This window comes from Bos taurus, chromosome 5, assembly GCF_002263795.3.
Source record: "Bos taurus isolate L1 Dominette 01449 registration number 42190680 breed Hereford chromosome 5, ARS-UCD2.0, whole genome shotgun sequence".
In the NCBI taxonomy this organism is placed as follows: Eukaryota; Metazoa; Chordata; class Mammalia; order Artiodactyla; family Bovidae; genus Bos; species Bos taurus.
Window position 1 is genome coordinate 20,994,314 of NC_037332.1, and position 72,089 is coordinate 21,066,402.

The following is a 72,089-nucleotide window of genomic DNA, read 5'->3' on the forward strand; positions in this document are numbered from 1 at the left end:
AAAGTAAACAAAGGAAGGGGTATATCACTACTTTTAGATTCACTACTTCAATTTTATTAGCTTTTATATATGGCTCTTACTTAAGGAATACTGTTGTAGTATACATTCGGGGGGCATTCCTTAGAAAAAGTAAAAAACATAAAGTATTTTTCAGATATAGTAAACCCGTGGTAAAATTTAAGCCCTCTGTCTCCCTTCCTCAATTCCAAATGTCACTTTTTTCCTAAATGAAATTCCAAGGTTTCCCTCTTCCTCTAACACAAGGAGTCTTACCAATTGAAGTGGTGAAATATGTTCAAGACATTATTACATGTTTGCAGATGGGCACCCTAAAGCACAGGTCTCTGTAAACACATCTCACTGTATACGCAGAGCTCCTTAAGCAGTTTATTTTAATGCCTTCTTTCTTAAGAGTCTTTTGTGGTGGTGATATCTAGAGAAATTCACCAGTTTACCGTTCTTGACAAAGCTAATCAAGACCACTAATGTCTTAGTGATTTACAATTTAGAGAGCCCTTTCATGTATGTTATTTGAACAGATCCTTATTAAAACTCAGTGAAGTGCAAATTACTATGTTAAGGATGAAGAAAATCAGACCTCATATACAAGATATCTGGGTCCAAATTCCTTGACTCCTTATCCCTGAGAGAGGAGATACTGTCTCGTGTTTTCCATTTCCTATCAGATACTCGTTCTCTCACCAACCCTTGCCACCACTCCCAACTCAAGTCTTCCAAAGTGCATGCTTTTTATGCTGTTATTTTCTCTGTAATACCTCCAGCATCTATCACAATGTTCTGGACAGAGTAGGAATTTAAATATTTGTTGAGTGAGTGAACAAGTAGATGAGGATAATGGTTTAATCTACTCATAACTAAAATATTATATATGCTGAAAAAGTCTGAATTTGATTCAGAGTCTGATGAATATCTTTTAAGAATTCAACCATAATGGAGGTAGTTAGTCCTGGGATTATGTGAAGTTTTCCAAAAGACTCTGTGTTAATCCAAATTTCCCCACACCTCTAGGCTGTGTAATGAAAGCATTTAAGTTGGGTCCTTTTGCCTCACAGTACATGTAAGCCCTGGGGCTCTACTCTCTGCAGGCTGTCTGTCTCAGTTACTCTTTAGCTTTTGTCATAATGTTATCAGAAGTGGGGTCTGGCTGCTTGCTGCTCTAAAGCCAATGAACAGGCAAGGTTAGTGGAAAGAAAAGGTTGATTATTTCAGAGGCCAGCAATGATGGGGCAGGGGCAGACTCGCATCCAAAGGCCAACTCTCCCCAACCCGCTAACCCCACCCCCTAACAATCAGTGGGCAAGAGTTTTTATAGGCAGAGGGAGGGTCTACATGTAGAAACAGCACAGTTAGCTCTGACAGTCCTCTTGAAATCGGTCATGTAGTGATCAGATCAGCGTCATCTTGACTGTTAAGTGCAGTTAATCTTTAGTTCCAGGGTTGATTTGGTCCCCTTTCTTAGAGGCCAGCTCTCGGAATTGTGGCAACTTATGTTATGATGTCATGATGTCATGTCATGATGTCATGATATCATGTCATGATGACAGTCTGGTCATCATGTAGTTAACTTCTTCTACCTGATGGGGTTTCAGAATTTGTAAAACATCTCAAGGGATATAACTCAGAATATTATCTATAGCCCTTGAGGCACTAAGGGTTCTTGACTGCTTAGTGACCAAGCTACTGTTATTTGGTCTTATTTGACTGCTTTCCTTTGCTTCTGCATTTTGTCACTTCTCTGATTAAACATATTAAAGTTTTTCTACAGACAAAAGGCAGGCGGAGGACATGGAGGGACTGACTAAAGCGTGCTGCTCCATTTCAATAGCACCTATTACAATTTGCCTTTTATTTATTTCTCTGCTTACTCTGGGAGAAGGAAATGGCAAGCCACTCCAGTATTCTTGCCTGGAGAGTCCCAGGGACAGAGGAGCCTGGTGGGCTGCCTTCTATGGGGTCACACAGAGTCGGACACGACTGAAGCGACTTAGCAGCAGTAGCAGCCGCTTACCGTGTGTGTGTGTGTGTGTGTGTGTGTGTAGTTGGAGTGTGATCCTACTTATTTTTATGTTGTCGTTCTCACTGTAATACCTCCAGCGTCTATCACAATGTTCTGCACAGAGTAGGAGTTTAAATATTTGTTGAATCATGGTTTAACCCACTCACAGCTAAAACATTATATGTGCCAAAGGATTCTGAGTTTGATTCTGAGTCTGATGAATATCTTTTAAAAATTAAACCATAGTGGAAGTAATTAGTCCTGGGATTATGTGAGGTTTTCCAAAAGGCTCTGTGATAATCCAAATTTCCCCATACTTCTTAGGCTCTGTCATGAAAATATTTAAGTTGGGTTCTTTTGCCTCACAGCAGTATCTTTAAACTTCTACTTCTCAACCAATTTGTGTTTCAAAAATACTCTTACTATGAATCTCACAGATTTAAGTTTCTCATTGCCAGTTTAAAACATGATATTACCATATATTTGCATGTAAATGATAAAGAATACAGGACTTGAGGACTGGTGGCAGGATTAGTTCCTTCATTAATTTGCTGGTTTTTTCCTCTCCTCTAGTAGCTTTATTTTTTTAAAACTTCTTTGAACTTTATAATCTTTATTATTATAATGAAGTCAGTAAAGTATAACTAGGTTAAAAAAAAGAAAAAAACAAAAATAATAGTTGTTTAATAAATAACAAGAAAGTTGTTTAATAAATAAGCAGAAAAAAGAAGTTACTATTTTAGACCTATGAAATAACATTAATTTAAGAAAAATCTTTTCTTCGGCAAAATGTAGTGGAATGTTCAAAGCCTTTGATCCAGTGTTCTCCATATCTAGATATCAAAATATGAAGTGATTTATAATCAGGACAATAAATTTTTATACAGTATATAATTTTTTAAACATTATATATTATTTTATGGTAGTAGAAAGTGTAGGTAGGAAGAGTGTGTGAGCCAATTCAAAGGAAGAATATCTTTAAAAGTTTGTGAGCAAAACTAAAAATTGAAAATTTGTTCCATAAAAAAAAATAAAAGAAAATTAAAAGAAATTCTAATTTAAAGGAAAAAAAGCATGTTTAAGTGACTATGGTAAGTAACCTCATATAATGAAATATAATATATTGCTAAAATTATATCCATACCCTAATACAAAATGTTTTCGGTGTTAATTTAAAAAATTAAAAATAAATAAATAATTTTTTTAAAAAAGAAAGAAAAAAGAGGAAGCATTTTTATTTAAATAAATCAGTAAAAGTGCAATATAAAAATTCATAATTTCTCTTTGCAGTGATATAACTGCATCAGAATACATACCTAACAACGAAGTGTTAAAGTGAAGTCACTGACACAATTATCTCCTTGAACTAAAAATTTCTTTATCTCTAGTCACATAGTTTTACATAACCTAATATCAAAATAATCATCTAAGAAAATTCTTAATAATGGCAAATTCCTAAATACAGATACAGAATCCATTATTCTATGGGTCCTTTTTGTAATTATGATCTAATTCTCTATCTTATTTATGTTTTTTTATTCCAACCAGAAATAAAATGAAGAATTTGCCTGTTAAAGTTATGTGGGCATTTTGGATAAAGCCTTGTGTGTGTTCTCAGTCACTCAGTTGTGTCCAGCTCTTGCGGCCCCATAGATTGCAGCCCGCCAGGCTCCTCTGCCCGTGGAATTTTCCAGGCAAGAGTACTGGAGTGGGTTGCCTTTTCCTTCTCCAGGGGATCTTCCTGACCCAGGGATCAAACCTGTGTCTCCTGCATTGGCAGGTGGATTCTTTACCATTAGCACCATATGGGGAGCCCAAAACTTTCAAACTTTTCATTTAATTTTTCATACTTTGACAATCATAGTAGTTTTTAAAAATGAAATTATACTTTGCATTTCAAATCTGAGAAAAGATAAAACAAATAATTTGAATTTTTTAATGCCATGAATTTCTTCACATCACATTTTCTTCACATCACAATATCATAAATGTATCATAAATGTTATGATACATTTTGTCAAGAACATCTTCTCTCATTTTCATGCCCATATTTATTTTGAAGAAAGTACTCTGGGTGCTCAGCATTTCCTCACCTCAAAAAAAATGCTGTTTTAAATAGATGTACCATCTGATGACCAAAGGAAGCTTTTCAGACATTATGCCTCATATAAACACAAGCCAACCTCAAACAAATCTTGGCTCAGTTTGCAAAATGGAATCTTTTAGGTGACTGTTTTTAAACTTCATTAACTCTAATTTTCCATTTCTTCAGTAACGATCAGAATTCCTGAGGACTGTTTCCTAAGGTATCTGTCTGTCTAATTCACCAACATTTATAGACCCCAGGACAACAGATGTGATTTCCCCTCATTTTGCTTGCTGAAAATAATGTGGTGTTTCACCACAACTGCAGCTTTCTAGTCTAAGAACCCAACCCAGAGAATTTCATTTGGTTTTCTAATTTAATCCAGCTGTTGAAATGGAGACTTCTTTTCTTTCTTCCTTCTGTCTTCTTCCTTCCTCCTTTCCTTTTCTTTCTTCTTCTTCTCTTCCTCTTCCTTGTCCTTCTACTACTACTATTTTTTCTTCTCCTCCTCCTCCTTCTTCTTCCTCTCTCTCTCTCTCTCCTACCCTCTCTCTTCAGTCAATTATTCTTTGGAAACTTATGGCTAAGTGGAAGTAATATTGTTAAAAAAAAAAAGTGAATTATCAGTACCACAAATCCTACCAGGACACACTTGTTTCATACCACAGATACAAGAAGTGATGAAAACTTTATTAAATGCTAATCTTGTGTCACCTTGAACCTATTCCTTGCCCTGCCTTCTAGAATCCTGACTACTCCCTCAGATTCTTCTGGAAGATTGTTAAAAAATATTTCTATTAACTGTTTCACTCTGAAGACCAAATTAAGGAAAAGAAGGTAAATAAAAGCAACGAGTTTGCACACTTTTGAATACTAATTTCAAATTTTCTGAGTAGCTAGTTGTGAGTGAGAGTATATCATTTAACTGAATGATCTCCTTTGCTCTGGCATTCATTCATTAATTTAATCTTTCATTCATTTGCTCCAGATATGGGGAATGTCCAACTGTGTGTTTACAATTAGCCCTTGTTCTTGGCATATAGCAACAAACAAGAAGGACAAGGTCCCTGCCCTCAAGGAGCTTATTTGGAGGGAAAAGATAGTAAACAAGTAAACAGGACAATGTCAGAAGATAGTGTAAGTGTATGAAAAATAAAATAAGGTAAACAGATGGAAATTGATGAAAATATATCCTGTTTTATAAATGATGGGCATGAAAACAGCATTTGAGCATGGATAAAAGTGCCCTAGGCAGAGGAAAGAGCAAATATAAATGCCCTGACGTAGGACCAGCTTGGCATATTACTAGTGAGAGTTAAGTGAAGAGGTTTGGACAAGAAAGTATTCATGTAAAGCTTTATAGATCATGTAGAAGTGGGATCGAGAGAAAGAGAGGGCAAGTAGAAGCATGAAGATCACTCAGAGTATGTCACATCTCAGGTGAGGGATAATGGTGCTGAACTGGTTGACAGCAAAGTTGATGAAAAGGGGGCTTACTGAGAGGTACTTTGAACGTTATGTTTGTGACTTCCCTGGTGGCTCAGATGGTAAAAGCATCTGCCTGTAATGTGGGAGACCTGCATTCAGTCCCTGGGTCAGGAAGATCCCCTGGAGAAGAAAATGGCAATCCACTCCAGTGTTCTTGCCTGGAAAATCCCATGGATGGAGGAGCCCGGTAGGCTACAGTCCATGGGGTCCCAAAGAGTCGGACATGACTGAGCGACTTCACTACTACTGATGGATTATTAGAAAAGCTTCCCAGACTTTGGGTGAATTAATCAATGCCTCTCTATCATATTGACAAGAAATGTTTGATTATCTCAATAATGTGGAGGGAATGAAAATCATATTTCATTCTCTTGGACAACAAGAAGTTAAGAATATTAATAATGATTAGTTGAAAAACAGGTACACGAATTCCTACTTAATAAGTAAAACTGATACTCCTTGTTTAAAATTCTGTGGGTTTGTTACAGTACACCACTGTGTTCCCTAGTGATTTTAGAAGGCTTTCTCTACTCGTATTTTTATCTATTCCTTTTGAATTCAGTTAACAGATATTTATCAATTTCCAAGCCTCAGGGAAATAACACAAAAGAGTACATAGGCATAGTCAGAAAAGTTTCAAAATACTAAAAATTTTGCTCCGTGCTCTTCTGGAGTATGGTGCTATAGAGAAGTCCAAGGCACATGTAATAGTTTTCCACCTGTGGAAAGACTCTTATTTGTTGTTTGTCCCACGTTATACCTGTGTGATGTTTTTGTGGTTGGTGTTACGTTAATTTTTGATATCCAAGTACATTACCAGGTTTCTTTAAAAATCTTTAAAAATTTAATATTTTTTTCCATTCATATTTCATGGGCTCCCCTGGTAAGCTTCAGATTCCAGTCTTCAACTCAGAAGATGTTTCTCCTATTCTGCCTTTATTTATTTTGGACTATTTGATTTAGTTTATTTTTAAAGAACAGCACTTACCTATGGGATAGTTTCCTCTTTCAGTTTTTATTTGTCATCCCATTGATCTATTCACATCTTTGTCTTTTTCCTTTGTTTTATTTCTGCAGTGTTGATTTACATCTCTACTGTTTCTAAAAATATCTTATTTTTCTCATAATGTGTTTTCATTTTTTAAGCTCTGTCCATCACCCAGTTCTTTCCTTCTCTGTCTCAGCACCGAAGAATTGATGCTTTTAATTGACAAGACTCTTGAGAGACCCTTGGACTGGCAAGGAGATGAAGCCAGTCAATCCTGAAGGAAATCAACTCTGAATATTCATGGAAGGACTGATGCTGAAGCTGAAGCTCCAATACTTTGGCCACCTAATGTGAAGCGCCGACTCACTGGAAAAGACCCTGATGCTGGGAATGTTTGAGGGCAAGAGTAAGAAGGGGATGGCAGAGGATAAGATGATTGGATAGCATCACCAACTCAATGGATATGAGTTTGAGCAAAGATAGTGAAGAACAGGGAAGCCTGGAGCGCTGCAGTCCATGGGGTCTCAAAGAGTCAGACATAACTTAGTGACTGAACAACAACAGTATCTCTAGTTTCATACATGCTTTTTCAATATCTATTTAGAAGTTTTCAGTTTCTATTTTCTTGATAAATTATTTTCAAAGCAGTGATTCCCCATGCCAATTCAGTTCTCCTTTTCATTGTATATTGCAGAATATTTTCCTAAAGTTCTAGCTATTTTTACAATGTTTTTTCATCCTTGAGTATCCTCCATTCAGACTGGCATTTTGCCTATCAACAAACACTTCATATTCTTCTTCTTGTCTTTTTCTTTCTTTTGGCTTTTTAAAAATAATCCTTTTATATATTGAGCAGGGAAACTAAGTGACATGCAACATTCTGATCTTTCATAATGATTTTTAGAATATGAACTTGCTGAGCTAAGGAAGAAACTTCTGGTTCCATCATTTGGTCATCTTATCTTTCCAGGTACAATAAAAAGAGGAAAGTTTAAAAAATTACTTAGAAATTCAAAGTGCATCATTTGTGTGTCTCTACCAGGACACAAAAACAAAAAGCCTGTATAAGATGTTATGAAAATAAATTGCCTCTCCATTTCTGAACTTACATTGCTGCACATGGAATACCATTTTTGCATGTAGCTTATTGAAACTCCAATCTGCAAGTTCATGCAAAAAAAATATTAACTAAGGCAAAAGTTTAGAGACTATAAAAGTTCTTGCTCTTTCAGAAATTGACTCTAGATAAATAATAGTGTTGGCTCTTTGACAACGGTCTTAGCAAGATTTTTTTGGATCTGTCTCCTTTGGCAACGGAAATAAGAGTAAAAAAAACCCCAAAAAAACAAAAAAATGAGACCTAATCACAAGTAACAACTTTTGCACAGTGAAGGAAACCATCAACAAAATTAAAAGATACCTACTGACTGGGAGAAAATATTTGTACATAATATGTCTGATAAGGGATTAATATCCAAGATATATAACTCATACAACTCATATTAAAAACAAAAACAACAGGCCGGTTAAAAACAATGAGTAAAGGATCTGAATAGGCAGATTCTTTACCACTGAGCCACCAGTGAAGCCCATACAAATACACGTGTGCATGCTAAGTTGCTTCAGTTGTGTCCAACTCTTTGCGTCCCTATGGACTATAGCCTGCCAGGCTGCTCCATCCAGGGCATTCTCCAGGCAAGAATACTGAAGTGGATTGCCACGCCCTCCTCCAAAGGATCTTCTCGACCCAGGGATCAAACCTGCATCTCCTGCAACTCCTGCATTGCAGGCAGATTCTTTACCACTGAGCTACCAGGGAAGCCCTTACACATACATACACACACATATATACACACCCTGGGTAAAAGCACTTTGTTAAATATATGTACTGTAAATGTTTTATCTCAAGCTATCTCTGTAGCTTTCTTTATTTTTCTTAAAATGTCTTCTGAAGAGGAAAAATTTTAGTTTTGATAAAGTCCAGCTTGTCAACTTTTTCTATTATGGTTTATGTAATTGTATCTTATGTAGGAAATCTTTGCTTACCTCAAGTCACAAAGACTTTATCCTATGATTTCTTCTAGAATTTTATAGTTTTAGTTTTTACATTTATGATCCCTTTTGAGTTAAGTTTTATGTAGAGTGTAAGGTGTAAGGTGTAAGGTGGGCTTCCCAGGTGTTTCTAGTGGTAAAGAACGTGCCTGCCAATGCAGGTGACGTAAGAGACAAGGATTCAGTCCCTGGGTGGGGAAGATCCCCTGGAGGAGAGCATGACACCCCACTTCAATATTCTTGTCTGGAGAATCCCTTAGACAGAGGGGTCTGTCAGGCTACAGTCCATAGGGTTACAAAGAATCAGACACAACTGAAGTGACTTAGCACGCACAGTGTTAGGTAATTAATGGTCAATATGCATTGTTTTTCATGCCAATATCCAGTTGTTCCATGACCATTTGTTAAAGTGCCTTCTGTCTCCTTTGAATTGCCTTGTCACTGTTGGTGAAAATCATTTGGCTGTATATGCATGGGCTCATTTCTGGGCTGATCTCTTTTGTTCAATTGATCTTTATATCTATCCCTTCACTAATGCCACACCACAGCATCATAGAACTTGAAAAAAAAAAAATGAGTATAAATGTTTGATACTTTCCTCGGAAAAAAAAAAAAAAACCTTTATATCTACTTGGTTGTTTGTATTTCCATGTACACTTTAGAATCAGCTTGTCAATTTCTATATTAAGTTTTATTAGAATTATGATTGGAATTGTGATGAATCTATTGATTGTGTTAGTTGCTCAGTCGTGTCTGACTGTTTGTGACCCCATGGACTGTAGCCTGCCAGGCTCCTCTGTCCATGGGATTCTCCAGGCAAGAATACTGGAGTGGGTTGCCATGCCCTTCTCCAAGGGGTCCTTCTGACACAGGAAGCAAACCCAGGTCACCTGAATTGTAAACAGATTCTTTACCGTCTGAGCTATCAGGGAAGTGATGAATCTATAGGTCAACTATCTTACAATATTGAACTGCCAAATTATGAACACTGTATACGTCTTCATTCTTAGTGTCTTCTTTGATTTCTATAAGGGATATTTTCTAGTTTTCTGTGTATATGGTCTTACATGTCTCCTGTTAAATTTATTCATAAGTTTTCAAACACACATTTTATAATTCTAAGGTAAACAGAATAAAAGTTGTTTTTTATTTTTTTCCAGATTTTTGGTGCTAGTAAACACAGACTTGATTCCTGTATATTAACCTTGTATTCTGTAATCTTGCTAAATTCATTTATTAATTTTAATAGTCATCTTAGTATTTTCTATGGATATGTTCACTTTATCCTCAAATAAAAATGGATTTACAGCTTCCTTCTAATCTTCATATTTTTATTTATTTTCTTGTCTACCACATTATCTAGGACTTTCTGTACAGTGTTTAATAGAGTAATAAAGTTTCATTCTTATTTCCTGTCCTTAGAGAAAAATATCCTAGCTTTTAATACGATCACTTTAGATAGGGTTTCAACACATGAATTTTGGAATGTCACAAACATTCAGTCCATAAAAGGGACGCAATAGATAAATGGGAGAATGAAGAAGTAAGCCAGTGAAGGGGTAAGGGAGATCCCAATAAGATGATGGAATGGGACAGAAGATCTTCCCGGGTTCTGTTACCAGTGTAACCGCTTGTCCCCTGCCAATGGATAATCCTATGTTTACACCTATGTTTAATTTTATTTCTCTATCAAAGCCTTTTAAAATCACTTATTCCTTATCTCTTTTGTGTAGCAGAATGTAAACCAATTCCATTGCTGGTTGTAAAACAGCAATGAGATTATATCAGTGAATACACTTGTCAACCAAACACTGTCATATCAGTGCAGAGAAGCATTCCTATTGCTATTGTTATTATTGCTACTGAGAGAAAACCTAGAGAATGGATATAAATAGATGGATGTTAACTAAACTTATTGTGGTTATTGTTTCACTATATATACTTAGTTGCTCAGTCATGTCAGACTCTTTGTGACTCCATGGACTGTAACCAGGCTTCTCTGTCCATGAGGTTTCTCAAGGCAAGAATACTGGAGTGGGTTGCCATGCCCTCCTCCAGGGGATATTCCCAACACAGGATCAAACCCAGGTCTCCTCATTGCAGGAGGATTCTTTACCATCTGAAACACCAGGGAAGCCTATATATATATATATATATATATATATATATATATATATAGTATAGTAAACACCAAGTCATTATGTTGTACAGTTGTCCTTGGTTTTCATGAGGGATGAGTTCCAGGACCTCCCACGGAAACTACAACCTGTGGGGACTCAAGTCCCAGTCAGTCCTCTACATCTGCTCTTCTGTACCCATGGATTCAATCAACTGTGGATCATGCTATATGTTTTTATTGAAAAAAATCTGTGTGTAAGTGGACCTGCATGGTTCAGACTAATGTTGTTCAAGGGTCAATTGCATACTTTAAATATAATGTCATATGTCAGTTATATATCAATAAAACAGAGCAAAAATACATGTTTGCCCAGGTGAAAAAATAAGCTGAAACAACTTCAAATCAGTTTACTATCTGCAGAGTCAAAAAGGACCAAGGTCACAGAGTTCCAGCAACCTACAAAAAGACTGTGTTTATATTATTAGCTGATTTTCAATTCTTGCCCACTAGGGTCAAAGGCATTCTTTCTCAGAAAGGAGTCCAAGGGGGACCCTAGATATCTGAGAAAATGTAGGCCTTATGGATGTGACAGAACTTTGACATCCCAGCTGTGTTGTACAGCCCAGTAATGAATAGTTGTTTTCTGCACAAACTTTCCCTTTCAGAATCTATGAACTCTATTGTCCTTCATCTTAGGTAAACAGATTCCTAATATCTTTATCAATGAGAGTTGCTGAAGCTCAGGAAGAAATACCAGAGTGGGGAGAGGAGTGGAAATCTATGTATCAGTCCAGCTGGTATGAGAAGGATCTTAATCAAAATAACAACATTCATGAACATCTGGTCTCATAAGCTTTGTTTATCATTTCCTAGACCTCAGAAAAAGCTTTGTGAGTTGTAGGTGGCCTGGTGTTTCTCACAGCGTTCCAGATGTTTTTCTCCCAAAGTCAAAGGCAGCCACAGGAAATTTGTTTAACATTATAATTTTTAATCATGAACAGAGACACAATACTTTTGACTTTCATTTCCTCTCAGAATCTTCTCAGATATTATCCTTTTATTCACTTTTAAAGTTTATTGAAATAATATCACACTTTCACATCCCATCATTTTTGACTGCAGGAAATAAAATATACATTTTTTGTTTTTATTTTCTCAAGACCTAGCATAGTTCCAGTCATATTCTAAGTTTTCAATAAATGTGTGAATTAAGTGAATACATGAATGAATGAGCAAATTAATTAAAATTTTCCTTCCTCTCTTGGTGGTGATTTAGTCATTAAGTCGTGTCTGACTCTTGCGACCCCATGGACTATATAGCCTGTCAGGCTCCTCTGTCCATGGGATTCTCCAGACAATAATACTAGAGGAGGTTGCCATTCCCTTCTCCAGAGATTCTTTCTGACCCAGGGATCCAACCTGTATTACAGGCAGTCTCCTGGATTGCTGGTAGATGCTTTACTACTGAGTCAGCAGGGAAGCCACTTTGTCTCTAATAAGCGTGTTAAGATGACAAGAAGATACCACCCTTCCACAGGCAGACACACTCACACACACACATAACTGGTGTTGTGGAAAGATGAGAAAAAGCAACTTATTTCACAAGAAATGTTTTATATTTTTCACGTATCAACGCCAGAACAAGTGACTTCATGCATTCTTCATAAACCAGTGATCAATAGAAGTTATAAAAGAATCGTCTATGCTGGGATTTCGTGAAGTAATGACCAGCTGTGGAACTGGTTCATGTTTTTGTGGTTATCTAGTTAGATGTGCTGGTACAAGGCCTAACGCCCACCGAGACCTCCTGTAGTTTCAAAAATATACTTTCTTTATGGCACAGGACTGTTTACTCATAACTGTCAAACCACCAGCAAGTTATCAATCCACATTCAAGGCAGGCACCAAGCTGAATTTGTGTTAATGTGAACTCTTGAGGGAAACAGAATCTAGGCTGTATTTTTATACAATTTTAAACACAGAAGAGAGAACACAGGAACTTTTTCAAAAAAAATAAAATAAAATGCTTTCTCCTCAAGAGGTTTTTCCTTCGTGGTGTTGTTCAAGCAAGGACTGTTTTGGAAATGCTGACAGGATCTTAGCAAAGGCATCCAGAGGGAAACATATAATATGTTTATTTATCTTAGAAACCACAAGAACATTGCAAGAGGCCAGAACTGGCCCTATAAAATGTGTTGCTAAGATATACAGTATGACTGCTTAGTTTGGGTAAAATCAAGTCATTTCTGTGCTGATAAAGGAGGGTAATCTATATTCTGATGTCTCCCAAATTTATGTCTATAACCCAACCCTCTCCCTGGAGCTCCAGATGCCTAGATCAAAAACTTCTTTTATACCTCCTCCTCGAAACTGAATAGGCGTCTTAAAAGAACAAATCCCAAGCCAGACTTTTCATTTCATCCACCCCAGCCTCCTCAGAGTTTTCCATCCCAGTCAAGGGTGACTTCATCCTTCCTGTGGCTCAGGCCAAAATTCTTGGAGTCATCTCTGTCTCTCTTCTTTCTCTCTCACACCCCATTTGATCTCTCAGCCATCCAGTCCTCTGTAGCTTCAAAACATTTCCATATCTTGACCCCATTCTCACTTCCTTGTCTGATACTAACCAGGTCAAAACCATCGTCACTTCTTTCTTGATAAATATCCCTCCTAGGTCCATGCCTGTTGCTCTACAGCCCGTGCAACTTGAGGTACCCTTTCATAGACAGTTGAATCAAGTCATTTCTCTACTGAAAACCTTTCAATAGCCTCCTGTCTTGCTCAGAGGAAAAGATAGTCTTAAAGTCCTGTAAGATTTAGGTTCCCATTGCCTCTCTGACCTCATGCCGTATCTTGCCTCTCTTTATTCATTTTACCTGCTCACATTTGATCTCTCTGCTATTACTAGAACCTACCACACATCTTCCTAACTTCTGGCTCCTTTTTTTGTTTTGCTTCCTTCCATTTTTCATAGCTCTGCTCAAATGTCACTTTATCTTAAGGTCTTCTTCTGACCATGCTATATAAAACAGCAAGTTCCCATCTCATACTGTCTATTCCCTGGTCCTTAACTTTCCTCCGTTTTATTTTTCATGTCCAGAAAGTCTCCTCCCACTGTGACGTCTGCTGTCTGAGAGTGAGACATCGTTCATTGCTTTATGTCAACCACTAGGGCAATGTGAAACACACAGCAGGTCTTTAATTAATATGTGTTGAATAAATAAGGTGATATGTGTTGGCAGATATATCAGACATGGATAGAAGGGTTGGATTATTTGACTTCTATGTCTATTTAAAAATTGATTTGTGTTCCTACACTTGTCTGTGAAGGCCTGGGAGTATGAACTTAGCCTTCATAGTCCCTATTGGAATAAGGTGTCTGGCGAGTAAGTTCTCTGTTCATCAATGGTTAATCAACAGTTGAGGGTCATGTACTTGGTAAGCAACTCATCCAGTCCTGTTCTTGTTATCTTGCATTGTGGAGGCGGGAGTGGCAGACATATGGACTTTCTCTTCAAATTTAACTCTACTGGAAGGTTGTTTTACATTCCTGGATGTTTATGTTTGATTTTTAATAACTTTAGTGTTTTCCCTCTCTTGAGTTTTCTTTTTTTTCCCACTGTTACACCTTGTAGTATGAAATTAACAGTCTGTCACAGACCTGTGACTTGAAATAACTGTGACAGATGGTGCACTAGAATACATGAACAGATCCCCTAAAAGAAATTCTTTTAGCAATGAATATAGGAATTAAAAACTGAGCAGCAAAATCAGAAATGAAATATCAACTCAACAACTTGTAACGTGTGTCGCAGGAGGAGAGTCTGCAGGGCGATGAATTCTTGTCAAGAGTTAACAGTGTACATTGAGGAGCAATCTTGGAACAGCCCTCACTGGAACTCTGGATGAGTGAGAAAGTGTTGTATACGCGTTTTTAGTTTTTAGTTTACTTAAGGGATCAGGCGTTTCTTTGTTAGCCTGGAAGACAAGGCAATGAGATCCTGCAGCTGCAGCTATAAGAAAATGTGGAATAAGGAATTGTATAATGGAGAGGGAGGAGGAAAAAAGAGAAGGAAGGTGTAGGCATGATTCAGTAAAATGAGTGATTCAGGAAAAAAAGTGGACATCCAAGTTACGCCTGATTTATGTGATGAGAAAGACATAGGTACTTTCATTGCCAGGTCAAGGTCATTGATCAGGAATGCATTAAAAGAACATAAATACTGTGCTCTGGAAATTTTATGGCGCTTGAATATGATAGATGACAGCCCTTAGGATAAAAAGGTGTGCAGCCTAGGCTAGCATGAGTGTGTGGTTTACCCAGTCACAAAGGGTCAGGAGCAAATTCATACTTTCCAACCTCTTACGTAAACCACACACAGTCAAACAAAAGTGTCAATAGAAAGAAAAAGAAATAAAAAATTTTATAAAGATAAAAAGAAAGTGAGTGTTAATGGTTTAATTACATCCCCTCAAAGACAGTTTCAAGATCTAACCCCTAGTACCTGTGACTGTAATCTTCTTGCAAACAGTCTTTGCAGATGCAATGAAGATAAGGCCATACTGAGTTGGAATGGGACTTAACCCAATACTGTAAAAACAGACACACACGAGAAACAGGCCATGTTGGAGACAGAGGCAGAGATTAGAGTTTATTGCCTCAATATGGGGAGGGAGGAGGGAGGAGGGTTCAGGATGGGGAGCACGGGAATACCTGTGGCGGATTCATTTCGATGTTGGGCAAAACTAATACAATATTGTAAAGTTTAAAAATAAAATAAAATTTAAAAAAAATTAAATAACTCTCCTAAGTCCTGTGAACAGAAAAAGGTAAAATCAAGGAAATGAACTACATTTTTCCTTATTTCAAAGAAAAGATATTCAAGAAAGAAGTTGTGCTGATACCTAACAGTGGGATTCTGAAGGGTCAGGCCTCTTTCCCATGAATTGGAAAAAAAATTAAAAATAGTTTTACCACTGGAAAAGGTAAGTCTGAGTATCTGCCTTGCAGAGGAAAGTCCAAAATCTTTTCCATGGTTCTCTCTCTATTCATCCCTCCCCCAGCTGTAGGTTAAGCAGCAGGGTAGCTGCAAACATTTCTTCTCCAGGAGGAAGTTTACAGCATGAAGGAGGCTGTACTTGAGAGGACAGTATAGCATTCCAGCTCTGAAAAAAAAAATGTCCAGAGATATCCTTGAACACCAAATGCCTTCCAATGCCTACCTTTTCACTGTAGTCATGAGAGTAGGACCTCTTGAGACATATGAGAGAAAAGAAGAAGAAGAAAGACATTTCCTCCTTCCTATTGAACGTTCTGGAAAACTGATATTTTGTGTACCGGCAAGACTGTGGAAAGAAAAAAAAAGCCTCTTTCCCTAATGTTATCCTCAGCTCTGTGTATACCATAAGTAACTATAAACCACTGCTTCTGCTTCAGAAGAAGGTGAAGAAGTAGCAGAAAGCCTTCCTTTATGCCAGAGGATCAGACAATGTGCTAGGTATACCTCTGAGTGGTTGAACTTACTCTCTGCCTTGCATAGCCTCCAAATCTCCCTGTGGAAGGCTCACACAATCATCAAAATCCATTTCAGTCCCTACCTGTGAAGTTTTTCAGGCTCCTCTGTTCTTATTCTCCTGCTCTTAGAAGAGGTGACCATCCCTCTTGTGAGCCATTGCTGTAATTTGCATACATTCCTATGATAAAATTTATCCCTCTGAATTTCTGTTGTTTGGTTAAAAGATTGTGTCCTTTGTTAAACTCCAATCACCTTAAAGTCAAAGATGGTGTCTTCTTACTTCTTGCATCTCCAGTGTCTGACACGGACCTAGTAAATATTTTTCCAAGAATAGAAATTCACTCTGTACCATGAAAATGATATTTAAAATCATTGTGATTATTAAGAATATGATTTCCATTATTATATCGACATATGGCTATTAACTTAAAATTCATTAAAATTACATAAAACTTAAAAGTAAGTTCTTCAATCATTTCACAGTCATGTATGGTTAGTGGATACAAGCCTGAACAGTACTGATAGAGAACACTTTCAAAACTGAACAGTGTTGTTGAAGAATATTTTCGATTTTTTATGAACAAATGTATCCTTTTTGAAAAGTGAAGACACTAATTTGAACTGGTGAGACTGTCTATTATTTTATATCTCTACATTATATGGGAGATGTTCGGTGATTCCTCATTGTTGGGTATGATCTATTTTAAAGTAGCAGAAGACAACACATTGAAGTGATGGAAAATTTGCCTTTCTTACTTACAAGCTGTATATCCATGGAAAAATTACTTGACTTCTCTGGACCTCCATTTGCTCATCTGTAAAAGGGATATTAAATAACCAGAGATAGTGCACAGAGCTGTTGTAAATATTAAATAAGATGCTTTCTGTGTGTGTGTTAGTTGCTTAGTTGTGTCCAACTCTTTGCAACCCTATGAGCTGTGGTCTGGCAGGCTCCTCTGCTCATGGGATTTCCCAGGCAAGAGTACTGGAGTGAGTAGCTGTTCCCTTTTCCAGGAGAGCTTCTCGACCCAGGGATCGAACCTGGGTCTTCTGCATTGCAGGCAGATTCTTTACTGAATGAGCCACCAAGGAAACTCAAATAGGATGCTTTATATACAGGTAAATCATAATATTCAATAAATTACAGTGATTATTTTTATGGAAACTGCACCTCAATACTCTAACCCATTAACACAGAGGACTACTTCTGAGAACCATGAATAGATTCCCTTATTAAAGACTATCACCTTTGGTTCTGACATGCTGAAGGCAACGGCACCCCACTCCAGTCCTCTTGCCTGGAAAATCCCATGGATGGAGGAGCCTGATAGGCTGCAGTCCATGGGGTCGCTAAGAGTCGGACACGACTGAGCGACTTCACTTTCACTTTTCACTTTCATGCATTGGAGAAGGAAATGGCAACCCACTCCAGTATTCTTGCCTGGAGAATCCCAGGGACAGTGGAGCCTGCTGGGCTGCCAGTCTATGGGGTCGCACAGAGTCGGACACGACTGAAGCGACTTAGCAGCAGCAGAACTATATAAATTTTTGCAAAACAAAGGCTGATTCTAACCTGATCAGGACTATGATTCTGACTCTGCATTTCCAATATCTCAATTTCATCATCTGTGAAATGGAATAACACAGTCTTATGGATTTTTTGTGATAAGTAGACATGGTCCCCAAAGAGCCAAATACAAAAGCTGGCAATTTGTTGTATGCACTGAATAAACTCCAGAAATAAATGTCTATTTCTGCTACTGTTATTGTTGTCATTCTTATCTTTCTACCAAGAGTTATCACATGTCTGCAATACATTCACTGCTAGTTTATTGAATAAATGAATGAACAAAAGAATGAATAGAGTATGCTAACGCAGTAAATAGCTTCTTCCAGTTATGGACTGATAACGGATTATGAATAAAAATCACTAGCATAATCACTTCATGGGAGTCTGCCACATAATTAAACTGTTCCTACAGAGCTTTGTATATCCCAGGCAGTAACTGGTATGAGGAGAATATGATTTTAACCAAAACAGCTTAGAGCTCAAGCTTTGATTCTTATGATCTTCATGATTATGCAAATATTATTTTGGTTTTCTGCTATATTTATGTACAATACATAATTGACTGCCCATTAATATTGACAGTATGCGTTTTCTGTTTACGCTTCGATTTTTGACACTAACTACATTTCTTTCAATAAGTAAACTCTGCTTTAGTCAAAGCCATTATAAAAGCAGTCTAGTGTTTCACAACGGAAAATCAGATTTAGCTAATCATTTGACAAAGTTTTGTCAAATATTTTTGTATTTATTAGCACCTCTGCTAATGCATCTCTGCATTAATACTTCTGCTCAATGCAGAAAAGTCTAAAATAATCGGGGTCAGAAAAACTGCCTGGGATGACCTACAATGCAAATGTAATGCTTAGATGAGTGTGTACTAAGTTGCTTCAGTCGTGTCCCACTCTTTACAACCTACGAACTGTAGCCCACCAGCTCCTCTGTCCATGCAATTCTCTAGGCAGGAACATTGGAGTAGTTTGCTGTGCCCGCCTCCAGCGGGTCTTCCTGACCCAGAGATCAAACCTGTGTCTCTTATGTTCCTGCACTGGCAGGCGAATTCTTTACCTCTAAGGCCACCAGGGAAGCTCATGCTTAGCTGGTGGAACGTGTTCAATGATCCTACAGATACGATTACAGTGTTTGGGCTATTCTCTGAATGTCCTGAAGACATCCATTCCCCTCTCCTCCCCACTCAGCCCAGGAGGTGGCTTAATCTCTGGTTTTCTTTAAGGACTGTCTTCCCTTGAGGTTTGACCAGTGGGAGGACCTGAAGTGGGAAGGGAAGGTAGTTACCCTACTTCAGTTCTTCACCTCTGGTGGGTACTGCATCCCACCAGGAGCATGCCTCCCTGGATGCATCCTCTCACTTAGCTCCGGAAATTCAGTTCTTCTCCTGTCCATCAGCCACATGGGTGGGAATGCCTTTCCTCCATTGTCCATTCCTAGGTGCCTCACCATCCCTTGTTTCCTGTGGCTAACTCTGAGCACACTCTAGAGCAGCCCCGTCATCAAATTGCTTTCATTTAAATTCTCTGGGGTGAATTCTGTTTTCTACCAGACCCTGATTTGTACAAAGATTAAAAGAGAAAGCTCTGTTGCCAGGTATTTCCCAGGTATTTGACTATGGGAAAGTTACTAAATTTCTCCTAATTTTAGTTGACTTTTCTACAAAATGGGGATAACAATAGTATTTACTCTACAGGGTTGTGAAGTCTGTATGTAATAGTGAGGGACAATCTCATGACTTTTCCTGGAATTTTGTGTTAATATGCTCTTGTGTTATATGTTAATGTAACACATGTTACATGTGTTAATATGTCTGGGAGTCAATGATGGAGGAAGTTCATATTGTGCAGCCATAAGAGAGGCCAGCCTGAAAACGTAATGCAGGAAGGCAAAGCTGAAAGAATTGATGAGAAACTCTGATAAAGGCTCACCTACTAGCAAGACTGTTTTGTATTTCCCCTCATAGTTTAAACCAGTTTGGGTTGCAGTATTTACAATCAGAAAACATACAAGGTTATAGAAGACATAGACTGTTCTCACGTGTTTGCTTATTAGACATTGATATCACACGCGTACTTTTTGATAAATATTTACTCTTGGTAAAGCAGCCCATTCCCCAGGCTTGTTGAATGATCTGCTTTGATAGCTATTTTTAAATTCGACACAAAAGAATTTATAAAACCGAAGGTTTAGCTAAATGCAGGAAATATTTCTAATACGTCTAGTAAGGACAGAAATGTTTATGTGAGCAGATTGATTATACACAAAGTTTTAAAACGAATTTAGTATCCAGTAACTGAAAATATTCTTTTTTTAGACCAATAAGAAAAAGTCAGTTTTGTGCCTTAGCAGCAGCAGCAGCTTAACACTGAATATAGATTAAGTAAGTTATAATACACAAACATCAAAGGACAGGGGTAGAATACAAACCTGAGAACTTGAAAAGATGTGCTGTTTTTATCAAGAAAGCAATGTCTACTCCCTTCAGAAGATTGAGTTTAGGGAAGATTTAAAATTACACCTTTATACAATAGTAAGTTTAAATGTACTTGTGAATTTATTTTTTTCAAAACAATGACATTAGCAAAAATTTTACATAGCCTGGATTGAATTCACACACTCAAATGAGGCTTTATCAATAATAATATGGATGAATACATTGCTAGACTATGTCAATGGAGCTAATCCCCCGCCGTGAGTTACAGAAGATTGATACCATTTTTATTTGATTCTTTCCGGAAATTAAATGCTCTACTAAAATTGTTTACTCCAAATTTTACATTTAGTGAAACAAGAATATCTGCAATAGCTCAGTTAACATCAATAATAAGCTTCAAAAAAGGATTCTGAAAATGGCAGGCAAAATATTTTTTTATTGTAGGCAATTACTTAAACTGCATATTTGGCTTTATGCATAATAAGTCATGTGGGAAAAACATCCACATTGCAGATAGATTTCCAGTATCTAGTTTTCTTTTTTTTTTGTTTTTTTGTTTTTCTGAGCAATGACATTAATGGGATTTTGCCAGGTTATAAAAATGAGGGTTTTCTTGGGAGCTACTTGTAGTTTCCAAGCTGAACGGCAGCACGCACATAGACACATCGGAAGGTGGATGGCTGGATCTCCCAGTACTGGACTGGGTTGCTGAAAAGGCTCACTCCTGAATAAGAAGCCTTTTTGGTGTTGTATCCGGGTGGGCAGAAGTCGTTAGAGCCGATTGCAGAGATATTGTTGTTGTGAAGGTAGACAACCTGCAACCCCAAATAATGGCACATGGTTATTTTTCTCTAAATATATGGAGACCGTACAGGTGAACACTTAATTCTTTTTTAGCATGCTCATCCTTCAGTTTAAATATCTTAATACTTATCAAACCAAATGTTTGGTTTCTCTCTCCCTTTTTAATCTTGTTTTTCCCTTCCTTAGTCTTCCTTATCTCAGTATATGGCATTTCAGTCTTTCCAGATGACTCAGGCTAAAAACATTGCCATTATCTTTGACTCTCCCTGTCTTATACTCTCTGCCTTACCATCAACAAATCCTGCCAATGTAACCTTAAAAAAACACAAAAACGTGTAATCCAGTTCTTCTCCCCATATCTACTCCTACAACCTTATCCAAAGCCACTATTATCTCCTTCTAAATTATTGAAGCTGCTCTGATCTTCCTGTTTCCTCTTTTGCCTTCTTGAAGTCTGTTCTTTCTTTCTCTTTTCTACCTTCCTACTTTCCTTCCTTCCAACAATTCTTTTAAAAAGTAAGCAAGTTATATCATCCTGCCTCAGTACCCCAGCAGCTTCCCATCTCATGCAGAGTAAAATCTAAAGTTCTCACAATGGCTGGCCATCCTTCTACTCTGAGCTCACCTCCCTTCACCGTTTAGTCCAACCTCCCTGACCTACTCGCTTCTCTTCAACTAGAGCACTGTCCCTCCTCAGGTTGACACACACCACATCCTTCTTTTGCCATAAACTCCAAGGTGTCTGCCAGGCTTACTGACTCATGTAATTCATTTATCCTTACCAAAGAAGTCTTTCTTGACTATCCCATTCTGCTGTTTGCTGTTCCAATTATATTTATTTTTATTCATAGCAATGATCACTATAATTTTTCTGTTTTGCTCCTCTAAAATAAAAGCTCTATGAGGCAGGAAACCTGTTCTGTTTTGTTTGTGACTATATCTCTGGTGTCTGCTAGAACAGGGTAGATGTTCAACAAATATGTGTTGAATGAATAAATGAATGATTTCATGGTTATTTCATAAATTGTATCCACATGGAATATTATGTTTTCAGGGCAAAGATAAAATTATAGACTATTTAAAGAATTAGCCTAAAATAAGGAAGTAATATAGTAAAGTATGAGAGGGTATAGAGTATTAGAATCAGAATTAAAAATCACAAACTCTAAGAAATACTTGAATGTCACTGTATTTGGAATAAGCAGACCTAGAAATTTTTAACAAAGATGTATTCTAAGTTATAAGTACTATTCAATGAATATAATATTATAGTTCATTAGAAATTTTTTTCTGAAATATATTATGGTTATGTTTAAGACAATGGCAATTTGTTCATAGATTTTTTTTTTAGCAAAACTAAATATCAGACTTAAAAAGAAGTTTGAAAATGAGTTTTTACTCCCATTATTTATATGTGAATTCTGAAGAACAGAAGTGATTGATCATAAAACCAAGGCAAAAATATAATGGTAAAGTAATAATTTCTAAAGCAAGCTATAAAATCTATGAGGTCCTTCCTTAAAATAACTGACTTGAAATATTGTTCCACCCACCAGAATATTTGTATTCATATGCTGATTAAGAGTCTTGATTAAGAAAAAGGTTTATGAAGAGAACCATAGATGTCTTACAAAAACAGAAACAAGGGATATTAATATCAAAACAATATCTGTAAGGTGTGTATGTGTGTATGTGTGTATGTGATTCTCAAACTTTGAAAATTTCTTGTTGTCATTTGACAGTCTCCATTGTTTAACAATGATTAAAAAGAAAGGAGAGGTGCTTGGTGAGAGTCTATGGCTAATAGTTAAAATAAGAGAAGGAAATATCAAGACATAAAGCAAGTCTTAGTCTGTGTAAAAAGGAAATTAAATTTCCAAGTCATTATATGAGGTCAATATTTTCTTACAGCCAGACAAAAATCATCACAATAAAGAAAGCTATAGTCATAATATCACATATGAATATAGACAAAAAATTAACAAAATATTAGGAAATTATATATCACAACATATTTAAAAAAGGACTGTTCACCATGGTCAAAACAAAACATGATTTTTCTGAAGGATGTAAAATTTATTTAACTGGAAATCAATTAATATAGCATATTAAAGGAATAAAAGCAAAAATCACATGATCTCAACAGAAAGAGAAAACATTGGGAAAAAACACACATTTATGATAAAAATTTTCAGTAAATTAAAAATCAAAGGAAACATTTTTAACTTGATAAAGAGCACGTACAAAAGACCTATAGTTAGCATCACGCTTAATGACAAAAGGTTGATTGCCCTTGTAAAATAGGGATCAAACAAAGATATCTAATTTCTTTTTTTTTTTTAATTGGAGGTCACACATACCCCAGTGTTCAAAGATGTCTAATTCCATCACTTCTACCAACATTGTACCATAGATTCCAGCCAATGCAATGAAGCAAGAAAAGAAATTTTTAAAATTCAGATAAGAAAGAATAATTAAAATTCTCTTTATTTACAAATTACAAGATCCTGAATGTAGAATATCCAAAGGAATGTATTAAAAGTACTACAATTAAAAATAATTTTAGCACAGGACCCTAGAACTAGGACAGAAGGTAGATGTACAAAAATCTATTGAATTTCTATAAACTAACAAAAAAACTCAAAAATAAAGTTAAAGGAAACCATCCATAACAGCACCAAAAATAACACAAAATTTAGAAATGAACTTAATAAATTGTAAAACTTGCATACTAAAAATGCCAAAATATTGCTGTGAGAAAATAAAGACAAAATAGAGATATTCCATGTTTGTGCATTTGAAGACTTGAAGTTATTACAAGGACAATTCTTTCCTGAATGATCTATAGATTCAACACAATTCCTATTGAAGCCCTGGCAATCTATTTGAGAAGAAATGAACAAGCCGGCCCTAAAATTTGAATGGAATGCAAAGAAACAAGAACAGCCAAAATTTTGAAAACTAAGAACAAGGTTAGAGGAACTTCATTTCTAATTTCTAAATATAATCAGAAGTTAGTTATCAAAAGGTATAGTACTAGCAAAATAAAATGTGGTATATCCATATAATGATGTGCAAGTCATCAATAAAAATGAATGAATTACTGACACATGCTGTGATGTGGATGACCTAAAATTACTCTGATAAGTGAAAGAAGCCAAAAGCCACACCTTGTATGATTACATTTAGAAAAGAAATGTATAGAGAAGACAAAAACAGATTAATGATTCCCTGTGCCTGGGGACGAGATTGAGAACAACTAGAAATAAATATATAAGAGGCCTATTTTGGAGGTAATGAAAATATTCTAAAACTAGATTGTGGTGATAGTTGGATAATTACATAATTTTACTAAAAATATTTGGACTATATGGATATAGAAAAAAAAAAGTAGAGTGGGTGAAACCCCTAAGAGCCTCTAGAAATGCAGTTAATATGAGTACACGGATGCCAACTGGAAATGGGAAACTAAGAGTAAGGTCCTTCTGAATGTGGGGCCCTGGGTAAATGTCCATGAAATTTGCTGATATTCAACAAAGATTTCAAAACGGCATGTTTGATGATATTTTCTCTGTGACCACAGTAAGACACACTATATGTTGAGCTTTTCGTATATACAATCTTTTAAAAATACACAATTTAAATAACATGTTTGTTTAATTTCCTCAAGATCACAATGGAAATCTTATATTGTTATATATGAAATCACTATGACTACTTAAAGTAATAGGCATGACTTACATTTATAGGTTTATGAACTGTAAAGCTCTATTATAGTGAACCACTGAACCATATCTTCTTATCTTTAAGAATACATGATAACTGATAATTTATAGGAAGTTGACTCAGTCACACTGCTAGGTAAACATTGTCTTTTGACCTACAAGATGTTTGTTGAAACTCAAAGTTAAAACTACTATTTTATTTCATATCTATAGATTACAGATGATATCTAACCACTATATATTTGTTACACTGATCTGTATCTTGAAACTACCTTGTTTCATAAAAAATAAATTACATTCTGGAAGCAAGTATTATAGTAATTTCAAGGTAGTAGTCCTAATTTTCAAAAAATTAATACTAATTTAAACCTATATATCTCACAGAACCAGAATGAAAATTCATGTAGAAACATCAAAAATATCTCTCTGCAAAAACATTTCTAAGCAGAACTTCCTGCCTCCAGGCATCCCAGTAGGGATGATTTGCTCCCTAGATATTCCTCACAGTAGGTAGTGGCTTTATGTTACCTGGATGTACTTATGATCGGCCAGCCCACCGGGCACTTTGACAAGCTTGTTGTTGTTCAAATGAAGTTCCCTCAAATGAGGAGTGTTGGCCAAAGAGCCATTGTCAACCGCAGAGATGCTGTTGAAACTCAGTCCCAACCTGCAACAGAAAACAGAAATGAATGGATCCACTGCACATGGATGCCTTCTTACAATAGGAAAGGCATTTTTTTGTTTTGTTTTTGTACTTACTGTTACCTCTGCCTAATGTGATTTTTCCCATACTATTTGAGCTTGGATAGAACCCATTTGTTCTTAAGGTTTCATCTCAGATACAGTCTGCTCCTAGTGAATGCTCATATAGCACCCTGTTGTCACCCTCTTGTAATACTCAAGGGGCTGTGTACTTGTGTGTCTTGCTTTGAGAAAAGTGACTGTCTTGTATATCTGGTACTAACCCAGAGCTTGATGTGATGAAGAGTTGATTGTATAATGAATGCAGTTAACTCAACTGAGGCAAAATGAAAGGGACACTATTACTATCTTGGTCACTTTGTAAATCAAGCAATTGTATTTTTATTGTATAAATTTATTTGTTGTAAATAAAAAGTGAACGTTTGTAATGTCAATAAATCTACCTGCCAGAAAGCTCAACAGAAAATGTGTTTAAAAGAGTCTATCAATGACAATCTGTTACTGTCAGAATATGCCTAGCATCAATATTTCTGGCTTCTGACACTGACCTCTGAGCTATGAGCCTTAGAGCCCTGATCTCTGACCCTGATCTTGCCCCCTCTTCCATTTCTCATACAATGCCACTCAAGGTTCTGGGTTGTATTTTTTTAATTAAATGTTTAACAAGTGGGAGTCTGCAGCTTTGATGTTCCCTCACAGTGCGTGCTAGGTCACTTCAGTCATATTCGACTCTCTGTGACCCTATAGACTGGAGCCTGCCAGGCTCTTCTGTCTATGGGACTCTCCAGGTGAAAATACTGGAGTGGGTTGTCATGCCCTCCAGGGGATCTTCAAGACCCAGGGTTTGAACCTGCGGCTCCTGCGTTGCAGGCAGATTCTTTACCACTGAGCCACCACGGAAGCCCTCCCTCACAGTAAATCAGATTCAAAACTCAGAAGAAGCTGACTTGAAGACAGAACCACTGTACCCAACATTCTCAGTATCTGTCAGAACCAGGGTGCTGTCAATCGAAAAGGGCAGAGAGAGATGAGGCAATAAAGTAGTAGAAGAGAACCTGAAAGCTCAAAGGGAGAGAAAGCAGAAGAATTTCTTGAATTTCCGCAAATTTAGTGAAAAAGACTTGGCCGTTTTTGAAGAATGATTCCTGCTTGCCTTCAGTGAGTTGAGATTTTTGAGCCCTTTTGGGATTTAATGTTGGCGTAGGGCTTCCCTGGTGGCTAAGCTGGTAAAGAATCTGCCTGCAATGCAGGAGACCTGGGTTCTATCCCTGGGTTGGGAAGATCCCCTGGAGAAGGGAACTGCTCTCCATTTCACTATTCTGGCCTGGAGAATTCCATGGACTGTATAGTCCATGGGATCCGCAAAGAGTTGGACATAACTGAGCAACTTTCACTTTAGGTAACCAAAGTCTTCCAATTTTCATCATGACTTGGTATTTGAAATAACTGAGATTAAACTGTGCTGATTTTAGGCTATTGATAACACAGGTGGCTTGCCTTACTTGTTGATTATCACCCTGGCACCTTGTCTCATAATATTTTGTCTTTCCCTCAGTCTTAAACTTTCATCTGTTTCTGGTCTTTCCTTTTCTATTTCAGAACTTTGACTCCTAGTTCTTACAGCACTCCAAGTCCCATACCTAATTTGGACTAATACATTTCTTAGAATGTAATATTCCTAATAATCTAATTGAAGGAAACTACATTTTCAATGATCAATTTATATTCACTCATCAAATGTTTTTTAGAACCTATTATGTTAAAGACTTTTGTTCTAGGCTAGTGATGGCAGAGGAGACGTGGCTCAAAAACCATGATTCCTTCCATCTAAGAAAATTCCACCTATTAGCAGAGCATATGGTATATATGCTTAATAAGAAAAGGGAAGTTTGCCTGAAAACCACTTTATATTCTTGCAGAGGGATATATAGGATTTTCTCTTTACTTGTTCCTAATAATTAATTGGAATATTTGCAACAATGTTCTGAGATGAGTGGCTGCTTTTTTCTCCTTTTCACAGTTTTGATTTTCAGCACCAATGTACCTCTCATGTTCCAGAATCAGGGAGGAGCAAACAACATAAGGATTTGATGCTTTATGAGATAGATTTTTCTGAACTTGATTCCAAAGAGAAATGTATTTAATCAATTCAAGAATTGAGAAAGTTTGCCTGGCCAGTGAGGCAATTTTCTCTTATTTAATGACTTGAATTCAAAATCTTTTTAAACAAAAATCTTCATTTCTATTGACCTTCTCAAAGTTTATTAGCTCTTTATGCTTCTGTTTGATAAAAAGTATGTGATGTTAATTTTAAAGTGTGGAATCTTAAAGTCTCCATACCACTTTCAGCACAAAATAAACTTACTTTTCTAAAATGGCACAATATTATAAATGATTTACCATGTTTAGAATTTTATACTATTGCCAATCCCTACTACTTATACTCCTCCTGATACTATTGATAATAATCCAATAAAATCCAATAATAATAGCTGTCCTAAGGCTTCCCTGGTAGCTCAGATGGTAAAGTGTCTGCCTACAATGCGGGAACCCAAGTTCAATCGCTGGAGAGGGATTGCAAAGATCCCCTGGAGAAGGAAATGGCAATCCACTCCAGTATTCTTGCCTAGAAAATCCCATGGACTGAGGAGCCTGGTAGGCTACAGTCCATGGGGTCGCAAAGAGTCGGACATGACTGAGCAACTTCATTTTCTTTCAAAGACACTTCTACACAGTGAGAAATGCAATTTATTTTCCTATATTCCTCTCTAGTTAGAGAGGCTTAGTCAACATACAAAGGTAGGTGACACTATTTTGAATATTATTTTCTCCATTCGAGACTAATTAAAATTGCTTTAGATAACGGGTTTCTTATCATTTGAGGCACCAGGGTTATATATTGCAGCTACAGTCACATGCATATATCACCTTCATCCCTCACGCTCCCCTGGGTCACTGGGGGATACGCACAGAAACAGGGGAAAACTGCACTATATATGCATCTGCTTTTATGTATTTCTCAAAGATAAATGATATGCTTTGTATTTATTTATCCATGATGAAATTTATGTGCAAAAAAAGGAGTGAGCCAATTTGGCATAACACTATGCTTCTCAGCAAGGACATCAGCAGTACATGTGAATCAGGAGCAGACTGTTCGTGAAGACAGTTGAAAGGGTCTGCCAACACTCTCTTTTTACTGCTTCGCCAGATTACAAATATAAAAAAAAAATTGAAATTAGGTTAGAAAGCAGAATGGGCATTAATGATCATCTATAAGGAAAAAAAGTTTAGAAGGGTCATAAAAAAATTTTTGAGAGTATATGTAAAGTCCAGAGAGACATTTTAAACTCTTCAGAGAACAGGAGTTAGACAATCACATGATATGTATTCTAATACATGCTGTAAGATGCCCAATATTTTCATGTCCTGGTAGCTTTCATTTTAATACATTTTCAAATTCTGAACACTATGTTATAATTACTTAGACTTCTGTTTGATACAATTAAGTTAGAACATATTGCATGAGAATACGGATATAATCAAATACTTGGTACATATGATATATCTTAATCTAAAAACAGTATGGTATTCATAAAATATAAGGCAGATATTAGTGGACTTATGATAAGTACACTATTTCATTAGTTTTTTTTTAATTTTAAATAATTCAGCAGAAGTTTGTGGTTATTAGTAACAAAAACAAAAATTGTGGTACAGGCAAAAATCAATCATCATGTTTCTAATTCTGAGCATATAGGCACTAATATACTGATCCATTTCACTGATAGAATATTATGAAATAACGTTATTACTTAGCCAAATTATTCAGTCCTTTCAGGCTAGCTGCATCAACTTTGGTGATTTTGTTGCCATCGAGATGTAATTCAGTAAGGGAAGGAGGAAGACCTGAAATATGGAAATACAGGAAGTTAAATTAGCAGAGAAATATAATTAGAGAATGTATGAAGACTTAATGCAGACACATGTCATCAATTTTCCAAATGACATTCAGTTTCAAAGGATTTGCTTTTCATCTTATTCATCAGTTTTGCTTTTCATCTTTTTCCTTCATCCCTTTTACAATAATACATGTTTTCGGAAGTAGTACAAGCCATTTCTACTTTTATCCTAAACTGATTTTAACAAACTGTGTTTGCTATGTAGTAGATTATCATGAAGTAGATTTTTGTCCTAGACACTGTCAGTACAGTTGTAGAAGTGAAGACTTCTCTTCTTTGAATCTCATTAGTTTCTCACAGCTTTGTTAATGGGCTCACACTGCCATTGACAGAGGATAATGACTCTAAAATGAAGCTTTTGGCATTTGAAGTATAAATTAGTAATTATGGATAAGTTCAACCTATAAACAACCTTAATCATGTATTTCCTTACTGAGATTCATTAATAACTAATACTTATATACTGTGCTGGCTTTAGTTTTAATCAATTTTTCCATAAAAACATCAAATGTTTCTGTAACATGATGTGTAGAAAGAGCTTACTTGATCCTTTTAAATTAAGACTGTTTCTTTATACAAGAGGAATACCGAGTCCTATAATCAAGTGATCTGTCATAGGTAGGGCACCTGGGGAAAACCAGCGTATCAGCTAGACCTCTGGATAGTACCTTGTGAATGGCTATGACCTCTGAAAATGTAGTAATGTTAAGTATAAAAGTTTAAATACTATATTTTCATTTCCTCTTGCCATCTGAGGATCTATTATGTTTTTATACAGTTTTTTAAAAACTACATATTGTTCCGTTTATAAGAACAGCAACAACTACAAAGAAAATAGCAAATTGGTTACATGGAGAACTAACATCTGCTTAGCAGATAGGGTTGGTTCTTTGTCTATAATGAATAAAATTGGAAAATCACAGGTTATGTTCGGCTTGAAATTTTCATTACATCCCACTGAACTCAATCAAAACATTCCATTTAATGTAAAAGTTTATTCCATATTTTATTTGAAAATGACTATTAATTTCTCAACAGTAGTATGATTTATGTGGGAGATACCAAAGAAAGGAACTTCTGCTTTACTAACTGTCTGTTATGTGCGGAACACTGAGATTAGCATTTTCCTAACCTAGCTCATGTAAGTTTTTTCAATATATTAATTTATTTTTCATTAATTCTGTTTCACTGATGAAGAAACAGAGATTCACAGTTACCCATTTTGTAGGTTATCTAGCTACTAAGTGGGGACTGTGGTATGCTCCCAGATGGCCAAAGAGAATAACATGCTCTTCACTGAAGAAAATGAAATAACAATGGCATGATTTTTGCAAATAAATGTCAGGAAATCAAAGTCAATAAGGACTAAGGGATTTCAATCACTTTAGTCTCAGAATATATAAATGTGGATTTTTAAAATACTCTCATAAATAAAGCAAGTGAGTACAGAGCAAGGCAGTGAATGTACATCCTTTCTTCCCTGCCACTATGAAAAGGTGTTTTTAAAAATGTAATGTCTCTGGAACAACAATCATCATCACATTCCTCATTCTTACCTCATTTCTAAGTGTCTTCCCTTTGGGACATCAGTTTCCCAAAAGGAAAGTTATGGTAAGTTTCACTGTGAAAGAGAAGTTTGCAATAGGAGGGTCAGATCAGATCAGATCAGTCGCTCAGTCGTGTCCGACTCTTTGTGACCCCATGAATCGCAGCACGCCAGGCCTCCCTGTCCATCACCAACTCCCGGAGTTCACTGAGACTCACATCCATCGAGTCAGTGATGCCATCCAGCCATCTCATCAGAGATCCAAATTTATAGAAAACATCATTAGCCTCTGCCACAGTAGCATTTAGCCAAAGATTCTACACCTGTTACTGCTTTTTCTTTTCCTTTTCCATTTTTAAGATAAAATATATTGAGAGCTTACTTTGGGCCAGATACTGTGTATGTACAAGTCTTATTTATATCTATTAACCCTCACAAATATCCTACAAGAGAGGCGTCACTAATACCACCATTTTATAGGTAGCAAAACTGAGGTTTTAGAAGTGTGGAATAATAAGCCTGAAGTCACAGGATAACTAAATGACTGAGCCAGTCCTCTCACCCAGGAAGGTCTGACTTCACAGTGTGAACATAAATCTATACTCCACTCCACTGCCTTTTGATGTCACTCAGTGAACGGAGATAACATGTGGAAATTAAGACTCCTGGAAAGAGGCTACGTTCAGGTGTAAGGGTACCAGTCTAGGAAAGCTAGACTCTTACATGACACAGGTATAGATATGCACAGGAAGAAGGACTTAAGATGACAGCAGAATGAAATGGTCAAACACATGAGTTACAGCATCAGCCTAGCACAAGCCAGCCGTGCCACTGGCTAGCTTGGAGGCTTTGGTCACAATTTACTTTATGTCTTTCAGATTTATTTTCCTCAATTATAAGACAGGTGTGATAATACTACTTAAAAGGGTCATTTTGAGATTCATATAACAGAAGCCAAGAAAAGCATTTTGCATAATATAACAGAATTCATGAAAAGCATTTGGCATAAGTGCTTAATAAAACTGAGTTATTATGATTTTAATGCTATTAAGAGTTTAATAAATAAAAGCAAGTAGAAAAGATGAGAAAAGAGCCCTCGCATAGTAATAAACAGATATAAGAAATCAAGGAAAACTGATCACTAACTGATGAAACGTGTTATTGAGCTATATTTAGGAGATGTAATTAGAAGGACAGCAAAATCAAAGAATGTGCTTTAATGCAAGTCATCTGGTAGCATGAAGTAATAAAAAATACCTGGACTTTAAATTCAAGCTACTTTACTTTACTTCCTACAGCTCTAAGGCTTTAGAGAATATATATGTATATTCTAAATGTATAGAATATATATGTATATTCTAAATGTATAGAAAAGGCAGAGGAACCAGAGATCAAATTGCCAACATCCGCTGGATCATCAAAAAAGCAAGAGTTCCAGAAAAACATCTATTTCTGCTTTCTTGACTATGCCAAAGCCTTTGACTGTGTGGATCACAATAAACTGTGGAAAATTCTGAAAGAGATGGGAATACCAGACCACCTGACCTGCCTCTTAAGAAATCTGTATGCAGGTCAGGAAGCAACAGTTAGAACTGGACATGGAACAACAGACTGGTTCCAAGTAGGGGGAGGAGTACGTCAAGGCTGTATATTGTCACCCTGCTTATTTAACTTCTATGCAGAGTACATCATGAGAAACGCTGGACTGGAAGAAGCACAAGCTGGAATCAAGATTGCCGGGAGAAATATCAATAACCTCAGATATGCAGATGACACCACCCTTATGGCAGAAAGTGAAGAGGAACTAAAAAGCCTCTTGATGAAAGTGAAAGTGGAGAGTGAAAAAGCTCGCTTAAAGCTCAACATTCAGAAAACAAAGATCATGGCATCCGGTCCCATCACTTCATGGGAAATAGATGGGGAAACAGTGGAAACATTGTCAGACTTTGATTTTTTGGGCTCCAAAATCACTGCAGATGGTGATTGCAGCCATGAAATTAAAAGACGCTTACTCCTTGGAAGGAAAGTTATGACCAACCTAGATAGCATATTCAAAAGCAGAGACATTACTTTGCCAACAAAGGTCCGTCTAGTCGAGGCTATGGTTTTTCCTGTGGTCATGTGTGGATGTGAGAGTTGGACTGTGAAGAAGGCTGAGCGCCAAAGAATTGATGCTTTGAACTGTGGTGTTGGAGAAGACTCTTGAGAGTCCCTTGGACTGCAAGGAGCTTCACCCAGTCCATTCTGAAGGAGATCAGCCCTGCGATTTCTTTGGAAGGAATGATGCTAAAGCTGAAACTCCAGTACTTTGGCCACCTCACGCAAAGAGTTAACTCATTGGAAAAGACTCTGACACTGGGAGGGATTAGGGGCAGGAGGAGAAGGGGACGACAGAGGATGAAATGGCTGGATGGCATCACTGACTCGATGGACATAAGTCTGAGTGAACTCCAGGAGTTGGTGATGGACAGGGAGGCCTGGCGTGCTGCAGTTCATGGAGTCACAAAGAGTCAGACACGACTGAGTGACTGAACTGAACTGGACTGAAATGTAAATTAAAATATATTTACAAATATAAAATCCGTGCACTGGTGATGTAAAAATTACCTATTACCGTGTAACAAGTCAGAGACTCAAAATGAAAGTACTTTGTGAACTATAAATCAATCTCCCTTCATCTATCTATCAGTCTATCATCTGTCTATTGATCTATCATCTGTCTATCTATCATCTATGCCAGTAGTTGCTATCAATGGGTATCAAAAACACTTTGTCGCAAAAATACAATAGAGAGGGCAAGGGGTAGTAAGAACCATCCTATGGACTAAGTACTCTCTAGACCTGAAATTTCAGTAGAAGCACAATAAAGGATAATTGTTTTCTGTGGGCAAGTACCTATATTTTGTATCAATTCAAGAACAAGACATCTAAACTGAGGAAAGGCCAGATTGAGGAGAAAATTTGAGAATACGGAGGAGGCTTTGTGTGACTGAAATAAATACCTGGGACCAGAAAACTGTGAAAATTAGAGAAACTTATTTTTGCTGATTTGTTGGCTTAAAAGCCTCTCCTGACTAAACCTTAGAATGGTGAGCTTATCCCTGTGACTGTGATGATGGCTGTTTACTTGCCTGGCTCTGCTCTAGGCAATAAGCTTCTTGAAGGCAGGCCTATATCCTATTCACTGCCCTTTCTCCATGCTTATACTTTGCCTGAGCTACATGAGTGTTTAAAAAACTTTTAATGAGTAATAGAAGGTAACAGTAACCCACTACTTATTTACCGGCCAGATATTTTTCTATTTATTTAATTTTAAAACAATCCAGTGAAGTGGATACTAATATTATTACCACTTTACAGATTTTACAAATGTGTCATAGATGTTGAATAACTTGTCCAAGATCATATAGCCAATTAGTGACAGTCTGAACTCAAGCAGACTCCAAAATCCACACTCTTTACAACATATAACCACCACTCTTAGAGCGTGACCACTGTGGATCCTGTTATTCAGATGGTAGTGACTAGAATGTCCTCAAATGCAATGGAATTCACTAAGGGATTAGAGACTCAGTAAAAATTGGCTCAATTTCAGATGTTCTTCCACGGTATCATTTTTTAAAACAAAGTACTACAAAAGCAGTCTATTTTTTAAATAACCATAATTTTTTCTTTATGATATCACAATTCTATAATATAAAATCATTGTCTGTTAATTTGCATCTTACATTAGATGTAAGTATCTTTATAGCTGAAAGAGTCTAGCCATCTCTACAGTCAGCCTGGATGGCCCAGTGGCCAGCTAGTTTCACTGAATACTTCAACGGATAGAGAATTTACTAGAAATAATGTTGGCCACTTGAGTCACCGTTCAAATTTTCAAAGACTTTTTTTTTAGTGTCAAAGCCTTTGGATTTAGATATTCAAATTGCTTTGAAGACCCGTGGCTGATTCAAGTCAACGTGTGCCAAAAACCACTACAATACTGTAAAGTAATTAGCTTCCAATTAAAATAAATAAATTAATTTTAAAAAGAATATCAAATGAACAAAATATATATTAAAAAAAAAGAATTTTCATCACCTTGAGGGATGGTAGTTATATTTGTGTCAGCAATGCGGATGTAGGAGAGCTTCTTCATTCCCTGAAAGGCTCCATTTTCAATGCCTGAGCTCTTCAGCGGGTTGGTGCCAAGTTCTACAAATGCAATAAGTGCAAAACTTTTAGAGGACAACCTGAGGAAACTGCAAGCCAGAGTAGTGTCTGCTCAACAAGAAAAAATTTGGATCAATAACAACTTGAGTGAAAATACAGAAGAGAAATTAAAAAGCTTGTGTCTCATAGGGATGGCAAAATGTGGTAAAAGTTTCCCTTATTAAAACAACCAAAAACAGTAACAACAACAAAAGTGATTTAGGAAAAAGTAATAATATGAAAAACAATAACAACAAAATTATTTAAGGTCCATAAACCTGTTTGTCAACAAATCAACAAAAGTGAGTGTTTATAAATCACACTTGTTATGGGGCAATTACTAAGATATATTAAAATACTGTTAAATAATATGAATCTAGCATTTGGTAAGCCAATTATAATATGACATATTTTACCACATACAGAGAAAAACATTACAACACATTATTTAAAGCAAATGATTTATAGATGTTCAGACTAGAATTAATTCCCACAATGTAAAGGTATTCTCCAAATATCTCTAATTAAGCACAGCTTAATTCTATCCTGCATCTTGGGTGCAGTAGGTAGTGTAGCATCAGCCCTAGAGACTTCTTCCTACATTTTCAGATCCTCAAGTCCAAGAATTAAAATTTTGTAAGGCACAGATTCAATACCCATTTCTCCTGGTCCAGCTACTGTTATCTCTACATGCTTTAAGAGCTGTAAATTCTAGCTAATTTACCTTCCTGTAGCTAAAGCTTACTTGTAATCTCTTAAGGTGAACCTTGAATCCTGGTTTTAGAGCTATAAGAATATATGTACCTACGACGATCATCTGGTTCAATCCATTGAACACAGACTTTCGCACTTTGGTGATCTCGTTCTCATGGACACGCAGCTCCTGAAGAGTTTTGGGCATTTTCTCTGGCAATTCCTTCAGTTGATTCTTGGAAAGATAAAGTCGTTCCAATTTCACCAAAGGAGCAAATGCCCCAGGGCTGATTTTGCTAATTTTGTTGTTGATGAGAATCAGTGTCTGTAGATAGTGAACAGAAGCAACATCTTAATTCCAGAACCTTCCACACATAAAATATGTATGTCCAGCAAGTGTGTAATTTCATTCCATTTATGGGACTAGCAGAGAAATCTGCAAAATTAGAAGAAATTGGAAAGAAGTTAAACTGATCTGATTACTTGAAAAGCACATGAGAACCTGAACTTCAGGAGAAAAGGGGAAGAGAAATTTGATAAAAAGCAGATTATACATAGAGAGATATAGCTATTTAATTTTTTAACAATAAATGCTCCAAAATATTGAAATTACTAGAGTGACCTGGAAAGAATCTAGTGCCAACGACATCCATTCTCCAGTCAGTTTTTCAACCTCTAAGTCCGTCCTCATTGGCTGTTGTCATGGAATCCACTACGAAACGGTGGCTCTAATTTATACCACCACCAACACTGCCAGAGAGTAACATTCTCGCAGCCTCGCAGAATTTGATATAATCATTTTCCAAAAGTTTGCAAATCAACACATTATGTTGTAGCTTATTGCTTTACTTTGCACTTTCTTGTCTCTTGAGAGGTTAAAGAAATTTCCTTTTATTTTGTTACCATTAGCTTTATTTTTTGGAGGAAAAGGATTGCTTGGTCACAAAACTTCTCATTTTTCTTAATGTTTAATGTATTTTAATAAATGATTTATGGATACATTATATTTTTCTTCTGTTTCTGCTCATTTTGCACATAATGGTTTTATGTAGTCAAATATGTTAATTTTTTGTAATTTTAAAATGTGTGTTTCTAAGTTCTCTTAATATAAGAAATTATTGGTAATCCATTATTGTTATACTATAGATACTGCTACACCTACTTTTGGACTACCTCAATTATCTTCCAATGATCTGTGTGTATACAGAACCACACTGCATTATATCAACTTGTTGGCATATCATAAAGAATTTAGGATAATTTTATCAAGATCTAAGAAACTTCTATTTTCAATTGTGATTTGTTTTTAGGCAGATGTGAAAATGCAAAGGGGCAAGAAAGGAACAAGAGGAATAGAACAGTGGGAACTTTCCATCTCAAAAATATGACTATTTTTAGAAGGTAATAGCTAGTTTAATAACCCATGGACATTCTCATGTAGTTCACATTATTTGATTAATTAAACCTTATTACAAATAATAAGTTAATAACCTTTTTAACTAATCCTCACTGGTGAATTGTTTGATTAAAATAAAATCCTAGGTAATTTCAGTAACTATTATAGAAAGTTAAAAAAAAAACATGAAGGTTAAAGTCTTAGGAAATTGATATTAATAAGCAAAATGTCCAGAAAAATCAGTAAAAGCCAGAGCTAGAGGAGAGAAGAGAGGACTTGCATCATTTAAAAACAGTCAAAATGGTGGATGCTTAATTGTAAACGCAGGACGTCCTTAATTGCCATCCATGGAAGGAAATTCTGAAAGGCTGATATAATGCATTTAATTATTAAATGCATTAAACCTGGTCTGAAAAATCTGTGTTATTTTATGTTGAATAAAATATTCAACCTATTATGAAACCTATTATGAAGAGTCAACCTGCTGATGTATTACCTGCCATTTTGGGTAATAAAATATTATTTCTTTTACTAGATAATAACTAGACAATGTCTCTACTGGTGAGTATGCTATAGTAATAACTGCTGCTATATTTTGGAGGTGGTGTGACATTTGTCCCCAGTTTTTTCTTCAGTAAAGCAGAAATAATAATAATACCTACAGGGGCTTGTTGTGAGGACTAAAAGTATCAATCATGTATATAGACTGCTTTCTTGCAAAGCAACTTTCAAATAGCATTGTTTGTAGAAAAGGTCTAGTCCAGCAAAAAGAATCTCCACTGAAAAATAAATAAACTACAAATTTTGATCATCATGACATAAAGTGAAGTGTTAGTTGCTCAGTTGTGTCTGACTCTTTGTGACCCCATGGACTATAGCCCTCCGGGCTCTTCTGTCCATGGGATTCTTCAGGCAAGACTGGAGTGGGCTGCCATTCCAGGGAAGCTTCCCGACCCAGGAATTGAACCCAGGTTTCTTGCATTGTAGGTAGATTCTTTTCCAAGACCTGTATAAATTAGAGTTTCATATAAAACAGATACACGTGTGAAAAAAGTTACTCATGTATATATAGTACTGCTGAGAATGGCTAACATTAGTTCTATACACAGGGATAGGTATTTAAGAAAGCATAGTTTATAAAATTATATGGCAAATGTTGATATGGAAAGAAGTGGACTAATTACATTGACTAATGACAAGGCCCAGATAAACCAGAGAAAGAGTCAAAGGTAAACCACATATATTGTTCAGGAGATCAGCTGATGAAAAGAAGAAAGACAGGCAGAAACAGACTATCATTATTTAGATAACGGGCTGAGAGAAGCTGAATTAGGAGGGACACTGTAGCTTGAGGATCAGAAAATGCCCTGAGTGCCATTTAACCTAAAACTGAAGCACAGGCTCAAAAAATCAGAACTACCTACTTCTTTGTAACTAAAGAAAAAGTGATATAGCCTGGTAGTAGGGGAGAGATGATGAAAAAGTGACTGGCAATAGAAATAGGGTGGAAGGAGGAGTAAAAGCATTTTCACCACCTTCATCAAAGAAAGTAGTCAAAAGACCCTTACTTCCAGTTTTAAGACCAGTAAGTACTGGGAATGTAATGTACAAAAAAAAAAAAAAAATGACGACTATAGTGAACACTGCTGTATGGCATGCCTGAACATGGCTAAGAGACTAAATCCTAAAAGTTCTCATCACAAAGAAAACATTTGTTCTTCTTTTTTTTAATATCTATATGAGATGATAGATATAAATTAAACACGCTATGGTAATCATTTCACAATATATGGATGCCAAGTTATTCTGCTGTACTCCTTGAAGTTGTATGAAAGTGAAAGTGTTAGTCGCTCAGTTGACTCTCGGCGACCCTGTGGACTGCAGCCCACCAGGCTCCTCTGTCCACAGATTTCTCAGGCAAGAATAGTGAAATGGGTTGCTATTTCCTTCTCCAGGGGATCCTCCCAACCCAGGGATCGAACCAAGGTCTCCTCCATTGCAGGCAGATTCTTTACTGGCTGAGTCACCAGGGTATCCCTGGTGAAGATATATAGTGCTGTATATTAATTATAGTTCAATAAAATTGAAAGAAAAAATGTTGAAACCCAACTTAATAGTATGTTCAACTTTCCCCAAAGCCACTAATGTAGGGCTCATACTGTACCAGGGGTTGTTTTAAGGAATTTTATTGTTATTATCGTATTTACAGGCAGTTATAAACGTTTGCACAGACTTGAGCCAGACTGCTCCTGAGCTTAGATCTCAAGCTCTGGCTATCATTTGCTGTGTGACAATGAGCAAGTAGCATAACCTCACTGTGTCTGTGTGCCCTCATATGTATTAAGGTGTTATCTAGAGTGTCTACTTCATTAGAATAACTGTAAGAATTAAATAAGTCAATGAATAAACAAATATAAGATGTTAGAAACAGTGCTTAGTATGTGTGTGAAAGTCGCTCAATTGTGTCTGACTCTTTGCGGACCCCATGGACTATACGGTCCATAGAGTTCTCCAGGCCAGAATACTGGAGTGGGTAGCCACGGGATCCCCTTCTCCAGGGGATCTTCCCAACCCAGGGATTGAACTCAGGACTCCCGCATTGCGGGTGGATTCTTTACCAGCTTAGCCACCAGAGAAGCCCCATAGTAATGACTAAACAAGTGCTTTGCTTTTTGCAAATTAAAGCACTATAGAGTTTAAAGACTCTTTCAATCAATTAAAAAAAAACACATATTAAATCCAAAAAAATAACAAATGTTTGCTATTATTCAATCCTTGATGATGTTTGTTCATTTTAAATTAAAACAAAAGTTTTTTACTAGATTTATTTCCCAGGTGACCCAATGGTAAAGAATCCACCTGCCAGCACAGAAGACACAGGAGACATGGGTTCAATCACTGGGTTGGGAAGATTCCCTGAAGGAGGAAATGGCAACCCATTCTATTATTCTTGCCTGGAGAATCCCATGGACAGAGGAGCCTGGTGGGCTTCAGCCCATGGGATTGCAAAGAGTCAGACACAACTGAGCAAGAATGCAACTAAACTTTAATTCAAAGGAAATACATAGAATGTTGGATTATAATGTTTAACTTTCCATTATTTTATAGAATAATTATTTATTTTTATGCTATTTATAAGAATACAACTACTCTCAAGCAGTACGTACCGCTCAAAGGGAGGCGCAGTGTAAACTGAAAAAATTCAAAATCGGACACGACTGAGCAACTGAACTGACTGAGGGAAAAAAGCAACGTTTTTCTCTTAAATCCTTTCCATTTTAATCCTTGGTAAATTTTTATTTCTCTCCCTTCTCATTCAAGGGTGGCTTTCTTTGCTAAAATTACGATGTTTATTTGCATAATAACAAGGATAGAAATGATCATGAATGAAAGAGTAAGAGAAAAATAGCTTTTTAACATCCTCTAAATGTTTAGAAGCTCTAATAAACTCTCTCTCTTCTTCCAGTATATACTTTAAATTAGAAAGAAAGGGATTGCCAAGATGATAAGTTGCCTAAAAACATACTTAGGAGGGGATCAGGCAAAGAAAGGACACATTATTACAAACATCAGATTTAGTGAGAAAGTCACAGAAGCTAGGTATCTCTTGTTTAAGGTATGAGGAGTTTAAACAAACTTTTGAGATAATATTTAAACAAACAGGAAGTTGAAATCAAGAGGCTTTTCCTTTCTTACAAAGTAGCTTGAGGGTAATTTATGCAAATAAAATGAAGCATTTTATAGTTTTGTTTATTGAAACTAATATATTCATTTTTTTTATTATTGCCTCTTTTAACTTATTCAATAGTTAGTTTAAATAATCACTAACAAACTTTGTTGGCATCTCCATCAGCTCACTCCCAGTGAAATCATAACATGAAAAACGGAGGAAGGTGAGTAGGGTCCCATGTCCTCTGTCCTGGCAGTGGAGAAGGATCCCACTGATCCAGGGTTCATCTCCAGCTCAGGCCTTAGCTTCCACTATTTTGGAGCCTGTATCTTTCACTTTAGCCATCTTCTATTCTTGTTTCTCGCTCATTTTCTTCTGCCTTTCCTTCCTCTTGCACAGAAAACTCTCTTCTCCTTTCAAAATTCTGCTAATCCTCTATGACCCTTTTGTCTCTTATTATCTCAAAAGACTATCTGGGTAACCTGATGTAGGAATATGTCTCTTTTTTTCTCATCATTAGTGCCCATAATATTCACTACTTATATCATAATGTGCTTACATTACTTCAGTAATTTGATGATGTCATTTTGTTATGTGCTATTATTTTTATTAACTGTTTCATGAGCAATCTTAAAATGTCAAGGAAAAATTCTTTGCTTCCTTTTTAAAATCTGGTAAATTTTCTCAGAGAAGGCAATGGCAACCCACTCCAGTACTCTTGCATGGAAAATCCCATGGATGGAGGAGCCTAGTAGGCTGCAGTCCATAGGGTCGCTAGGAGTTGGACACAACTGAGCGACTTCACTTTCCCTTTTCACTTTCCTGCATTGGAGAAGGAAATGGCAACCCACTCCAGTGTTCTTGCCTGGAGAATCCCAGGGACAGGGGAGCCTGGTGGGCTGCAGTCTATGGGGTCGCACAGAGTTGGACATGACTGAAGCGACTTAGCAGCAGCAAATTTTCTCCTACTGGGTAAATGTTTATTGCTTTTCTTATCTTGGCTGTCTGAAGGTTGATAAGTAGATACTGTCTTGATTATAATATCCCTTTTCTGCTGGAATCCTGACTGGTAGACTGTGTTACCTTATAATAGATTAGAGGGAAGTGAAAAATCAGAATATACAGACAGATACAGATAAGGATTCAGCATGTGCATGCTCAATCGCTCAGTTGTGTTCCACTCTTCCTGACCCCATGGACAGAGTCAGCCTGCCAGGCTTCTTCGTCCATGGGATTCTCCAGGCAAGAATACTGGAGTGGGTTGCCATGCCCTCCTCCAGAGGATTTTCCCAACCTAGGGATCAAACCCATGTCTCTTGAGCCTCCTAAAGAAAACAGAGCAATGAAATAAACTAAGATCAGTCCATTTTGTTCCACTGTTGAAATACGTTCTGGAAAGATATTGGAAAGAGAAAGATTGTTATCGATGAAATGTGAGAAGATTAAGATATAATGTGTCTTTTAGACAGCGGATACTAAAGCTATATAGGAGTTGTTGCTGGTGGTTAGTAGCTCAGTCATGTTTGACTCTTTTGTGACCCGATGAAATGTAGCTCACCAGGCTTCTCTGTCCACGGGATTTCCCAGGCAAGAATACTGGAGTGGGTTGTCATTTCCTTCTCCAGGGGATCTTCCTGGCCCAGGGATCAAACCCAAGTCTCCTGCATTGGCAGGCAGATTCTTTACCATCTGAGCCACCTGGGAAGCCTATATAGGGGTATATGTGAGAAAATTGGCTCTGATTTTTAGGGGTTAATATCCTGCTTTACTCCATCACTCCCTAAAAAGAGAATTTAATAAACACTTATGTGCTTGTGTATTACCATAGAGCACTCTTGACTTTACCTACATTTTGTTTTCAAAAATACTTTGAGTCAGATCTTGTTATAGCTCAAGAAAATAGCAATTCTTACATGAAGGTTCTTCAGGTTCTTAAAGTCTCCATCTTTGATCTCAGTTATTTTGTTGTTTTGCAGGTCCAGCAGCGCAGTATCAGGAGGAAGGTCTTTTGGCACTTTTTCCAGACCTAGAAGGAGAGAAAAAGCAACACGCAGTCATTAAAAAGGGACACATGACCACAGAGTCACAAAGAATGTGTTTACAAAGACATTAGTATTTCAGTGATAGTTTTCCACTATCATATTTGTCTTCTTCTAGGAATTATATTCTAAAGGAGATCAGTCCTGGGTGTTGGAAGGAATGATGCTAAAGCTGAAACTCCAGTATTTTGGCCACCTCATGTGAAGAGTTGACTCATTGGAAAAGACTCTGATGCTGGGGAGGATTGGGGGCAGGAGGAAAAGGGGATGACAGAGGATGAGATGGCTGGATGGCATCACTGACTCAAAGGACCTGAGTCTGAGTGAACTCTGGGAGTTGGTGAGGGACAGGGAGGCCTGGCGTGCTGCGATTCATGGGGTCGCGAAGAGTCGGACACGACTGAGCGACTGAGCTGAACCGAACTGAGGAATTATACCAACTGTTGTTTAAAATATCTGCTTTACCTTTTCTAACAAAGTCAAAGGGTTTATTAAAAAAAAATCATAAACAGAGCAAACTATTTACCCATGTAATGATTCTTTTGCATAAAATAAAAATTAAGATTTTGCCAGGTATGGTTCAAATGTCTCAGTACACAGTGTGTTTCACCTCATTGTTCTTATTTTAGAGTCATTTCTTTGATAAGTGTTAAGTGGGAGTGATTTGTAAATCTATACCTTTCTATATAAACATGCTTTCAGTAGACAACTTTAACCACATCATCAAATATTCTTTTGATAAACTTAGCACTATCACAGATCTACACATAAAATTTAAATTATGTGAATATGTAACCATGCTGTTGTGTCAACAACTTGAAAATTTATTCAAACTCTTGGGAGAATGGTTCTTTCAGTTTTAAATCACAAAACAGTATCAATTTTATGACTATTAATCAGAATAAAATGAATAAAATTTGTGATTCTAACTTCTCTAAAGTGTATTATACAAAGCATTACCTTCAGACTTAAATTTGGATCTAAATGACTGAGGTTTTAGTTTATAAATGTAAATACATTGAAAAACTAAATGTTCTATGGCATTAAAGAAACATTTTCATAGTCATTCCACTAGATGTATAAGGATAAATTGCTTTTATTCAAAAGGTATGGCATTTAAAATAAATTATCATGCTGAATGTTAATGGAGATAATATTAAACTATGAGGCCTTTTGCCTTGTTTGTTCCATGGGCTTTGTCCCATATTAATATAAGATGATACTTTATTAACTCAAATTCATATGATCATTTTCATATTAATATTTTAAGATTGTATAACAAATCAGAAATGCTTTTTAACCTCTTCTGAAAGTTTATATCTGAAACTTGAAGTGCTGAAGATCATTCTTTCATTCATTCAATAAAGGCTTATTGAATATTTTTAGACATCATTAATTTATTAGGCAGGCCCTGCCTGAGGATATAGCAGGCACAAGATAGAAATTGCCCAAATTCTCATGGAAAAAAGAATTCAATCTACAGTTTTCAATTAAAAGGAAAATTACAACAGAGTATTTAATAACTAGGTTGGAAAGATATCTTTTTGATTTTTATTATATATAAGCATATGAAGGTAGATTATAAAGGTTACCATATTTCTATCTTCATATGTCCTTGGAAATTACAGAAAATGTATCTGAAATCACCAACTTCTAATTTCTTTCCAAAGAATTTTTCACATTATCACTGATCTGATGATAGTGGGAAAAAGTCTATAGTTTCCAATTCAGTGGTCAGCTATGGTTATAAATTTGAATATCAATAATGCAGGTGATTCTGCACATGCATAAATATATTCTAAGAACTAACTACAGAAATAGTTCACAGAAGAATAACAGAAATGAAGTGTTTTCAGTGACAAACAGCAAGCCACAGAACAGCTACCTTGTAGGAGGATATTTAACTGTACTATATATTCATGATCATTGCCATTTTCAGAAATGTCAGTTTGCTAATTTCATGCAATTAAAGAGTGTCAGACTTCTGCCAAATCTTTGATAATTAGTGTTCTTTAATGAAGAAAAGACACGTTTCCTTTCATTTGGAAAAAAGTTACTGCCTACATTTTATTATTACTTCATGCGCTTCTTTGTCCAAGTCTTAATTCCCACTTTTGCTTACTTTTATACATTGTTGAATGTGAATTCTAGTGTTCAGTGTCAAAGTTGCCTTAACAGTTGTTCAGTGCCAAAGTGCAGGTTCATTTCAGATGTGGACAAAAAATGATATATCTGGATGGCTGATCATTTTGATTATGTTGTCATTCTAGAATATTATAATAACAAGACCTACGTGGGGTGAATTATATACATTGTTCCCCTGATGATTTACCACAGAAAAAAATCAGGTTTGTGGCTTTTGCAGCTTAGTTGTTAGAGAGTCATCTTAATGATTAAAATCATAACCCTACAATCTCTGAATTGCTAGAAAATTCATATTCATTTGAGAGACTTAACAGATTTGTGTTCTATTATTAAAACTTTATATTTACATAGCTTTACAACTTATAAAAAATGAAAATATGTTACCTCATTAATCTCACAGCAACCAAATGAAATAGGTAAGGCACTATGAAAATTTCGTTTTTTCGATGATTTTTAGAAAAAGTTAGTTGACATGAACGAGCTCATGTAACTGGGGTGACAAAATGCAGATGAAAAAACTATTTCTTGGTTTCCAACAGGATATTGTTTTTTTCCTGTCATCCCTATTCGTATCCCTAACAAGAACTGTTCTGACATCAGACTCAATAACATACTGAAAAGGGCTAGACAGGCATCAGAGTGCTAAGTGAGCTCACTCAGAAATTACAGGAAGAATAGGAAGGGGAAATAATCCTAGATACGTATTCTTAGAATGTCACAAAGGGAAGGACCATTAAATATCAGCTAGTCTTTGATTCCTAAATGCTGATCAGGTAGACTCTATGATGATGTTCTTATTAGTCTGTGTCAAAATCAGAAACCTATAGGGAAATTTGGTTAGTTTTGATATAAATTACCAGATACACATATATATGTGCACACACACCTTTGTGAGGATAGCTCCTGCCTCCATTTAAAATAGACCTTCTTTTTAAAAAGTAAGTATTTGGCTGCTCCAGGTCTTAGTTGGAAACTCGGGATCCTACATATTTTTATTCAATACACACTTGTCCAACCCCATTGAAAGATGGAGTCAAATTCTTCTCCCTTCAAATTTGGCATGGCCTTATGATGTCTCTCAGAACCAAGGGGCTGTGGCGAAGGTGACATGGCATGACTTTTGGAACTAGGTCAGAAAAGGCTGTTTCTATCCAATTCTTCTGGCATGCTTGCTCTGGGGAAAATGTGGGGTCATGTAAGTTGAGTCTGTCTACGATGAGACCACTGAGTTGGTGAGGCAACCTGAAGACACTCCAGATGACAGAAGAGCTGAGCTCCCAGGCAACAGCAGCACCAACTGTCAGTCACTAGAGTGAGCTGTCTTGAGCTGACCCAGACTGGGTCAGCCTCACCACGATTACGGCCTCAGCCAACATGCATGTGTGCTAAGTCACATCTGACTCTGTGACCCTATGGACCATAGCCCGCCAGGCTCCTCTGTCCATGGGGTTCTCCAGGCAACAATACTGGAGTGGGTTGCCATGCCCTCCTCCAGGGGATCTTCCCGCCCCAGGGATGGAACCACACCTCTTATATCTCCAACACTGGCAGATGGGTTCTTTACCACTAGCGCCATCTGGGAAACCATGGCCACCTGACTGCAAATGCCTAAGAGACCACAAGGGAGAGCAGCCTTCTAAGACCTGCTCAAATTTTCTGTAGCTTAAATTATGAGCAAATAAAATTATTTTTAAGTAACTAAGTTTTGAGGTAATATTTATTCAGAATAGTAACAGGAACAAAGTGGTTTCCTAAATCCAATTATTTTTCAATAAGCATTCTTTAATAGAATTCTAAATCTTCTGTTAAAATGCAATTGTTTTCAAGGCTAAACTGAATTATTTAGTTGCTCTTCCAAATTCAGTAAAGGAAACTTTATCTTCTTTAAAATTGGGTTATTAATTAAAATAAATAATTAATTTTAAAAAATTAATTAATTAATTAAAAATTAATTAATTAATTAAAAAATAAAATAATTAAAATAAATAAAATAAATAAAATAAAAAACTCTATTTAAGACATTACCAGGAACTCATTTCTGAAATAAATGCAAATAAGAATTGTATTTTTAAGAAGTGTATTTTTTTTTCTAGTTGTCTCGGTGATGAATGGTATTGTTGTGCTAGTAAATTTCAGCAATCTGGTAAACATCATGTTGGACAAAGGCCAGGATGTCCTAAAATACCATGCCTTTTTTGTTGTTCTCTGACCTGTGGCAGGGGTCCAAACTGCAAGATTTATTCTCGTTGACTTCCAACACTTTTTAAATATTTCTGTCTCCAGTGTAATAATCAAGACAATGGTGATACACTTAGTTTTGACACATGACCAGTATAATATAATGGAGTCCCAGATCCATCAAAAAACATTTCTGCTAAAGGCATGCGCGTTTCCTTCTTCTCTTAAAAATGGTAATTTAACACTGATGGCAGTTGGATTCAGAAATACTAAAACTTCCCTTTAATTTAATTCTCTTTCCAAATAACTTAAGGAAAGTTTGAGCTTCCTGATTCTGAGTGTGTGTGTGTGTGTGTGTGTGTGTGTGTGTGCTCAGCTGTGTCCAACTGTTTGGGACCCCGTGGACTGTATCCTGCCAGGCTTGTCTGTCCATGAGATCTTTCTAGGCAAGAATACTGGAACAGGTTGCCATTTCCTTCTCCAGGGGATATTCCTGACCCAGGGATCAAACTCGCATCTCCTACATTGGCAGGCAGGCTCTACCCCTGAGCCACCTGGAAACCTACTCCTGGTTCTATGTGTGTGTCAGTCATTCAGTCATGTTTTACTCTTTGCAACTCCTTGCACTGTAGCTTTCCAGGCTCCTCTGTCCAGGGAATTCTCCAGGCAAGAATACTGGAGTGGGTTGCCAGTCCCTTTCCCAGGGGATCTTCCTGACCCGGGGATTGAACCCAGGTCTCCCACATTGCGGGCAGATTCTTTACCCCTGAGCCACCAGGGAAGCCCACTCCTGGTTCAACAGTCATCCTCAAAAAGAATAAGAAAGGAAACACTACAGTTTCCTGACTCCTAATTTCTAGGCAGTCATGTTCTATCCTGTTTCCAGCTTGATAGAGTCAAGAAAATAAAATTAAGCACTCATTCAAGCACTAAGGCATGTATATGTTAATTTATTCATATCAAGCATTTACTGATGTTTGAGAACCTACCAAGTATAACTTTTTGGAGTGGAGGGCCAAAAGATAAATTATCACCATGCTTTACTTCTGGTAGGGAAAGTAGATATTTATTTTTATATAACAATCTAATTACATTTTGTTTGGTTGGTTTTATTTTTTTATTTTTTGTGTCATGCTGTGTATGTAGCATGTGGGATCTTAGTTCCCAGACCAGGGATTGAACTCTTGCCCCTGCTTTGGAAGCACAGTCTTAACCACTGGACCACCAGGGAAGTCCCAGAAAGTAGATATTTAAATAGGTAATTAAAGGTAATGAATAATTACCATCTATTTAAATGTAATTAATTGATTATTGTAGTCATCAAGGCAAATAAAGATTACAGTGAAAACATGGAAGTAGACAAGATGAAATAATTGCCTGAAAACCATCTTCAGACTAAGTCAAGGGTTAATTGAATCTTGAGTGTTACAGTGTAGCTGCTACAGGGCTTCTTCCTTTTATTAAGACTGGATTGCAAACTGAGTTAATTCTCCTTTGTGCCTATTTTCAAAGAAATATATAATTTTCTCGCTACTCTTTTGAAGGAGAAAATTAAGATTAGAGAGTCTTCTGCATTTCCTCTTTCATCCAGGAAATTGATATTCTGGCTAACCTATTCCCATCCTGTCCTCTGGAGCCAGGAATGATCTTCCAGAGGAGAATGCATCACAGCTGCAGTCTAACCAAATGCCTTGATCCCACACAGCTGCCTCCTTCTCCCCTCTGGGACTAAGAAGGAAACCAGGGATATGTTAGTTGTCAGTCAGATCAAGGAGACAGATGCTTCCTTTGGCCTTCTCTGACTCCTCTCTTCCTTCTCTTTAACCCCTTGAGTCAGAGGCTTTGGTTATCTGGATCATACCTGAGTATTCCTCTTGCTCTACTCCTACCCCAAACTACTTTAGGCAACCAATGGGCATGCTCCGTGCACAGCCTCCTGCGTGTGCCACATCTTAGAGATACTCTTTCGATGCATTTGAAACTCTGAATGAGGGTCATCCCTCACCCCTGCTGATGTGAAGCTAGATATAAATTATGAAAGCAACTAAGCCTCCAGCATTCTCTCTGACCCTTGACAAAGAGGACTAATTTATTCTTCCAAGATGATTTCACAGAAGAACTCTAATGGTTCATTTACCTCATACATAAGGTTTGCTTCTAAAAAAACAGTTTCCTCTTAGATGTTGTGGATCTAAGTACCAAGTGGTGACCACTAACAAAATTTTCCTAATTGAAGCAAAATGATTTTAAAAAGAAGTAAACTATGCAATTTAAAGGGCTGTACATTTTCCTGAGATTTTAGACAAGTAAAATATTATTTGCATCATGAGGTACATTTTAAGAACATTAGTTATTCATAATGCTTTTGCCTGGAAAAATAAAATGTTCCACCTTCTGGCCTCTTCTTTAGAGGGCTAACTATATAGGTTGTGAATCATTTATGATTATAAAATAGCCAAACACTTTATTGTTCTCTAAATTGGTTCGGTTCTCAACCAAACCAATTTAGTTCAAAGGAATAGTCTTTGGAGAATACTATTTTGATAATTATATTAATTTGATAATTATACAATTTTCTAATTTTTGCCTATTTATATTTGGTTGTGATATGGCTTTCTTTGGGGAAGGAGGGGAGAAAAGGTGCTATTTTGTATCCAGCTTGGCAAGCCATATACTTAGTGTTTTTTAATTTCATATAAAAATAAAAACCATACAGCCATGAAATTAAAAGATGCTTACTCCTTGGAAGGAAAGTTATGACCAACCTAGATAGCATACTCAAAGGCAGAGACATTACTTTGCCAACAAAGGTCCATCTAGTCAAGGCTATAGTTTTTCCAGTAGTCATGTATGGATGTGAGAGTTGGACTGTGAAGAAAGCTGAGCACTGAACAATTGATGCTTTTGAACTGTGGTGTTGGAGAAGACTCTTGAGAGTCCCTTGGACTGCAAGGAGGTCCAACCAATCCATTCTAAAGGAGATCAGCCCTGGGTGTTCTTTGGAAGGAATGATGCTGAAGCTGAAACTCCAGTACTTTGGTCACCTCATGCGAAGAGTTGACTCATTGGAAAAGACTGATGCTGGGAGGGATTGGAGGCAGGAGGAGAAGAGGACGACAGAGGATGGGATGGCTGGATGGCATCACCGACTCGATGGATGTGAGTTTGAGTGAACTCCAGGAGTTGGTGATGGACAGGGAGGCCTGGCGTGCTGCAGTTCATGGGGTCGCAAAGAGTCGGACACGACTGAGAGACTGAACTGAACTGATGAGAAATAGCCTCATGTTATTAGCTTACTTAAGTAGTAAACTGGACATAACATTTACTATGAAAAATATTTTGTATAAATATTTTCTATTCTTACCTAATGAAGTAAGAGATATTCCCATTTATCCAGTGAGGAGACAGGCTTTGAAAGTTTCAAAGTTATAGGTCTCAGTCTTCATGTTAGTCACTCAATTGTGTCCAACTCTTTGCAACCTGCCATGGACTGTAGCTCGCCAGGCTCCTCTGTCCATGGGATTCTCCAGGCAAGAATACTGGAGTGCGTTGCCATTTCCTTCTCCAGGGGATCTTCCCAACCCAGGCATCAAAGCCAGGTCTCCTATATTGCAGGCAGATTCACTGCTGTCTGAACCACCATAAACGGTAAAGCTGAACTCGAGTCCAGAGATATCCTTTGATATCCTTTGATATCATTGGATATCATTGATAACCTTCAATGTCAATGGAGAATTCATAACTTTCTTAGGCTAAAATATATGTCGAACTTCATAACCCAAGATCTTCCCATGATCAAGTGTTTTTAAGGGTATTTCAAGTCTTTTGAAAGTTGTTTATAATAAAAATTTTAATAAACATTGCTTTAATTTGGAAGAATAGTCAAAAAGCAATATTTATGCTTATGTCACCAGTTAGGGCTGATCTGTCTTTAATAAACGAGATCAAAGTACCAAATAATGCTTCTTGGTGACACTTGATCCAAAGATGAATGGCTGGGCCAAAGAGTACATAAGTAAGGGAACCGTCTTCCCTTAAGGTACTAGGTACGTAAAATAAAGCATCTTTTCAAAAGATCTGACAAGAATGAGTTACATTGTGGGTTTCTTATTTTAAGGAAATCCATAGGTTTCTGAATTTGCTAACCCTACATTTATTTTTATATTGATATTTTTATAAATGCTATAATTATGAGTATATTTTTATGCCTTAAGAGGCTAGATAATGAAAAGAATATATGTCTCATAAAATTACAGTTCAAATTACAAATTAAATACAAGTTCAGCCACATAATTTGGTCAATATCAATGGAGAATTCATAACTTTCTTAGGCTAAAATATATGTTTACTTTTTCAATCCCCCATGCTCTAGAAAAACATATGATAATACTATTCAGATAAGTTGGAACTAGGAACTAAAATAGTCAATGGGTCTTCTTGAACACTTCAAGCTTCCCATGGGCTGATTATTCATTTTTCATTTCACAGTTTTTACATCTCAGCTTTGAAAGAACTGTTTAATGATATGTTGTTTAACTTTGTCAGAAATACTTCTTACTGCAAAATAATCAGACATTTTAAAAAGAAACGTTTGCTTACATTAAACACTGTTTGGATAATAAGATGACAAAGCACTATTATCCTTCAACACTGAAGCTCCTCCCTGTTCATTAAAAGCTCTGGTAAAAATAATCCTTAAGAAAACATTGTTTATATGATAAGCATTCACATTTCTTATCCCAAAGTGCACTGTCTTTTTTCTTTGCTTACCAACTGAAGAACAACAAATGATAATAATTCAAGCTTCATGTTCAGCTCACTAGAGAATTTAAAAAATAAACTGCATTGCCTTTATTTTAGGTTTCCCAGGTGGCGCTAGTGGTAAAGAACCCACCTGACAATGCCAGACCCCTGGGTCAGGAAGATCCCCTGGAGGAGGGCATGGCAACCCACCCCAGTATTCTTGCCTGGAGAATCCCATGGACAGAGGAGCCTGGCAGGCTACAGTTCATAGGGTTTCAAAGAGTTGAACACTACTGAAGTGACTTAGCATGCATGCTTTTACTATGAATGAAATTGTCCACTTCTTTGCTTTTTCCTATGCTTCTTTCATTTTTCCTCCATCACACAGGATCATCACACAGGAAAAACCTGTTGAACCTCTACTATGGGCCAGGTACTTCACACAGATAGTAAGATCTTTAGGACTGTGATTTCTTTGCAGATAAAAATGTTAAGACTCTGAACAGCTTACCATGATCATAAAGGGAGCAGAGGCTATGTTGTCGTTGAAAATGTGAATGCAGTGTTTTCTTTAAAGGCAAGTGGATTGCTTTTCTTTTTTAAAAATGTATTTTCTGTTATAGAAATACCTGACCAATTTTTGAATATGTGTTTAACTACTCATCTGTGAAATTAAAAAAAATAATAAAAGTAACTTGTATGAGACCATTCACTGCTCACTGGAACTCAGGGCTCCTCTTCAAACATGGCTCCCCAAAATGAATCATTATTTCAATCTCAGCTACTTCTGTAAATAAGATCATTAAGCCCAAAGGAATACTGTATTCTCTGAAATCTTAGAGAAGAAGATAACTTGGAAAACTTTCTCATTTGAAAACAACACAAAATAAACAAAACAATCTCAAGGACAACCAAGAAACTGTATCACGAAACAGCCACATCAATGACTTTATGTTTCCTAAGGTTACATTTTTCTGTTTAGTTTTGAACAATAGGCTTGGGAAATTTTCATGATAGACAATAATAAACTGTCCCAATGCTTTCATCAGAGTCAAGATTTATGAGTTATTTATCAAGAAAGCAAAGTAAAACTATATGGAAAAAAATAAAACTTCAGCGAAGTGACTGGACCCATCCTCCTTAAAAATATCAACTCTATTGTTGACAATATATGTAGTGAGGGGTAATTATGGATCCTTTTAAACGTGTCCTCAGGCAAAGTGAGATTCCACTTTTGTCACACTTCTTAGGAACCCAGCCATTTTTGCAACATTTGAAAATTTTTACTACTGGTATAACCATCACATGTTTATTCTCTTCTTTAGATATCTTGTCTAAACCAGTTATGGAGATAATCTCTAGATGCTATAAAAGTTTCTGTAGTAATTTGGTAGTAATCTAATCCCCTTTGTCTTGAATATATAATTCAAAAAAGGAAAGTCATCACCAGTGGAATAACAGACCCACAAGAACTGGGACCATATTTGTCTTCCTCATTGCTTTTTCTGCAGGGCCCAGAACAGATCTGACCCATTATAAGATCTCAAAATATCTGCAGAATGAAAGAGTAATTAATTAATCTAATGGCATTATCCTGTAGCCTTTTAAAAAATCTCCCTTTACATTTTTCATTTGGGTTTAAATGGTGATACAGTACATGTTAGCATCGAAGAATCTAGTTCAAAGTGTTTGCATTTCAGCAGCTGTTACTATTTAACATGCTTCATGTTTTCCTGGGTTCCTGTATGTGTTTATTCCAGCTCTAGGACTTAGTGGAAAATTTTCCTGCAAAATACCCCTAGAAAGCATATTCTGAATAACTATAGGATTTCTCAAATAAGTACTCTACAAAGCTACGGGGTTTATTCTATAAGAAAATGCTCCATGGCAGAATCATCCTGTGAGGTTTTTTCCTTCTTTTTTTCTTTCCAGTAAGAAAATGAACCAAAAGAAGAGAGGAATGTGAATCAGCTGCCATGTAAGCTAAATTCATTTCCCTTCGGCTCATCTGCTAGGGCTCCAAGCTTTCTGGAGATTTATCTTCTGAGTATATGGCTCTTGGAATTCCCAGGCCAAATTTTTCTTGAAAGATAATAAATCAAAATGCATCTGCAGTGTTAAGCTAAAGATATAGGCTTCGTGATCATATCGAATATTTATACCACGACTTAGTTATAAAGATTTTCTTTGAAACTTTCTAAAGAATATAAACAGCTAGATTACAAAATTCCAAAGTCAGAGACAAAACTAAGACCCAGGGATTATGAGAGTATTTTGGTACTTGAAAGATAAATTTTTGTTCTAAAAGTTTACTGGTTTTGCTTTTGATAACACTGCATACTTTACAGTTTTGTTCAAACCCTGCTATCTGGGCTAAGCCAAGAGTAGAGAGATCACCCGGGTTTTCTTAATATCTAAGATTTCATGGGAGCAAATCACAGACTTAAAATAATCTATCACCTTGGAATCATAGAACACAAGATATTATTTGTTCAAAATTTTATTTTACATAAGGGGAGCTATGAACCTTAGAAAAAAATTTTTTTAGTGATGTGTCCAAGATTGCAGAGCGATGCTTCTCTGACTTAAAAAAAAGAATCAAGTCTCCTAACTTCAAACTTAACTTCTTTCACTTCTACTCTGCTTCCCTAACTCCTCATTAGGTGGCACTGTCTCTCACATTTGGAATTGCAGAAATTAAAACTGAAAATGCTGCGCTCCCAGGGAAGCCATTCCCATGAATAAAGCAGACAAGGTAGGTAGAGAGCCGGCATCCCACTCACCCAGATCAGAACACTGGACAACTCGCAGATGGCACTGACAGCGGAAGGGGCAGACTGGGCCCATAGGCTCTATTTCAGGAACTTCAGGAAAGTGCTCTTCCGGGCCTATCCCAGAAGCCTCATCTTCCAGCATAAAGTCAAATAAGCCTTTCTGTTGAAATGGTCCAGCCCAGGAAACTTGTGCAACCAAGAGAAAGATGATAGTTGCCTTCATGATTTCTCTTGTATATTTTCACAACCGAGGAACCTGGGAAATAGCGGAAGGTTTAGAAGAATAGCCTTGCCTAATGTATGTGTTATATAAGTGGAGTGCACATAGAAAAAAGCATTAAAAAGTAATATTTTATGTACTGTTAGGAGCAGAACATTAGAAATATATTTGGAAGGTAATAAGGTTCAGTAGAGATGAACTTGCACTGTTTACTTATGAAGAAAAATTTAAAAAGTATTTGAATCACTTCATTGAATTTGGGGTCTGAATTAAGACCACAGATTATATAGTCAACCTGTAAAACTGTTGAGATGATAAATCACATTGAAATTTTCAATGCTCACTCAACACAAGCCATGCCACAGTTAAACAAGTTTTGTCTGTACACATGAGAGTCTCCAGTTCCTGCTCAGAAATATCTCTAGAAGCCAATCTGATTTCTCCATCCCACTGTATTTATCCCAGTCCAGACCCTTCTCATCACTGAACAAGAGCTTTCAAATAGTCTCAGCCTCAAATATTTCTTCCACTCCAGGCCATGTTCCACTCTGCTGCCCAAGTCATCTTCTAAAAATTCAATTTCATTGTATTAATTTTCTACTGCAAATCCTTTGCTGACTTCTCACAGCTTGCCAATAAAGTCTCCATCCCCTTTGTTGCAAATAAGACCATGCACGACTTAACACCATTTCTCTCCATTTTCTCTCTACTCCCAGTCCCCACCTCAACCCTGACACTCAAAGCTAATCACCATTTAAAATACCTACCTTGTGAGAGTGTTGTAAAGGCTAAATAAGATAATGGGTTTCCCTTGTGTATTCCCGGGCATCCGGGCAGGATGCTGCGTTCTCCTTCTTCTGTGCTCCCAAGGCACGTTGCTTACCTCTTTTAAAGAACTTATCACATTATATTGTAATTTGTTTTGCGTGCTTGGCCTGCCCCCCCACTCGAAGATGTACTCCTTCAGGGCGTGTCTGATTATCCTTTGTTCTGTACCGGGGCCTTGCACAATATTTTGCCCATAAATGACTCAGTTGACCGTCAATTTATTAATAATACAAGTTATTCAATTTGTTCTAAGCAACCAAATTTGATTTTTTAAAATATCGTTATCTTTGTTTAAATAGTGAATTTCTAGCGTAAGAAAGATATCAAATTGAAAACCTGAGCTTGATATAAGCATGATTCAGTTTTTAACATAAATCTTTTGGGTGGTTTCTCAAATGAATCCTTTTTAAGGACTGTGTAAACCAGTAAACACATATGGAAAATCCTATCTGGTTTTATTTTATTTTATATGACATATGTTATCTAATTTTACCAATAGGATTATTTTGTAAACAAATTGACAAAAATATGATTTCAGCGCATCTATACCATTTTTATTCATTCATTTAACAAGCCCTTCGAGATATATATACATCTCTGTTATTGAGTTGGTTGTTTAGATGGCTGAAGTGAACTAAATGAATCTGAATAACAAAATCTTAATAAATCTGAATAATGAAAAGTAGTTGATCATGGATAGAACAGTCTATTTTGAGTTGTTATATTTTCAAACTCCATTAAAACTGCTCAATATTCCCCAAACACATTGTAGATATGATCTTTAGTCTCATCATCTTTAATTATGTTATTTCCAGTCACTATCCAAATGATAGCAATACAGAAAAGATAAAGTTTTCATATGTGCTAACTTTAATATATATTCTGGAAATGTTTGCCTAGATCCACTAGAGGGGAAACAAATGTTTTAAAATTTCTTACACTTTTATTCTTAGTTGATTACTGAAGCACGTCAAAGGCAGCACGTTTGCAATACAGGCTAGTGACTTTAACATAATACCACGAAGATTATTATTCACACTGCCCCTTTAAATTCAGGATCAGATTCCCTCTGGAAACCCATTCCCACTCAGTTACTGCATTGCCTTTTAAAGGAGACCCTGTTGTTTTGGCAGGGTTCCCTTGGACTGGATCTCAGGGAGTGGTTTTCTGTCTGTTTCGCATTAAAATGCAATGTTTACGGTTTACCACAAGTTTGCTAGCCTTGCATATTTCATGTCTTGCAAGTTTTGAGAAAAATGAAACAAACTAATTGCAGATTTAATAAATAGCAATGAGAAATTAATGCAGATGTCTGTTTCTGATCTTTTCTCCAGAAAAAAAAAAAAGAAAGCCTGGTTCACGAATCCAAAAAACAGAATATTAAACATTAGCTCAGGGGAATATTATCATTTACATTTGTTTACTCTTGTTAAAATGGTGCAAATTCTCTACACAATATTCTTTTGGGTTGAATCTGAACTCAAACAGACAGTTTTTAGCTTCCATTACTTATCATTTTCTTGGGTGTGTGGCGGGGGCGGGGGGGGGGGGGGGGGGGGGCGGGCATTTTAACCCTGAATGTCCTGGGGAAAAATAATATGGCCAGGTATTTTCCACAAATTCCTCCATGAAATAACTTCTTTTAGATTAGTATCATAATACTTAAAACACAGCATCTTAAAATAATTAATCCAGGCTACTGACAGTGATAGTCTCTTTATCATTTCCTTCCTCTCTTAATAAATCAGGAAAACAAACAAACCTATAGCAGTAGCCCAAGTAGACATCAAGGAGACTGTTACTGAGATGATGTACTATTAACATTTTATTTCAACCGTTTTAAGTATTCTCAAAATGTATGCCTATTTCCTAAATACTAATTGCTAAGAATGTCACTACTTCAGTAAAGTTCATTGCCATAATTTAATGTGTTCTATCAAAAATAATAATTTTAGGTTTCGTAAACGACATCCCATTAAATTATACCATTCAGATCAGCATTTGTATGATGTCATTTACGCCTTTGGCGTGAATTTCCAAGTCAAAATTTATACCTCAGGAGATAAGTGAAGCTCTAAATACAGAGCAAATTAAACCCCCCAGCACTGGGTGAATTAAAAGCCTCAATAATAATAGAAATAAGTTAAAAGTAAACAGTAAAACAGTATCCATCTATCAATAAGGGGTACTATAGGAGGCATCTGATTCTTTTTCTGGTCAAAATAGCAATTCGAAGAAAAAGCCGCAGGTATTTATATCACTGGGAGCCCACTTAATCAGTGGTCATCATGTTACCCTGTTTTGAAATTAGAAAAGAAAATAACCCACACTTTCATTCTATAGTGAATGTATCTTATGATAAAATTTCATTTGCAGAAAAAATTCTGGCAGAGTCTCTTCTTTACATTTTAGTAACTATGTAGCTAACTGTGAGATTAGCTTAGTTAGGTCCTTAATAATCAGCATAAATAGAGTCAGTGTTGGTTTTCACCTCTCTGGTGACAGTTTCTATTATTTTCTAAGTTGTAGAAATATACACTAGACTTCTATAACTAATCACCAAAGTTCACTTCTCTGAAGTTTAAAAGTTCTTAAAATATACAAGAATTCAGGAGGAGAATAAATTCTTAAATATACAATCCAACTATGAATAGCATGCCAGTCTAGAATACTTTTCTATAAACATTTCCTAAACATTTAATAGTAAAAACACAAAATATATCAATAAAGAGAGTCACTGTGTTAGGTTATAGTTTCTCTAAGAAACATCTTTGCAAAGAACAGAGAGAAAGAACTAAAACAATGCATTACAACCATTTTACCAAATACTTCGTTTCTGTTTTCAAGCAATACTTGCTTAAAACACTGCATAAACATTACTAAAAGTTCAGTACACATTTTTTTTTCTCTTTTTCTCTTACCAAATAACTCCTTTTTTCTTAACTTGATCAAAGTTTTATTAGTCTGTAGCAGAGTTCAGGACAATTATTGAAAACCATACCTTTTAATCCGGGGATTTGCCACTGGAGCCCTCAAAGCTGAGATGTAATTACACTAAATATTCAGCCCAAGCAAAAGAGTTTGCAGGTGTGGAAAGGAGGAGGGGGAAGGTGCTGCTCTGTGACTGTCACTAGGCTGAAAACCTCCTGCTTCTACTCCATAGCACAGTTAAAAAATAAGGTTTCCCTCAATGAACACAATCCGGCTGACACCCACATTAGATCATATGGTAATGATATGTCTCTTGTATTGTAGCCAGAAACTTTATCGGCCTTTTTTTCTCCCCATTTAAATGCTTTATTCCTTTTGCATCTGCTTAAAATTCTAAACTGCTTCTGTAATATAGTAGTGGAGCAACTTGACTTGGAATTTGTTTCATTGTGTCCACTCATTTCCCTGAAATTGTAACTAAAGGGTTTATTTCCCCACCCCCAACCCTACTCCTTTATCCACTCTTTCTAGTCTTCTTTATGAGTCACATTTATCATACTTCCGAAATGACAGTTTGTTTGTTTTGTTCAGGATGTGTAAGTCTGGCAAATGGAATGAAATTATTTTAAGTGTGGGCTATGAAAATAAATGAGTACTCATTCGGATTCTTACTTGCCTTGGGCTATTTGTGCACATTCAAAAATTCAAGTACTTTGCTATGGAGGTTTTCTATATATCTTGAACATATTTCTAAAGTTCCCTGGAAGTAAGCCATGACTTTATATGAAAAGCACACCATTTATTACTTTCCTTACTTATAATTTAAAACCTTTCTTGTTGTCTACCAGTTATGTGTGTGTTTTTTTTTAAATAAAGCACATAGATACTAAAAGATGATCACAATTTAATTTAGCTTGTATATGAAAAATTATATTTTCGTAGGCTATATTTTTATGTAATCCAGAACTTTGAAAAGGCAATAAAGTCTATGGCTCTTTCCAAACTCAGTAAATAGAAAAAAGAAAGTGCAAATACAAGGAAAGATATTTATTCAGCCTGTGAAAGCTTTTTTGAGTTTTTGTAATTCCCTTGCTGGATGCTGTCAGTTCTCTGTGTGATTCTATGTTTTGACTTGTATCTTTATGCCCTGGCCCCTAGGCTGTTACCAGGTGGAAACTTGAAATCAACATCTGTGAAACATGAGAGGATAACCCTTCCATTCTCCACCCTCCCTTCTTCCCTTCTCTAGCCATCTAAGGACACAATTCTACAGTAAATATACTTTGCCTTGATGAAACTTGAAGGGATTAAATTTTTATGTGTGTTACCTAAAGAAGAGGGGGTAAGGCTGTTATCACGTGATACTTGCCTTATTTTCCAAGCCCAGTGTCCATAATGTTAACACCTTACCCCACTCTTCTTCTTGGCATTTAACCCCATGCCTGGTTAGTCTGATGATTTAGATCTGATTTAAATCTGATGATTTAGAAGAAGATGATTTAAATCTGATGATTTAGAAGAAGGCAAATATTTTCCCTGGACCTTGGTGCAAAATCCATGATCCCCTTGGTGGTGGTTTAGTCACTAAAGTGGTATCCGACTCTTGGAACCCCATAGACTGTAGCCCACCATGCTCTTCTGTCCATGGGATTCTTCAGGCAAGAAGACTGGAGTGGGTTGCCATTTTCTTCTCCAAGTGATCTTCCTGACCCAGGAATCGAACCCAGGTCTCCTGCATTGCAGGCAGATTCTTTAGCAGCTGAATGGCAAAGGAAGCCCTATGATCCTCTTGGAAGTGAAGTCATTCAGTCGTGTCCAACTCTTTGCGACCCCATGTACTGTAGCCTACCAGGCTCCTCCGTCCATGGGATTTTCCAGGCAAGAGTACTGGAGTGGGTTGCCATTTCCTTCTCCAGGGGATCTTCCCGACCCAGGGATCGAACCTGCATCTCCCACATTGTAGACAGACGCTTAACCATCTGAGCCACCAGGGAAGTCCAGAATCAATTAATTTTTTCCTCTTGAACTCCTCTTACATTTATCTCATTCTTATAACATGCAATCATTTGTTCATATTAGGGTTATTTATGTACATCTTTCATCTAAAGGAGATGATCCCTGGGTCAGGAAGATCCCCTGGAGAAGGAAATGGCAACCCACTCCAGTATTCTTGCCTGGAGAATCCCATGGATGGAGAAGCCTGGTGGGCTACAATCCACGGGGTCGCAAAGAGTCGGACACAACTGAGCGACTTCACTTTTCATCTCAAGGAATAAAGCACAGCCTCTTCACAGTTGTGTCCCCACTACCAGCACAAAGTAAATTCTCAAGAAGCGCTTCGTGAACGACTATAACATGAAGAAAGATCATTGACTAAGGATGATTATTGTTTTACCTGGGTCTGGTTCACTCTTTATCAAAACCCAATCTGGGTTTCCCTGGTGGCTCAGTGATAAAGAATCCACTTGCCACTGTAGAAGACACGGATTGCATCCCTGGTCCAGGAAGATCCCACATGCTGGGGAGCATCTAAGTCCATGTTACAACTACTGAGCCTGTGCTCTGGATCCCTGAACCTTAACTACTGAGCCCCGGCGCGGTAACTGCTGAAGCCTGTGCACCCTGGAGCCTGTTCTGGGCAACAGGAGAAGCTATCATAGTGAGAAGCCCACATAACAGGACAAAGAGTAGCCCCTGGCCACTCGCCGCAACTGGAGAATGCCCACGCACAGCAAGGAAGACCCAGCACAGCCCCAACATAAATAAATAAATAAAAATTAAAGAAAAGAACAATCTACTGCAGTACTACAGGGTACACGATGAATAACAGCAGCGGTTGTCACCAGAGAGAGGTAAAAGGAGAAAGAGAAGGGGAATAGGGCATTAAAGAAAAAGAAGAACAATTAGAGCAGGAGGAGAAGACACATTATCTTGATATGCAGACCATCTTAATTTTATAAAGCAGAACCGTTTTAGCTAAGTTTCACATCCAGTTTCTTTCCTCTGATAGTAAGCTGTATGAACTCAGCACACTCGACCTCTCTGAGTTCCCATATCTGTAAAACAGGTTAAAAGTAATACCTAATTCATAATGTTGAAATAAAGATGAAATGAGGCAAAGGTTTAAGGCATGTAATTCAGAGCATGGCTGTTATCCCAGGAAATTAAGCTTCCTGTAAATGTTAGCTTTTATTGTTTTCTGATATATATCATAACAATCGTTTAAGTTGGGCAAGGGAAATCATTTTACTGAAGTCCAACGACCTGCCCAAGCTCACAGAGCCAGTAAGAAGCACACAGGAGTAAATATCCAAGTATTCTAGTACCTAATCTATTTTATTGTTTACTATACTTCATTTTAAGAAAGCTCAAACTCTTAAGTTATAGAAAATTAATAATAAAAACTTTGAGTAACATGTCTTTGTAGACTTGTTTAAAAACTGTGACCAGGTTTTACAATTCTTTTTAAACTTTATCTTTCTGGAGGAACAAACATTTCTATCTTTTAAGTTTTAGTAAGACCCTCACCTCCCAAATCCTAAGGACTTTACTGAATGTTAGTTTATTTCAAATGTATGCCTTTAACCGGATGTTAAATTGCGTCTGTTGTCATACCTATTTTTAGATAGAAGAAATGAAGTTACAAAAAGTCACACATAGCAAGTTATAAAGATGCCATAGGGACCACTGTCAAAATCTAGGTCTCTTGCAATCAAATGGGAAATGAAACAATTTTGAGGCAAGAAGCCATGCATGTGCGGAGAAGGCTGAAACTTATCCTGGCTTGGAATGTTTGGGGGTAGGGTTCACTGAAACCTTGGCTGCTGTTATAGATATTTGAAATATTCAGATTCAGAGCAGATACCACATCTGCTGTAAAAACCACTTAAACAGTGATTTCTACTGACAACTCACTAGTTAACCGGGTGACTATATTCTGCATGTTGTCAATGTTCATTTCAAGCTAGTCACTCTTTCCCACCAACATCAAACACAATTGGTCTAAACTGTACCTGCACACTAAGATGTGAAGAATGCCAGAGCTTCGGAAGGTTGTCTTCTGACACCCTTTATTTTCGAAGAGGTCTGGAAGCAAGTGATTATCTTTACAAACCTGTGACTGGTTTATTCTTAGACTGACTCTTCAAAGTAAGGTCAGCAGCTGGAATGGGTGTCTGGCTCTTTATTAGCCATCCTAGACAGTTTTTCTTCTTTAGCCAAGAAAGCAAGCTAAGGTGGAATTCAGGCCAGCCTAGCATGCAGGATGGACTGGAACATTTCTTCTGTCTTCCCCATATTACTCCACCCCCCCACCCTATCAACACTGTGTTTAGTGTCCCTGAGCTGTGCATATGAGTAACTTCACCTCTCTGTGTTCTAGGGTTTTAATCTATAAAATATACCTAACCTTAGTACTACCTTTGTTTACTTGCCTGGTGGCTCAGACGATAAAGCGTCTGCCTGCAATGTGGGAGACCCGGATTCGATTCCAGGGTCGGGAAAGCCTGGAAAATCCCATGGACGAAGGAGCCTGGAAGGCTACAGTCCATGGGGTCGCAAAGAGTCTGACACGACTGAGTGACTTCACTTCACTTTAGTACTACCTACCTTATATATTTTTTGTGAGGTTTAAAAACAAAAAAACACTAATACATCAAGCATTTAGAGCTGCATCTGACATATCTCAAATAATATATACGTGTTCGTCATTGTTTCTGCTATGGCCACTCCTGCGGGCGTGGTTGTTACAGACCTTTCCTTGGACATACCAGTTTGGTGATTGGATCACATCCCGGTCCTAGCCCACAGATGTTATCTGCCTAGCAACTCAAGAAATCCTATAAATGCTATGATATAATAAATGATATAGCTGGAAAAACAGGGACTTTTCAGTTAGATAAGCTTGGGTTTAAACCTCTACTTGTAAAAAAAAACTGTCTAGTTTTCTTCTTCTAATCCTAGAATGCATGACATTGTGCTGGTTTCCAAAACTTGACAAAATCCATTTGTAGGACTGTATAAGGATCCAGAGATTCCAGGTAAAGAATCTCTACTCTGAAAAATGAAGGCAAAATGGGAATAGAGACAAGGACTGGGCAAGAGATGAATTAAAATAAAGCTACGGAGATACGTGCCTCTCTTTCATGACAAGGAAGCATTCAGTTGCTTTATTCTCTGACTCCTGAATGTTCAGGAGCATCTCTTTTGTCAATTGCAGTCAAGAGATTTATTATTTTTTTCATAAGTTCGATAAGTTGTACTGGGACACCAAGCCAGCATATTAAATATCTGAATATCTAGTAATCTACTAAATAATCAATGAATCAGCACATATTGACTGAGGAACAGCTGTGGGAGAAAATGTTGATCCTAGGACTTGTAGAGGATATTAATAAACAGAAAATAAAAAGTGAAAGGCATGACCTCAAAGGACTTTCACTGCAGTAAGGAGGTAGGGTATAAGCTATATTATATTATATACATCTATATATGATATCGTTTTAGAGTTATATATACACATATATGGGCTTCCCTTGTAGCTCAGTTGGTAAAGAATTTGCCTGCAATGCAAGAGACATGTGTTCAATCCCTGGGTTGGGAAGATCCCCTGGGAGAGGGCATGGCAACCCATTCCAATATATTTGCCTAGAGAATCCTGTAAACAGAGGAGCCTGGCAGGCTACAGTCCATAGGGTCACAAAGAGTTGGACACGACTAAAAGACTAAGCACAAACACATATATATAAAATAACATTTTAGAGTTATTTGTGTGTGTGTGTGTATATATATATATATATAAAATAACATTTTAGCATTGCAGTATCAGAAAAAGTATAATGTACTATATAATTATAACTCCTGGCGAAAGTAAAGTATGATGTAATTAAAAATAATTGTCTTAGCAAGTCAGAAGAGGAATGGGGGAGAGATCACTTTACACATGGGTGGTTAGGTAAGTGTTTATGCAGAATGAGGAACAGTTCGAGCTGAATCTTGAAGGATAAAAAGAATGTGAAAGTTGAGAGGCAGCTTTTTAGGCTGGAGGAACAACACTATCAAAACCTTGGCAATGGGAAAGCAAGAGACAATAAATCAGTCAATTTGGCTTAAAAGGACTCTATTCAAAGACGCTCTAAGCTCTTTTCTCATCCTTGAATATTCAACAACCACTCTGGTATCTGACATGTCGATGTCACACAGTAAATGAATGTTCCGTGTTTATGGTAATAACTAAAGGCAGATAAGGAAAGAAATGAGTGCAGAGTCTGACTGTGACAGGACTTGAAAGTCTCCCTTGGGGCACTTATTTATTCATTCATTTGTTCAGCAAATATTCATTTGATGATGACTGTGTGCCAGTTTCCTGTGCTAGCAGCTGGATGTCCTCAAAGGTACTTGAATGAGATATAAGATGATAAAATGTTATTGTAACAAATCACATCTAGCAAGTGTATGCAGTGTGATGAAACTGGAATCAAGAAACTAGTTAGACGGTTATTGCTTTAGTGTTGAAGTATTATGAATAATACCTTAGCAACAAGAAAATGAGCTGGCAAAAACTTAGGCCACTGGTCACAAAGCTGATATGATATATTAAAGATAAATGTTTAGACCATGTGTTTTGTGCCAAGCACTGGGTATGTTCTCAAAATTCATTAACTCAATTGAGATTCTTGATAACCTTATCAGTTAAGCACTATCATAATTAATTTTCATCAGTTCAGTTCAGATCAGTCACTCAGTCGTGTCCGACTCTTTGCGACCCCATGAATTGCAGCACGCCAGGCCTCCCTGCCCATCACCATCTCCCGGAGTTCACTCAAACTCATGTCCATCGAGTCGGTGATGCCATCCAGCCATCTCATCCTCTGTCGTCCCCTTCTCCTCCTGCCCCCAATCCCTCCCAGCGTCAGAGTCTTTTCCAATGAGTCAACTCTTCACATGAGGTGGCCAAAGTACTGGAGTTTCAGCTTTAGCATCTTTCCTTCCAAAGAACACTCATGGCTGATCTCCTTTAATTTTCATAATCAGTTTTAAAAGCCTGGAACTACGGCTTGAAGAGGCTCTGTATGTGGCCTTTGTCATGTAAGCAATCCAGGAAAATAGTTAACTTCCTTGCTTGCATCTTTATCTGTAAGAAGAACATTGTTAAATGGAAAAGACCAGCAGAGATGATTAACTAAAGCTCTTGATGACTGCAAAAGTCATGAGAAATTAACCATTTTATGTGAGTACCACTTTTAAGGCATTAAGATAATCAGTAGTCTTGATAGCAACTTTAGTGTGAGTAATTATGGAGAAATCATGCAATCTGAAGTATGGAATTAAAAAAAAAAAGAAAGCATTTACATCTAACCTTTGTCTGTGAATTCTCACATGGGAAACGCCCTTGGGTTGCACCAAGTCTTGCTTCCCACAGAGTGATGACAAAAAGGTGACATTTTACAGGTGAGAGCACATTTGGAGATGTACCTATCAAAAGTGAGTGGGAACTACCAAAGAAAGAGATAAAAGAAAGACCACCCCCAGCCTTGCTCCTGCCTGTGTGCTTATTAACTAGTGCTGCTGGAAATAAGACCTGCTACTGTAAACACACCAAAGTTTGGCAATGCTGTACTTTCTTTTCAAGCAAAGAAAAACATTCTGCCTAGACAAAAGTAAACCAAGTAGAAGATGAGAAGACAACAATAATGTGTAATGCCTGAATTGTGAGTTGAGCACACAGGCCCTGGGGCCAGAATGCTCAGGTTTTGATTCTTGGCTCTGTGATCTCACTGATTACCTGTGTGATCTCATGCAATTTCCCCATTAAGGACCACAGGTTATCACACAAGGGTAATGATCGCACTTTATTACACAGAAGGATAAAATGAGTCTGTATTTGCAAAGGGTTTAGAACAGGACCTGTCCTGTAGGATAAGCTTTGTGAGTTTCTGTCGAGCAATGCAAATTTCAGAACAAACTGAGAACTTAAGAAATGTTCTCCTTCGTCTTGTTTTATTCATGCTCTTGCCTGAAAGTTCTGTCCTGTTTGGTTTGGAGCATTCAAATGCCGGTCAGGTCTGTGCAGTGTACTTACTGCAGGGCACCTATTTGGTCTGTAAATATTCTACTTTGAGTTTACCTTGTATCCTAGGAAAAAGAAATGCTCCACCACAGGATACAGTCCTCTACACTTTAAGTAGGCAAATGAATGAAAAGTTCGATTCTAATGTCTGTACTGCAAAATAATGGCTTTGCTTAGGAACTTTTTCTGGGATAATTATAGCCCCTTAAGAATTATTTGACTTGATTCAAGTTATCCTTTCAATAGCAATAATTCATCCCTTGTAATTTGTCTTATTTAGGTTATTTTTAAGTAATTCATGAGATGAATTCTTTGATGCAGATAGATACTAACATGAAAACAAAGTGAACTGTGCTCTCCTATTTAAGTCTCATGAGTACTTTTATTTTTTTGGAACCAATTCTTTTTTATTTTGAATAAATCCACCTTAACTTCTTGAAGAAATATTATTGTTTAGAAGTAATTTATGTGCCCATTTTTTGGAGAATGATGTCTGAGCATATTATTGATAAAAGCAATAAATCACCAATGTGTGAGCCTACTTTAAAATGATTATGAGTCTATGGTGAAAAAAACAGAAAATTGGAGGCATAATCACATTTGTTGCTTCATGTTTAAATCTCTTTGGAGCTTTCTGTATCAAAAGGTTGGCTTCTTATGAAACATCTTCCTTCCTGGAGGCCAGTTTCGATAACTTCTCTGGCACTAGTCAGCGGTCTGAGACAATAAAAAATTTAAATAGAAACAGAGTACTTAATTCTTCCCATAGGCCAAAAATCATACAAATTGGTTCTATCAAACCAGCTCCTAATGGATTCCTACCTACTAAATGACAAGAACATTATGTGCCTGTCTGAGAAGAGTAAAACCACAGTGAAAGCTGCTCAGAGAGAACAGGAAATACTGGGAAGATTTTTTGTTTGTTTGTTTTTAATCTATGTAGTTGCAAACGTTGATGGTTGCCAGCTGGCAATTAATACCTAATGGCATCAACATTATATTAACAAGTACTTAATGATGCCATGGCAGATCTGTGGTGTTAAGAGCTTTATTTTTTCTGTGTGTTTTTACTGTTGTAAAAATATAAATAACATAAATTTTATCATATTTACTTTTTAAGTGTTCAATTTAATGTCATTAAGTACACTTACAATGTTGTGCAACCATCACTTCTTTCCATTTCCAGAACTTTTTCATGTTCTCAAATAGAAACTCTGTATCCATTTAATAATAACTACACATTTCCTTCACCTTTCTGTCCCCAGTAATCTCTGTTTTACTGTCTCCATGAATTTTCCTATTCTAGATACCTCACATGAAGGAGAATCCCAACAACTTTGTAATTTAAGGGAAACTAAGTTTTTTTATTTTTTTTGCTTTTTTTTTTTTTTTAAGTGTATTTAAATGGAGGGAGAGTAGAATGGGAAGAAATGAGCAGGGGCACTGAAACAGCTGTAACTATGGTGCTTCAAGGGATGGGTTTCTTCAAGGAAGAAATCCCTGGCCTCAGTCATTAAGCCTGATAAGTGGGCCTGGGAGCTTGCTATGTTTATGTCAAATAGGAGCTACCCCACATCCAAGGTCAGGGGCAGTGGCCGAGAGGAACTACCCCATGTCAGAGGTCAGGGGTGGCGGCCGAGAGGAGCTACCCCACACTCAAGGTCAGGAAGGGCAACTCATCCAGGGTAAGGAGCAGCGGCTGCACTTTGCTGGAGCAGCTTTGAAGAGATACCCCACGTCCAAGGTAAGAAAAACCCAAGACGGTAAGTATTGTGAGAAGGCATCAGAGGGCAGACACACTGAAACCATAATCACAGAAAACTAGCCATCTGATAACACGGACCACAGCCTGGTCTAACTCAATGAAACTAAGCCATGCCGTGTGGGGCCACCCAAGACCGGAGGGTCATGGTGGAGAGGTCTGACAGAATTTGGTCCACTGCAGAAGGGAATGGCAAACCACTTCAGTATTCTTGCCTTGAGAACCCCATGAACAGTATGAAAATGCAAAATGATAGGATGCTGAAAGAGGAACTCCCTGGGTCGGTAGGTACTCAATATGCTACTGGAGATCAGTGGAGAAATAACTCCAGAAAGAATAAAGGGATGGAGCCAAAGCAAAAACAAAACCCAGTTGTGTATGTGACTGGTGAAAGAAGCAAATTCCGATGCTATAAAGAGCAATATTGCATAGGAACCGGAATATTAGGTCCATGAATCAAGGCAAATTGGAAGTGGTCAAACAGGAGATGGCAAGAGTGAATGTCGACATTCTAGGAATCAGTGAACTAAAATGGACTGGAATGGGTGAATTTAACTCAGGTGACCATTACATCTACTACTGTGGGCATGAATCCCTTAGAAGAAATGGAGTAGCCATCATGGTCAACAAGAGTCCGAAATGCAGTACTTGGATGCAATCTCAAAAATGACAGAATGATCTCTGTTGGTTTCCAAGGCGAACATTCAATATCACATTTCCAGAACGTTCAATATTACGGTACCCAAGCTTATGCCCCAACGAGTAATGCTGAAGAAGCTGAAGTTGAATGGTTCTATGAAGACCTACAAGACCTTTTAGAACTAAAACCCAAAAAAGATGTCCTTTTCTTTATAGGGGACTGAAATGCAAAAGTAGAAGTCAAGAAACACCTGGAGTAACACGCAAATTTGGCCTTGGAGTATGGAATGAAGCAGGGCAAAGGCTAATAGAATTTTGCCAAGAGAATGCACTGGTCATAGCAAACACCCTCTTCCAACAACACAAGAGAAGACTCTACACATGGATTTCACCAGATGGTCAACACCGAAATCAGATTGATTCTATTCTTTACAGCCAAAGATGGAGAAGCTCTATACAGTCAACAAAAACAAGACCAGGAGCTGACTGCTGCTCAGATCATGAACTCCTTATTGCCAAATTCAGACTTAAATTGAAGAAAGTGGGGAAAACCACTAGACCATTCAGGTATGACCTAAATCAAATCCTTTATGATTATACAGTGGAAGTGAGATTAGATTTAAGGGACTAGATCTGATAGACAGAGTGCCTGATAGACTAGGGACGGAGGTTCGTGACAATGTACAGGAGACAGGGATCAAGACCATTCCCATGGAAAAGAAATGCAAAAAAGCAAAATGGCTGTCTGAGGAGCCCTTACAAATAGCTGTGAAAGGAAGAGAAGCGAAAAGCAAAGGAGAAAGGAAAGATATAAGCATCTAAATACAGAGTTCCAAAGAATAGCAAGAAGAGATAAGAAAGCCTTCCTCAGTGATCAATGCAAAGAAATAGAGGAAAACAACAGAATGGGAAAGACTAGGGATCTCTTCAAGAAAATCAGAGATACCCAGGGAACATTTCATGCAAAGATGGGCTCAATAAAGGACAGAAATGGTATGGACCTAACAGAAGCAGAAGATATTAAAAGGTGGCAAGGATACACAGAAGAACTATACAAAAAAGATCTTCATGACCCAGATAATCACAATGGTGTGATCACTCATTTAGAGCCAGATATCCTGGAATGTGAAGTCAAGTGGGCCTTAGAAAGCATCACTATGAACAAAGCTAGTGGAGGTGATGGAATTCCAGTTGAGCTATTTCAAATCCTGAAAAATGATGCTGTGAAAGTGCTGCACTCAATATGCCAGCAAATTTGGAAAACTCAGCAGTGGCCACAGGACTGGAAAAGGTCAGTTTTTATTCCAATCCCAAAGAAAGGCAATGCCAAAGAATGCTCAAACTACCGCACAACTGCTCTCATCTCACACACTAGTAAAGTAATGCTCAAAATTCTCCAAGCCAGGCTTCAGCAATACGTAAACCGTGAACTTCCAGATGTTCAAGCTGGTTTTAGAAAAGCCAGAGGAACCAGAAACCAAATTACCAACATCCGCTGGATCATCGAAAAAGCAAGAGAGTTCCAGAAAAACATTTATTTCTGCTTTCTTGACTATGCCAAAGCCTTTGACTGTGTGGATCACAATAAACTGTGGAAAATTCTGAAAGAGATGGGAATACCAGACCACCTGATCTGCCGCTTGAGAAATTTGTATGAAGGTCAGGAAGCAACAGTTAGAACTGGACAAGGAACCGCAGACTGGTTCCAAATAGGAAAAGGAGTACGTCAAGGCTGTATATTGTCACCCTGTTTATTTAACTTATATGCAGAGTACATCATGAGAAACACTGGACTGGAAGAAGCACAAGCTGGAATCAAGATTGCCGGGAGAAATATCAATAACCTCAGATATGCAAATGACACCACCCTTATGGCAGAAAGTGAAGAAGAACTAAAAAGCCTCTTGATGAAGGTGAAAGAGTAGAGTGAAAAAGTTGGCTTAAAACTCAACATTCAGAAAACGAAGATCATGGCATCTGATTCCATCACTTCATGGGAAATAGATGGGGAAACAGTGTTAGACTTTATTTTTTTGGGCTCCAAAATCAATGCAGATGGTGACTGCAGCCATGAAATTAAAAGACGCTTACTCCTTGGAAGGAAAGTTATGACCAACCTAGATAGCATATTCAAAAGCAGAGATATTACTTTGCCAACAAAGGTCCATCTAGTCAAGGCTATGGTTTTTCCAGTGGTCATGTATGGATGTGAGAGTTGGACTGTGAAGAAAGCTAGTGTCGAAGAATTGATGCTTTTGAACTGTGGTGTTGGAGAAGACTCTTGAGAGTCCCTTGGACTGCAAGGAGATCCACCCAGTCCATTCTGAAGGAGATCAGCCCTGGGATTTCTTTGGAAGGAATGATGCTAAAGCTGAAACTCCAGTACTTTGCCCACCTCATGTGAAGAGTTGACTCATTGGAAAAGACCCTGATGCTGGGAGGGATTGGGGGCAGGAGGAGAAGGGGATGACAGAGGATGAGATGGCTGGATGGCATCACTGACTCGATGGACGTGAGTCTGAGTGAAATCCGGGAGTTGGTGAGGGATAGGGAGGCCTGGCGTGCTGCGATTCATGGGGTCGCAAAGAGTTGGACACGACTGAGGAACTGAACTGAATTAAACTGAATTATCTGTAAAAAAAGTTCACCAAGGAAGCTTTCTTATCACCAAATGTTTGTTTATAAACATTGAGAATGTAATTTGCAGGCCAGTTAATGCATTGGGAATGATGGTACTGACACTCTTTAGCAAGCATTCATTTTCAGTTCTTTGCTCAGTGCTGGTAACTGAGCT

At 37.1% G+C, this 72,089-nt stretch overlaps 1 protein-coding gene across 2 annotated transcripts; it reads right to left on the reverse strand.

The window, feature by feature from the left end:
* Nucleotides 1-20,059: 20,059 nt before the first annotated feature.
* DCN (decorin) lies at nt 20,060-59,087 on the reverse strand. Of its 2 annotated transcripts, none has more exon segments than NM_173906.4 (8): nt 20,060-21,091; nt 25,334-25,472; nt 29,323-29,416; nt 35,099-35,212; nt 36,014-36,227; nt 42,882-42,994; nt 54,857-55,103; nt 58,897-59,087. In NM_173906.4, coding segments are annotated over 7 exon segments (1,083 nt in total). In that variant the 5' UTR covers nt 55,071-55,103; nt 58,897-59,087; the 3' UTR covers nt 20,060-20,896.
* Between the last annotated feature and the right edge of the window lie 13,002 nt (nt 59,088-72,089).

Coding starts and splice junctions, on each gene's coding strand:
- DCN (XM_005206039.3), bottom strand. CDS start 55,070: ATGAAGGCAACTATCATCTTTCTCTTGGTTGCACAAGTTTCCTGGGCT. Junction 42,995..54,856: donor TGTCCAGTGTTCTGATCTGG/GTGAGTGGGATG, acceptor CTCTCCTTCTAG/GTCTGGAAAAAGTGCCAAAA. Junction 29,417..35,098: donor TATAACTACCATCCCTCAAG/GTGATGAAAATT, acceptor TCCATATTTCAG/GTCTTCCTCCTTCCCTTACT.